Source organism: Chenopodium album, chromosome 15 (genome assembly GCF_948465745.1).
Source record: "Chenopodium album chromosome 15, dcCheAlbu1.1, whole genome shotgun sequence".
Classification (NCBI taxonomy): Eukaryota; Viridiplantae; Streptophyta; class Magnoliopsida; order Caryophyllales; family Amaranthaceae; genus Chenopodium; species Chenopodium album.
Genome location: NC_137848.1, coordinates 52,785,441 through 52,854,287, shown reverse-complemented (window position 1 = coordinate 52,854,287; position 68,847 = coordinate 52,785,441). Strand labels below are relative to the sequence as shown.

The following is a 68,847-nucleotide window of genomic DNA, read 5'->3' as shown; positions in this document are numbered from 1 at the left end:
CACCAAACACTCCGCAGTCCGTATGTAAACTAGAGTCAACTTGACAATGATTTATCTGTAATCAATATTTGGAGTGTCAAAATCTCTTATCTAGTAAAACTAGTTGCTTTGAACCTATGCAAAAAATATTTGAGGTCATATTAATTTGTGATGACAAACATTCATTTATAATTGGCAATAGATATGAACATGATTACTAACAAAAGTAACACTTCTATTTTGTTCCCGTGTACACCTATATTACATCCAAAAATACTAATTATTTTGTCGTCAATGCATAGCTTTTGAAATTTCAAATTTGTAAATTTTAATACAACCTCTGTTCAAAAAAATAATGAACAATTGTTGATGAAAGAAGTCAAAAAGAGCACACTCGATTTTAATTTTTTTAAATTATTCTTTCAAATTCTTTATGAATACGTAATCTATCGATGGTAATCCTCTCCTAACTACGGAATTCGAAGTAAAGATATTGTCAAAAAAGGTGTTTGGTAGATTTTGTTATGGTGTTACTTCACTGACTTGGGCATGAGTGATCCGAATTACTATGCGATTATGATGCTCTATATAGATGTTAATGTGCCTCCTGATAATAAGGAATTGACATCAATTGAGGGGTCTTGGATGACTATTTTAGGATCTTGTATTCTCACTCTTATGTTACCCCATTTTTCTTCGATTTTAAGGGACTCGTATGAACTATGAATGAGGATTGTACAAGAAATAAGATCCACAAGTTTTGAATCTCATCAAGTGTGTTAACCTCCCCCTCCCCCCCCCCCCCCCCCCCTTTTTGTAGCACTATCAAATAATATGACACGTATCACATTAATTTGTGTAGTGAGATATTCATCATTATTATTTATCACTTTATTCTAAATTTTACGGAGTATAGTTTAACTCCAATATAGAGACCCTGTTGTAAAAAAGTTGATTTTGACACTTGTATTGTGAGACAATAATCTATAATCTAGCTCGAACTTATCATAAAGTGAAGTAAGATCCTCACTAAGCTTACGTGCACAATATTGATATTTTTGTTCACTTGTAATGTAATTCCTCCCAGCACTTGAGCTCAAGATAACATCCGTCCTTTATTTTCCACATATAATTCATAGATAAATGCTCACATAGTCATATGTATACAATATTCTTTTTTTCTTTTTTTGAGAAAAGATGTATACATTTGTAATTGTGTAGCAAAGCAAAGATCAATTTGAAACATCCTTACAATTATTTAATTACTATCATAAATTATAGAAATAAGGTTGTGTATATCTAAACCCACTTAACCATATAAAGATGAGACTCATAAGACATTCATTATATGTAGTAATTATTAGGAGTATGAAACTAGCTCGATGGATGTAGAATTGAACCTTTTTTAAATCGTAGTGCTACATAAAACATAAATCATCATCAATCAACTTTATTAAATTTCATACATACAATAATATATTCTCTAAACATGTAAGTCATACAGCAGCAAGAACCCAAAAAATAAAAAAAATTTTGATCCAATGAGTTCGGGATTTTGAACCCGACGTGAATCGAACACGCAACCTTCTGATCTGGAGTCAGACGCGCTACCATTGCGCCACGGATCCTCATTTGTTGAAAATTAACAAACCCAAATATACTTAATCAATATTTAAAAAAACTATAGGATTAATAATATAATCTTTGATCCACAACAAACCAATAAAAACAGTACACCTCAGCTAATAAAATCTTTTAAAAAATCCTCAAATACCACCCACAAAAATATTCTGATTTGTTTGTCAGATTTTGTGGACATCATTCTTCATATCCATTTTTCAGATATCTTCATCTTTACATGATCGTTTTATAGTTCATACCATATAATTTTTATGTTCTAAAATCACCCAAAAAAAAAAAAAAAAAAAAAACTGTAAAAAAAAATGGCAGCAGCAACAGCAACAGCAACAGCAGCATTAAGCAGCAGCACTTTACTAGCACCATGCAGCTCAAAGCAGCCGCAGCAGCAGCAACAGCAGCAGCTGATCAAATGCAAGTCTTTCGCAGGGCTACGTCCCCTGCAGCTCAGCAGCAACATCAGTCGCAGCAGCAGTAGCCTTTCGATGTCAGGAAAAAGAAGAGCGATGACCTGCAGAGCTGAACTGAACCCATCATTGGTGATAAGTCTGAGTACAGGACTATCACTTTTCCTAGGGAGATTTGTGTTCTTTAACTTCCAAAGAGAGAACATGGCTAAGCAAGTACCAGAGCAGAATGGAATGACTCATTTCGAGGCGGGCGATACTCGTGCTAAGGAGTATGTTAGCCTGCTCAAGTCTAATGACCCTGTTGGGTTCAACATTGTGGATGTTCTTGCTTGGGGTTCAATTGGTCATATTGTTGCTTACTATATCTTGGCTACTGCTAGCAATGGTTATGACCCCAACTTCTTTTAATTACTTCTTGATTAATCAATTATGTATTTGCCCTTTTGATTATGTTGTTATTAATGTTATTATTATCAAGTGTTGTTGTGTAATTAACAGATTGTTCAAATGTTGTTCCTCTATATATGCCCTTTTCTAATTTTGTGTCAATACTATTGTTTTGTTATAAGGATTGTTCGGATCTGGTTGCGTTCGAGGACTTAGGATTAGTTTTCGATTAGCTAATCATGATAAAATGATCCATATTGAATTGTCGAGTTAGGATTTTTGTTCGGATTATGTAATTTCAAGTCGAGTTTGTACGATTGAGAATGTGAGGAATCAGAAACGATCTGGAAAATTGCAGTAGGATGTGCAACTAAAGCAAAGGCTATTGATACGCCGTGATAATATGTAAAAAGGATGAATTACCAGTGACAATTACTTAATAGTAGTGATTAATGTCTTGTAATTAAATAATTTAATCTTAATTAAGAAATGGAAATCTAGGCACCCTGATCGGATGTATGTATTAAAAAATAGGTTTGAGAGGACAAGAAGACATTACCACGAGGTTGAATCATACATCCACCACATTAATTGGATTTGAGCACGGTGCCAGAAAGTATCCGATCTGATGCAATTGTTGTGTATTCAACACGGCGTATATTTTAATAAACCTAACTGGATCGACAATTGCACAACTGACATGGTAACATGTAAAAAATTTATGTATGTTGTGGTTGTCAGCTTGCAGATCACCTGTTATATCAGTAAACTTAAGACAGTTGATCAGTTGATTGTCTTTGGATGAGCGAGCGACAACAACATTTGATCAACCATTCTTGTTCAAAAATGAATGCAAGCAGTACGATATCAAAAAGAAAATTCGCAATGCAAATGTTACATGACTAAATTTCATAACACAGCATGTAAAATATAAGTTACAATGGCACAAACCACAAATATTGGACTCTAACAAAGCAACACTTCTCCACCGAATCACAAATAATCAACAATACCACACGTTATGTGCAGACATGACTAAATATACTAGTATATAATTTTGAGTTGACACCATCGCAATTCCCCTGACCAATAAAAGCTCAAACACTCTAGAGTACACCCCCCGAGGGGTGGGGGGAGGTAGCTTCTGTCAAGAGCCCCTAGACCCTAATGGGGGGGTTCAGCTAGTGACCTTACTAACTAATCAAGACAATCTTGGTTGAATTGCGACTACAAGAAATGAGGGTCACGACGTTGATTCTGTCGTTTTTTCACCTTCCAAAAGCTTTAGCTCCTTGCGCCAACCTTCCAACTTTTTGACCTTTTCAAGCTGCTCAGGCTTCATATCTTCAAGGCTAGCTTTCTGTAATTGAGCTTCTGCAAGCCGAATCTGAAGAAAGCCAAATTCAAGTTCATGGATCAGAATATGTTTAATCTGAAGAAAAATATAAATATAGCCCACGGGCAGCATAAATTGATGTCAACTGAAATTTGGTTATTAACACATTAAGCTCGAAACTTAAATTAAAAGCAAACCTCATTGTGAATATAGAGAAAGCGGATAACAGTAAGTTTTGCTAAGCTCAGATATACACCATAGCATATTGTAATAACTGACAGCAAGATTTGCCAAGCTCACATATACAACGAAACATGTAATAAATGACAGATTTGCAAAGCTCACATATACACCGTAGCATGTGAATATAGAAAAAGAAAAATGACAGTAATATTTGAGGTATAGCACGATAATAAATGATGAGAAAATAATTCCATTCCTATGCGACACAGTACAATTTCTTCTTAATAGCCATGACATCCTGCAATCCACAAAATCAAAATTGCATAGAGAACGAGTTATATCCTTTGAAATAGGAGCAGAGGAGGTTTTCCTCCACAAATCATCAAAACTTTTTTTCCTAGCGATGAAAATGAGCTTTGTTGATTCAGTAACCTAGATTTGTCACTCATAACAGAGCTGGGAAACCCAAGCAGGCTCACTCTGGTTGCTGTAACCTTCTAAAATGTGAGCCTCCAAATTGGAAGCTGCTGAGGCCATAGGGGGATGCATCCTATTATATGGACCCTGGCACCCTTCAAGGACTATTACGGAGCTTGATAGGCTTTTAAAAATGTTTGCTTTTACAGCATAGCAATAGGCCCAACTAAAGTCCAAAGTAATGACTTTGAATTGTTCTAGGCCCCAAATAGCAATAGGCAACCATGGGAGACATCTGTCCATTTTCCTCACATAGTTTAATGCTGTGATGCCTTCATAATCGCTGTTGTAGTTTCCAACAGAATGCTGCTAGGGATATGTTTTTGGATGTTATAATTCTGATTGCCCAAAAGGAAAAATCTATGTATCAGGCAACTCAAAGAAACTTCCAGTGTCTTTTAATAGCCTTTGCAGAACCACACGAGTAGGAAAGCATCCACAACTTCTAGATACACTTTCAGGGGTTTCAGTGTGAAACGGTGAGCTCATGCCTCTCTACAAAATTATAAATCCAAAGTCTAATATCATACATAAAAATCATGACCATTAGGCGACTCAAAAGAGTTGACAGACTGAACCCCTATTTCTATTGAAATTGCTCAATTGTCCCATTAGGTATTGCACACCTTCACATCAGACCTGATATGTGAAACATCTGAGCAGTATGGACCCAAGGCTACCAAATAGCCCAGAAACCTTAGTCCATTGTACATGACCACCACTTAAAGTTGTCTTTGTGGTATTGTACATGAATTTGACAAGGTCACGGAGATAATGTAAATAGCTTAACAGATATAACCTTCAAAACAAGAGTCAGCCTTAGCTTTTATAAAGCTAAACAACTCTTGAATCCCAAAATTTCCTAAATTCCCACCAACACCTAAAAGGAGCCATTCAGCATGAACAAGATAACTTACTCCAATCATATAGGATTATAGGAACCCTACAGCTATTGAACAGCCAAAGCCAGGCACTCTCTCAGGTTCAGTAGGTATTTATAATTTGGCCTTAATGTGTCCGAGAAGTCTTATGTAACAACCTAACACTAAAATTTCACAGATGCCACACTGTCCAGATAAAGATATAATGTAACAGAAATGGCATATGGGGGTTGTTAACCCAAGCATCACAGACATATCGATTACCAAGAATTGAACATATTAAGAAAATCCAGTTCTTATTATCCTATACTTTAAACATATTCTATACTTCAAATTACACTGTCAAGCACCTTATCTAGTTATTTTTGTGAAGAAATAGAGATTCTGGACATTTGTATAGAGTAAAAATTAAATTTAATGTTCTTTTAAACTCATAGCCTTAAGGAAGGGCCCACAAAACATGCCAAGATAGAAAATACAGAGCCATAGCCCATAGATCCAAGGAAGATTCTAAAATAAAAGGGGGCATGATTTGTGGCTTTTGCTCTGAGCCTCACAACAAGTGACTAACTAAGTGTTACTCCTCTTATCCTCTCAACATTCATTATTCATCATTCTAGCTCATAAGCACCTCAAGAGGGTGAACTTGACCCTAAAAAATGGAGACTGACTTAACCTTACAATAACCATCAATATCCGAATAGGCAAATCTCTCATCAGATATTACATACAAGTCCAAAGACCATTAACCGGTCTAAGGAAGGTTACGTACATGTCTTTGGAGGTCTTCATGAAGGTGAGCCATAATTGTCAAGATGGGCTGTGTCCTGTGAGCCTGTGACACCACCAAAGCTAGTGCTGAATCTGGTAATGCCTATGGTATGGAACTATGGATTATGGAAATGAGTGGTGCTTTAAACTTCAAAGCGAGAAAAATTACCTCAATCCTTACTATGATCTATGCCCTCAACAAAAATATTACATTACCCAAATTACACTGTCCTACATGCACCTAATAATTATTTGACAACAGCAAAGGTGTTCGCCACTGTCCATTGAAGTTTCTCGAGGCCCTTTAAGGAAATTATATGTGAAATATTTTTCATCTAGATGAATTATTTTTTATCTAGATGAATTATAGAACCCTATGTGATTCCAAGATGCTAGAAGACTGCAGGTTAGCAAAAAGACTAACATCTATAAATTTATCAATGATTTACCTTCTATCGTCAATTGTCCCGCAGTCTCAATCATTATCTAATAAAAGCCCTTACTACTTAAATTTCAATTGCATCCTTAGAAATCACTACGACACCCATTTAATACTTCTATTTTGACTTTGCATATTATTTAAGAGAAGGTAAACCAAAATGAGAGGATGCAAGGGGAAGTGCATTGGAAAAGTTGCCCATGAAATACTACTTATAATCGATTTGAAAAATAAAAATCAACATGAGATCCTATAACTGGGATAAAGCAAATTTTACAGAGCGAAAATACACAACAAATATAAAACCACTCTGCCCCCAATGTAAAAACTATTTTCCAACCTACAATCTAACATAAACTAAGATTTATAAATTAACTCAAAAGAAATACGGAGATGAAACCACATGTAAACCGTACCCATTATTATACCTTCTACAATATCATTTCTTTCTAAAAACCCCATCATTGAATTGTCCCCCAACAAGTAAATACTCTAAGAAATCAGAATAACCTTTCAAAAAACTGATATTGAAACACTTCACAACTAAGCAAAATAGCTTTAATGTAATTTAGATGTTGTGACTTCTTTGGTTTTTTCATTTTATTTTTTCTCCAAGGAAGGTTCAACCAGCTAGGTTAAAGTTACTTGATTTAAGATGCACGACTGTTATCTATTTAAATTTACATATTAGTTTTAACTAAAGAAGACATGACAAGAGCTAATATTAGTGATTCCAGTAAGAAGCCCTCATAAAAGTTGCCTTTACGGTGTTTGCTTGTGCCTAAATCAACAGAAACTTATCCCATTGCCTCTAGATTTCTCCCAAGGGGAACAGAAAAACTGGGTCAAGTGTGTAAGTAGCCTTATCTTGTAAAAGTTGCTTTGCTAAGCTTTTCACCTACATATAGTTGCTCTGCTAGCCTGTTCACCTATGTGTAGTAGGTCTGCTAGACTGTTCACCTATATATAGTTGCTCTGCTACCACGCATACAGCAAATTCACTTTGAGAGTTACTATAAATGATAAGCATATACTCCCCCCTTCCTTTTTTCAATTTCCTCAATAGGACATTCACATAATTCACACTTCTCTTTGACCATGTTTTGTGATTTGCATGCTAGGAAAAATATAATCGTGTGACCTTGTTAGATTTTTCTCGGATATACTTCCAAAAATTAAAACTTTTGATAATTTTTACTATAAAAATAAGTTAACCATAGTAATGGTATAAGTTGTGCACCAACGGGTGTAAAAGTTCAAATGATGCAATTAAAAAAAAAAAACACACACACACACACAATAGGAAATATAGTTTAACAAGCCATCTTGATCTAGTACATGAGTACATGATAGAGAACGACACAATCACATAGAAATAAATAAAAACTTAGCAAAAGTAATTTGCCCTTTCTTTCTAACAACATACGTCAATACATCAACAATAAGGAATGGCACCAAACCATCTCCCACTTTTCGTTTGCACGAAGACTAAATACTTCACTCATAAAAAATACATATGGTACCTAGGCAAAACATATCCTTACTAAAAATTGCAAACTAAATCACCCAAAGGTAGCAGGCAATCAAGTATTGAAGATGCAAATGCTTAATGGGGCAAAACACAGCACATCATCTTGGATTAACACTTAACAAGCCGTCTCACTTGGAGCACATTACTCATGTTGAGTTCAAATCATTGTCACCTTCTAAGTGAAGAGTTCATGGGCTACTTGAAAGCACCACATAAATCTACAAAGGGAAAAGGGAGCCAAAGTCCTCCACATGAAATCATGAAGTACCAATAGCATGTATAAGCAGTAGTGCACCACCACAATAGAAAATTGCAGAATACCCAAAATCCCAAATTTTGAACCAAGAAAAACATTTTCCAACCTTAAATTGAATCATCCTCCAAAAATTAATCTTTTCAAGCAGTTCCTTGAGACATGTGATGAGTTCCTCGTCATCCTATATCTTTAGTTAGTTAAGTATATAGATTACCAGCAAGTGCATCTTATCATATTTTATTGGTTATAATTGTGAATTTGTGGTATTTTAAGTCAATACCAAGGAAACAATAGATAACTACTTTATATATCCATGTTCATGACTGTAAACTACTATATATATCCATGTTCATGTTCATGACTCTATCAGTTTGTAAATATGAGAAAAATTGTCCAAGCAAAAATGGGAGAGAGCAAGCGAGACCACAAGCCAAAAAAGGAATGTTTCAAAGCGTTACATCTATTTGCAAACACAGAGAGTAACAATTAAAAAAAGAAGAGGAACGAAAAGACATACAAGTTCCTAAATCTGTCACAAAGGGTAAATTTCATTAAATAACTTTTTGTATGCAATATACATGAGAGTAAGGAAAAGAGTAATATGAAGATTTTCTCAATCCTTCAGAAAATAGCAGATATAAAATTTGATCATCACTAACCAATTACCAAATAAACATACTTTTATGGTAGAAAATAACATTGATAGGAAGTAGGAACGGTACCTTCTTTTTCAAAGCTCGGATCTTTTTGTCAATATCTACACCTGCATTGGCCGTATCTGATCCTACTGCAAAATCCACTGAAGGTTTACTAGTAGCTGTGCTTGTAGAAAGAGCTAGTTGACTAATCTGAGAAGCAGCAGACTCCAGAGATTGCTTTAGATTAGGATCTTTAGAACTTGTCTCCTTCAGATCCTCGTCAGCTGAATGATCTGGGTTACTTACCCTTTCAACGGAAGCCTGTGAAGGCCAATATAAGTATTAGCTAATAATTTCATAATATGTTAAGTATTATGTTGCTTATGAACTAGCATATCAGGAACAGAAATTAAAGAAAGAAGAAAAAAGTTCATATTGTTATTCTAATTACAGACAATAAAAAAGATTTTGACGCTAAGAGGTTTGAATTCTCTCCCAAATACAAAATAAAACAATTTTAAATTTCTTTACGTCTTCCTTCTCACTGCTGTCATTTATTTACAGAGCTAACTTGATTTCTTTCTCAGCAAGGCTAACATGCTGCACTCCAGTATTATCCCTTCTCTACATTCAATGCATAACATTATGATGCAGGATGGTAAAAATTGAAAACTACAATAATACTATAACAGGAAACCAAATAAAATCTTGCAGCAAGTGGAGGTCGGAAATTGTAAAACACAGCTCTGAATGAAGATATGGAAGCTACAGAGCAAATTTCACTAAGTGTATAGATTGGGAAAGCTGGAGTAGCAAGGGGTGTACATGAAAATTGTTGCATTTTTACATTGATATATTATCAAAACATGTGGGGATAAAGAAAAGCAGGAGGTCCTTGTTAGGTAGTAACAAGTCTCCCATAACAATAAAATAATCGAAAAACAAAAGGCAAGAATCCCCAATTGTGCATGATCTCGTCCACAAAAAGACGTAAGACAGGTGCTCAAGTTGAATCCCTCAGCTCTATCCGGACAAGATCCTTTAAAATTATTCAAAATCTTGGGAGAAGTTGTTTATACAAAATACTACAGTTTGAATAATGATAAGTACAACAAGAAGTGCTTAATAAAGTAGACGCCTTAGATGTATACAAAGCATAGCAGGATTTATTAAGACCAAATAAGAATAATATAAGGAGTACCTGCTGTCTCTTTTCTTTCTTTCTCTCATTCCTCTTAACAGACTTGCTTTTGGGCTTTGCCTCCGTTTCGGGAACAAATCCAGGTGGCCCTTGTGACTCCAGCTCCTTTTTCCACTGCAATAATTTTTTAGTCAATCCTCTTAGATTTTGTTCGTATCATATTCATAAATTGAAGGCTACAATCCTACATCACACATATAAACACACACAAGAAGAAAATCGGGAAATGAAGCAACTTTGAAATTAAATTACAGCGTGGAGGCTGAGGCAACGGAGGGAGACGGTGATGTAGACTGTAGAGGTAGGCATGCCAAGTAAATGGAGGCAAACTAGTCTTTTTTTTGGTGTTTAGAGAGCCACGAGGGCGGGGGTGAGAAGAGATCCGGCAGGGGTGAGAATCGATCCCAGGATCTCCTGAAATCGGGAGGGAAGCTCTAACCACTTGAGCTATCCCTCACTCTCAGGCAAACTAGTCTTTCCTTATTTAAGTTGCAAACAAACGACATAAACTCTTGTCATTCTCATCATTTTCAAAATTAGAGAAATCGATAAACTTTGTTGTTCCTATACGGCTATAGGCAAATTAACAAATCAGCGAGTCCACTTTGAGTTAATGCTGGTCAAGTACAGTTCATAAATAAAATACGCAAACAAGGGAAAACTTTGAATAAGGCTCGAGAACTACCTAGTACGAAAGATACAAACCGAAAAAGGGAGATCTCCAATAGATTCTCTCAAGAGCCTGCGAGTTCGAGTTATCCCTAAACCACATTTACTAAAACCACTAAAAAAACCTTTCATCAACATTGATCCAACACAAAATTCAAGTTTTTGGATTTATGCAAATCTCTACCAAATACATGCGAAAACAGCCCGAATCATACCCCTTTTCCAACAATTCCTTACGGATGAAGAATGATCATCAATTGCAGGTAGACATTGCCAAAGAAACATAATCATAAATTAACAACAAAAAACACACAAATTAAAGTGAAATTGACAAATAGATAACCAACTACATTAACAAGCAATCCCCAAACTATGAAAAAGATAACATCTTTACAATATAAATTGGCATTCACATTACAATCATCATCAAATTTGACACAAATTTTTTTTCTTTTAAAAAAAAGGAGAAAATTACAATATATTATCTAACAAAACTAAGAATTAATGAATGATATAAAATTATTACCAAAGCTCCTTTGGATTGATAAATTGCAACTTCTTCTTGAGGAACATAACCAGCCCTAATTCTGATGGGTTTGCGAAGAGTACCATCTGGTCTACGAGTAGGACCCACTAATCTCTCTCCTTGTTTAAGAGATCTTTCAAGCTGTTCTGCCATTTGAGTAGAAACTTCTCCTTCTTCACTTCCATTGTTTTTCGCACTGCTCGCCATTTTTCATCAATTTCCCCCCTTTTTCTTCGCAAAAACAATTGAAAAAAAATGGAAAAAATTGCAGAAATTTTGGAAATTGAATTCAACCCAATTCAGGTAATAAAGAGAAAGAAAAAGGGTAGAAAGCCTTTACTCAATTGAGAAGGTAAAGGTCAGTCAGCCATGGTGGCATGAAATTGGTGTGCTCAAAGGTTTAGACTTTAGAGTGTACTTCAACTGACAATTGTATATAAGGTGTTGGGGTTTTGAACTCGTTTTTGGACTTGGCCCTTTAGGTTTCCGGGGAGATCCGACCCATTTAATAAAAGCGTCATACCGTCCAGGTAAACTCGTAAGTAGGGCTGTGCACAGGTCCAGAACCGGACCGGACCGGACCGGGACCCCTTGGACCTGAAGACCGGAATTTGGAAATTTTGGGGACCGAGGACCGGACCTGAAAAAATCAGGTCTGGACCTGTCCGGACCTGAAAATTCAGGTCCGGTCCGGTTTTAGACCTCTTAGACCTGTTTCAACAATTTTGTTGTTTTTACCTTTGAAAATATATAGTTACATAAAAGCCAATAAGAAGCCTTTGGCCTGCTGCTTATCTTTATGCATTTTGTCGAAAAAATCAAGCTTATTATATACTTTTATTCCTAGATCTACTATATTAAATGCAAAGATGATAACTATACTACGTATTAGGTACTTTGTTTTATTTACTTTACCAACTGAAGTCTTGACAGCAAGCAAATATAACTCTAACCTTAATAATGAAATTATCCATTAATTTCTTCTCTGAATTCACCATTAATGAGCAATTTGAAAGGTACTTTGTATATTTATCTTGCAAAATCGAAATGTAATAAGTAATTGAACATAGTACAAGTCGAACAATGAGGTTCAAAAAGCAGCGATTCGAGACATAGCTATAGCTCGACTTTGAGAGTTCCAATGAAGAAGATGCAGCGGCACACGCTGAATCGATGGTGCTCAAACTCGCCGGAAAAAATGGAGTATGTGTTCGGGTGATTGTGAGATGTGACTGCGCTGGAGAGTGGAGACTAGGAGAGAAGTTTTTTTGAGTTTGAAAATGTTAGGGTAAGGTAATGGGTAAGTCAGTGAGTAATACAAAGCAGAAAATTCTCAAAATTTATATTAATATTTTTTAATTATTATTAAAATTCGGGTTTCAGGTCCAGACCTGATTTTTCCGGGTTTAGACCGAACCGGACCTGAAACCCGGAATCCATTATTTTCTTGGACCGAAGACCGGACTGGAATCAACAGGTCCGGTCCTGGCTGATCCAGGTCCAGTTCGGTCCAGGTCCAAAATACGGTCTGGACCGATTTTTGCACAGCCCTACTCGTAAGTATAAAGTCATATATTTTGTCGATTTGTTCTAGTAATGGTAGTTAATTATCTACGAAGAACTTCGTACTACTAACCATTACTCGGTAAGTACTAAATCGCTAATTTTTGTACGTGCAGATAATAGAGGAGGATACGTTTAAATGTGTTTTATTCAAGCAACTATTGTTTGGATCTGGTTGACAATTGATGTCATAAATCATGATTAATTTTTAAGATAAATATTGGTAAATCCGTATGGAGTATTAATCATTTTTTATGATACTATCATGATTTTATCATATTGCTCAGGGATTATGGGCCAAATTTATACAGGTTTATATTTGGCCAAATGAAATTGGTTCTAAACCCGCACTTAAGGTTTATGACAATAATTTTTTTTTTTTTTTAAAAAAATATCGACTCTTACAATATTTAAAAAATAAAATTCAAATTTCTTAACCCAGAAACCAAACCAATTATCTTTTGTCTAGTATATCCAGAGCCGATCCCCATTGATATCAGATATCAACAAACATTGTTAATATCATGGCAGTGTTGTAAATAATAGGCAAAACTTATGAAAAGTACGTGAAAAGATGAGGTGGACTCCGTTGTGCCTATTTGTGGGTAAATCTAGGGAGGAGGAGAGAGAAACAATGCCCCCAAAGTGAAACGTGGTATCATTACCCACCTCTCTCCTTGCATGACTGACAATAAAGGAATGCACATCAATCTGATCAAACACTACAAGCGATGAATCTAAAACACTACCAATGGTGGCTTTGCCGCCAAATTAAACGATAACCCTAAGTTCCTAAGTAAGAAGGAGTAATTTAGGGTATAATTAACCCCAAAGGGTAGGTGTTAAACTCCTCCATTGTTTCCACCATTAAAGATGAGCTTTCATTGCTTCGCCATTAAAGATGAACTTTTCATTATCCATTGAAAGCAACCATAAGAATTTGCCTTGGTTGAAGGCGAAGTGACGATGATAATGGGGTTCAAAATACGGGAATGAGCTAAAATCTTTGTTCTTACAATTTTACCCATCACTAACATAGTTAAAATGACCGCAACACCCCTATATTAACTTGTATTTTCTCATCTAGGTGTCTAGGTTTAATACAATCCACTTCGCTCTATTTTTTCGATCCGAACCGATTTTTGAACGCTCTAGCAGTCTAGCCTAGAGACAACTTTTTGTTGGAATAAAAATATAAAATGAAATTGAATTTATAAAACCCTAACCCCTTTCTTGCTTAAGCCCCCTCTTTCTTCTTCCTCCTTCCCGCAGTCCTCTTTCTCTCTCTTCTTCTCCAAACATGCCGAAATCCAAAAGAAATCGCGCAGGTATTCTCTTCCTCCTTCTCTCATTAGCCTTACATTCGTATTTTTCCCTATTTATTATGTTCTTCTGTTAATTTTTATTATAATTTTCAATGTATTAAGAATTTCTATGTACTGCTATACTGTGAAGAAACAGAAGAATTATAGCTCACTCTTTCATCTGATATAATTTATGCAATTGTTAGTTCTACCAGCTGTAGTTATTTCATCTTTTTTTCTATATTTTGTTTTCAATTTTTGTATGATTTTTGGTGTTTTTAATCAGTGAATCGTATAATTTTATGTTTTTGTAATTGTTCAATATTTGATTTTGGGTTGTTTAGATTATTATCTTTAATTTTGAAGTGGGTCAGAGTGTGATTACTGAGACAATGATGGGTTTTTTGTGAATTTGAATTTGAAATTAAATTGAAAATGCAGTGACCTTATCAAAGACAAAGAAGAAGGGAAGAGAGCATAAGGAGGTGATTGTTAACTCAATAAGGGATGCAGCAGAGAAGTTCCCCTCTGTTTATGTCTTCGCTTTCGAGAACATGAGGAATCTTAAATTCAAACAGTTCAGAGATTCTATCAAGTCCTCCGGCAGGTGATTATGATTGGAAACCGCCTTTTTTCCATATGAGTGCTTGTTATGAAGTCCGATGATACTTTATTTTGATGTTTGACATATTTAGGGGTGAAAGATTGAATTTTTGATACATATTATGTACTGTACTTAATGCTTGAGTGGTCTTTTCAATGGTTATGCTGTGTAATGATCACAGTTGAATGAGCATTGTAGGCGTGTAGTAGGGACTAATTGACATGGTTGTGGAATTGGTTAAATTACAATGTGTAGCTAGGTTTCTTAATCTAATTCATCAATATCATGCGAAGCAATTTTACTTCTATGAGTCATGCTTCTTGCTGGTGATTCTATGTGTTGGTTATGACTCATGATGATTAAATTGTGCCACTCACAATTTCAGATTCTTTCTTGGATCAAACAAAGTCATGCAGATTGCTTTAGGTCGTTCTGCTTCTGATGAGATTAAACCTGGTCTTCATAAAATTTCAAAGGTAATGATCTGCTTATTATTTGTCTAATTTACATTTCTTGGTCAGTTTATGATCTCGTTTCATTTCTTCTTTGTTTGCTTCCTGTTTTTGCAGTTTTTGCGTGGAGAGACAGGCCTTTTCTTTACAGACATGTCAGAGGAAGAGGTCAAAAAGTATGCATGAGAAATTGTTCTAAAGTTATCTCTGTCATTGTTTATTACTTTTGCATTGCATGTCTCTATTAATGCAATATTTAGCAGACAAGCTGATTTTCTTTCCCTTTTGTTCGGGTGATAAAAGACTGTCTAACGATGGGCTGGATTTTAATTTATTTCTGTAAATCTGCAAGGGATTTTTGCTTCAATGTTTGCATTGGGTAGCAATTGAAAGTAGTACGCGGCTTACTAAAATTATGGTGCCAATGCTCCTCTAAATGTTGCTTTTGTGGCTTCGTCTGCAGAATATTTGAAGAGTTTGAAGTTTTTGATTTTGCAAGGACAGGATGTCTCGCTACTGAGAAGGTTAGTTTGTATTTTGTATATAGTAACCGTTTCTCAGTTTTTAGTTTGTTCTGCCGCATTGGTGGGTCATGTATATGCAAATGATATTATTTAATAATTTTGAGGCTATAAGTCTTCTGTGCATCATTCATCATTTTTGTGGTCTAGCTCTTGGATATTTGTATATAACTTGGAACTTGAATCGAAAGTTCATTGCCGTATGTTTGTCTGTTTAATTGGACAAGTGATGTATCTTACAGGTGGAGCTTAAAGAAGGACCTTTGACTGAGTTCAGCCATGAGATGGAGCCCTTTCTACGCAAGCAAGGGATGCCTGTGCGATTAAACAAAGGTCTGCAATTTTAATTGTTCAGGATCTCTGTCACATCCCCAAATAAATTTCAAAGGGAAAAAGAAATTGTGAACAATTAATTGGGTTTTTATTGTCATGGCAGGTGTAATAGAGCTTATTTCAGATTTTGTTGTTTGTGAAGAAGGGAATCCTTTGTCTCCCGAATCATCTCGTATCTTGGTTAGTGTCACAACTTCCTGCTCTACTGTCTCTACTACAGTACTATCTATACATTGTGTACGGTGTTGACTCTGTTGAGTGAAGAAATACTGTTAGATATATTGTAATGAATGTCAGTCTTACTTTTATTTAGTGTGCTTAAGAGAGCCTCAGAATAGCTTTATACGAAAGAAAATATTCTAGCAAACCCACACCCGTGGAAATAACGATTAACAAAAGATTTTTTTGATGCGAAGCTCTTATAGGTAGAGTGAGCTGGGGTCTTTTTAGGGAGTTGACTAGCTGAGGTTTGAGATTGATTTGGACCCCCCCTTTTTAAAGGAAATTTCCAATGAATTATCTTGGTACCCATGCATCGCATCTGAACATTTTCTGCTCTGCTTACATGTACGTCTTTTAGGAGTGCTCTCTTTTTGGCAATCCTAAGGGGGGAGGCTGGAGGGGGCTGGGATTTAAATTGACATGTTCCAATTTGTGCCTTGTCATGTGTCCCACTCGATTAGAACTTATTGGTGGATGTTGATGATGTGGCACAAATATAGATCAATTGTTCATGAAACATAGATTGGACTCATTATAGGAATGAGAAGATAGTGGGTGTTTGGACCATGCGATGCTATTTTGTGGTTATAGTTGCTGGATTATATTATACGCTAGGTTGAATTGTGTTGCAAGAATTGCTATTGTTGAGACCGTGTTACTTTCTTGCCATATAACTCATTGAACTTTTTTGTTTGCAGCGTCTACTTGGAGTGAAGATGACTTCATTCAAGCTTCATCTGATCTGTAGTTTGAGAGGTGATGATTTTGAGGTGTATAGAGAAGGGTTGGAAGAATCTGACGTCGAGTCTTCTTAAAGATATAGCGAATTTTGGTGTGAGACTGTTCTTTTTGGTAGATGAAACTTAGATAGGAGATATAGGATCTTCCCCTGGTGTTTCTGTACTTCAAATGTTCAGTTTTTGCTGTCCTTGGGACATGGGGAGCTGGGAGCCAAATATGAAAGTCAATTTATTACAGAATTTGATTGTAATCGGTCTTTAAGTACTCGGTGTGTAGTATGTTGTGATGAACAAGAAATTTTGATGAGGTAGAGCAACACTAATGCTAAAATTATTAGTTATTACTCCTTTTTGTTGCGAAATTGAAAGCTTGATAACTCTTCTTCAGTTCTCATACGTTGATTCATGACCAATTCAACAATGCCATGATTCATGAACCTAAAATCAAAGAATGAGAGCATATGACAGACAAGTTAGACTTAATCAAAAGTTATTGTAAGAAACAAGCTTCAGACTCAAAGCTCATAAGTCATAACCATCCATAATTACACAAAAAGAAAACCTTAACCATAAATAAATTAATAAACTACCTACTCTATAAATCAATGACTTTTTTCATCGACAATAACTTATACTTCACTAGCTTTGCTAATCATGGTGATGACAATCTTGACTATTGAATATGGAAATGGTTGATATTCTAATCACGGTGATGCCAATCTTGACTATTGAATATGGAAATGGTTGATTTTTTAAGATATAGGTATACTAAAACAATTCTTATTGCACGGGTATTACCTATTAATAAAACTAATTGTGTAAAAAGTTTAAATGCTGCTGCGAAATCTTTATTCTCCGAGTCGTAATATACCGATATACTACGTATGTCACTCAATAGCTCAATGCATCCGGATCATATTATGTTGCTCGGTGCACCTCAGTCATAGTCCGTAATTCTATATCAAACCAAGAAATTATTCCTTCAAAACACCAAGGAGAAAAAACAGTTATTTCGACAGATTTTGTGCCTTCTCCTGCTCCTGAGCTTCCTCTCTTCCCTCCAATTAAACTTTCTCTCTCTTCAACTAATTTCTCTCTCCTAAATTTTCTCAAAAACCCTAATTCCCCAATTTGTCCCTCTTTCAAATTCTTACCACCATGCATACATTAGGCCAAATTCCCACCATTTCTCCAATCAAAACTTCGTTCAAATCCCTAATTTCTCGAAAATTTCCCGCCCAATCATCGTCGTTGAAGTTTTTAATTAAAATTGGAGGTGATTTTAATGGTGGTTTGAAGGCTGTTGCGGCGGATACTAAGGCTGTGGATTCTCGCCCTTTCATTGTCATTGATAATTATGATAGCTTCACTTATAATCTTTGCCAGGTTTGTTTTATTTGATTTTGCAGTTTCTAAAGTTGATTGTTGATTGAGATAGTTTTATTTTTTTGCATGTTTTTGTGTGAATTTATTTCTGCTGATTTTCATATAATATCACCTAATTTGATGAAAATATATTTGCTTGTGACATACTAATGATGAATGTACCTTATAAGCGGGAATTTGGGTTGATTGATGCATTGGGGATTAGAGCATGTTATATAAAGTGAGGATTATTTGATTTTAGAGGTTTGAGTTTCATGATTTTTGAATTTGTTGCCTATTTCTGCCTTGCTGGTATGTATATACTACTTCCGTTTATGTCAAATCGTTGCAAATAATATGAAATGGATGTAGTATATATTTTGAGCTTAGAAGGTCAGTTAGTAGTTATATATTGCATTGGAGGTGGCGGATTCGTTGAGGATGAAGACGAGGAGGGGGGGGGGGGTGTCATGGCTGGATAATTAGCTAGGGAGAAAAGGGTATTTTTTTAAGCAGCTAATGTACAAGATTCAGCTATTGAATCATTTGTGATGGACATTCAGCAAAATTCCAAAATTGTAGAGAGTATATAGTCCATAGTGCATCATGGAGTTTGGAAATTGGTTGATACAAATTACAAAATGGTTGCATGACTTGCATCTATAAATACTAACGACAAATGTGGATATTCTTTAACTAAATTGAGTCAAGAAGCAACAATAATATGGGAATCAAATAAAAATACAAAATTTTGTTGTATTTTCTTCATATGGCAGTGTGGAATTTGGAAATTGGTTGATACAATATGGTGGCACGTGTAGATCAGTAGGTAGTAACGGAAAATACGGTTGGTTTTGCTTGTCAGATTTTGCTTGTCAGATATCTATTTAAATCTAGTTGAGAAGCTACAAAACGTTTGACAGTAAATGAAATAATAAAATTAGGTGTTTATAGTCCAAAGTACACCATGGCATTTAGAAGTTGGTTGATAGTTATTGCGTCACTCACAACTCATCAACCTCGTGTTAGGAATTATCATTATTAATTGCCAGTTGGATTCCAGATATCTGGTGTATGTCTTGGGTTCAATCTCACATGTCTTTCTCATAGAGTTTGAAATGTCCAACCATCATATTAATGTTTTTGTGTCCTTTTATAGCTATGGAATTCGAGCTGTAGTCTGGTAATACACGGTGCTTTACCCATTTGACTCAGTTGGGTCACGTGTGCATCCTAATTACATAAATTTTTTACCCGGGGGGGGGGGGGGGGGGTTGAGTTTTAGTGAGAACAAGAGTGTAAGTCTTGGGGCATGTATAATTGTTTAGGGGGTTGTAATGATGAGAACAGGACATTAGAAATCCTCTTCAATGAAAATAGGAAGTCGCATGGATATTGATTTTCAATTATAGTATCAAGATTTGTTCAATCATGGAAAGGTGTTGATTACTAAGTTTTGAGCTACAGCTACTAGCCTGGTGTTGATGTAATGTAATGGTCGCAGGTTTTACAAATTTGAAGGGTCAAAATTTATAACTTTGTTTGTTTTAGTAATAAGATAATGGTAACAAGCATGGATTGTTTCCCTTTTCTTAGAGCTTTTATACTCTTTATGAATAGTGAACTTTAGTTGGAGGAATAGTTATCACTTCCTATCCTAACCTGATGGTCTTGGGTTTGATGCTTGTCCCACATTCCCACCAGGTGGGGCTCGCCCCCCCCCCCCCCCCCCCCCCCCCCCCCCCTCCCTTTCCTCCCCTTTCCCCTCTTGATTGGGCCGCCTTCATGCCTTAAACTAATGGTCATGGGTTTATTGCTCATCCCACTAGGTGGGGGTTTCCCCCTTCTTCTTTTCTTGGTTTGGTCACTTTACCTTGTCCATATAGACTCTTCATGAATAAGGCTGATGTCTTGTGATTTCAGTCATAGTTACGTTTTGCAAAAGTAAAAATATTCACCTTTGATGCCAGAGAAATCTACCTTTTGAAATCTTTATTTTTCCAAACTCTGGTGTGGATATTGCAAGAGTATACTCCAAGCTTCCTTCTTTGTGTTCTCATACAAATTGGATTGACGATCTAAGTAGCCTTCTGACATAGTTGCTTTATCTGAATATTGTATCCGTGTATCTGAGCTTTAAGTTTCAGACTTTGAAGATTGGTTTAAAGTTACTGCAGAAACAGACATTTAAGTTGCTGGTTACAAGAAAGCTATTTTCTAACTTTAAATATTATGTTGTTTTCATTTTCAAGTATGTGGGAGAGTTAGGTACGAATTTCGAGGTATACAGAAATGACGAGATCTCTGTGGAAGATTTGAAAAGGTAAGGTGGGAGAAGAGTGGTTGAGTTTATTTATTTTTGTTATGTTAATTTGTTGCTTGCAAGTGTGTCTGAAGTTTTAAGCATTGGATTAAATTTTTTTTTCTTCAATTAGATGAAAGTTAATTTATGCTGTTCAAACTGTCGTACCAGGAAAAATCCAAGGGGAATCCTTATATCTCCGGGTCCAGGTGAGAGCTTTTTTGCTCTTTTATTTATTTGTTTATTTTTTTAAATTTTTTTTTTTTAAAAATCTATGTACAATATGTCCATTTTGATTGGAGTAATTTTTTTTTTGTTATTTTGCTTTTTCATGGTAATGGACTATCTTTAAATGGATCATATAGTTTGGCTACATTCCTTATTATTACAGAGCTACCAACACTCAGTGTGTGTTTAATCATGAAGCAGTCTCTCAATATCTCAGGTTTACAATATATCTGCCAAGGGTGGAGTCCTTTCAGATGCATAGCAGTGATGTTGGGTGTGGACTTGATACAAGTCCCACATCCTTTATTTTTTTCCCCAATAGATTAGTGGAAGTGAAAGAAATCTTGACCTTAAGATTACAATTGGAAATTGTGAAGGTTGGGTAAAAGGGGGTGGGGGGTATATGATCTCATTTTCCTGGTAGAAGATCCGAACCTAACATGTTATCTGGGACTTCGTATCTTGATAGTTTTGAACTGTTTGCATAGAAATCTGCAAAATTAAAAAGAAGATGAGAACAGTAAGTAAGAGAGACAGACAAATTGAAGCCTTGGAATTCACAAATGAGGGAGTTCAGCCTCAAGCTTTTTACTCAAAATCATCTCTGATATTTTTTTGGCTGAATCTTTGTGAACAGGTTAATGTTTTTTTGGCTGCAGAAACTCTTAGGAGGTAAGGATTGCAACATCTTAGGAGAACAGAGAAAAAAAATTTATTTGATTTTATTATTTATAAACTTAGAGTATGTCAATTGGTTAATTGGGTTCAAATGTTGGATAAATAGACATATTCTTTTTAGAAGTGTCTCCTCATAGACATCCAATCGTTGTCCTACTCTAGTTTCCTTTTTCAAGTTAGTGATGGGGCTGAGTACTAGGATCCTAAGTTTGACAGGGGTTTGAAAATCCAATGACTACTTAAAAGTGATGAAGTTCATGTACATGGATAGAATGTATCAGTGTATCACATCATCATCTGAGTTTTGGACAACAACTCTTGTTTGAGGAGTAGAATTTTTATATGCTTTAGATACTTCTGACATTTTGTACTTCTTTCTGTCTTCTGAAACCTAAAAATTCTGTTTATTTTTGATTGAAAGATGAAGTCCAAGTGCTTGGTTGAAGGGTTGGTCGATTCATGAATGTATATGTGACTATATGATTGCTGATGTTTACTATTGTTGTCCTTGTTAACGATGTTAATTGTTGTTGCCCTTGTTAATAAAATGCTCATGCATTTCCATTGAAAGGTACACCACAAGACTCAGGAATCTCTTTAGCTCTTGTTTTGGAATTGGGACCCACTGTACCAATATTTGGTGTTTGTATGGGCCTGCAGTGCATTGGAGAGGCTTTTGGAGGTAAAAATTCACTTTTGTTTCTCAATTGGCTTAGAGGGTCTTTTATACTGTAAATTGGAATATTAGATGATGCTGCTTCACATTCTGCTTAAACTTCTCTGTCTACCTATGCTGCTGCCAGTATTGCTGTTATAAAGTGTCATTAATTTATTCTTTCAGGCAATTGTTTTCTTGGCTCGTAACAACTGTAATTTAGTATAAGCATTAGGAGGTTTTCATTGTGTTTAAACATAATTATGCAGGTAAGGGGTGTACTCACATTGTGATATGTAAATTACAAATTCTAAAGAGGTCAAAACATATCTAGCTGGACTTACATTATTCTTACTTTTTATAGAGGATGAGCATGTAATGAGGTTATAATGCTCTAATCAAGAGTCCAGAGCTCATGATGTGAAGTTTTGAAACTTAGATGCTGTTTTAACTTTTACCGGTGATGTTAAAAGAATATACTGGAGTTACCAGTACTGAATGAAATGCTTGAATTATTGTGAATTTTTGTGATTCGAAGAAAGGTATACCTGCAATTAAAAGGAATGTACTTGTATTAGTGGGGAAAGGGACTTCATGGCTTTGAGTGCCATCATGTGTTTATCATCTAAATTTGAATTTATTTATGGAGTCAATAAAGGAATCGACTTATCATTCATACATTATTGAATGGGAAAAATAAAGCTATATTACTCGTAAAGAATTACAGCCCAGACTTATGTACAAAATATATTAATGCATGGAGTGTTTACTGCAGTTTCATCTTACTTGTTGACTGTTTCTGATGTATCCATTCCAAGTGTGTATTTGTCGCTTGCAGAGCCATTTTTCTTCTGATAAGTCATGTTACCATAATAATTTTACAGGGAAGGTTGTGCGTTCCCCATATGGAGTTGTGCATGGGAAAAGCTCACCTGTGTACTATGATGAGAAGGGAAGCAATGGCTTGTTTACAGGTTTACCCAAGTAAGTGCTTTGTTGTGTATTATTATGATCAAAGTCTAGATGTGGAGTAATGCATCAAAATATAGAGGTGCTACACTGCTACAAGTGATCCAATTATGGAGTAGTAATTGATCTATATAGCAAGATTTAATCATGCAGGTGATTTGTAGTGCTCTTTTTATTTTAATTTTTTTTTATTAAGATTTACAGCTATGGTTTTTTTTTTTTTTTTTTTTTTTTTTTGGGTGGTAGTATAAGGTGTTTGTTGAACTATAAAATTCTTTTTTAGCTTACCTGCTGAAGAGGAGCCTTGTTTCATTGTCATTGATAGAAGTTAAGCTATGTTAGGTTATTTTGTAGGTCGACTTCTGTTTAAGTGTTTCAGCATGCTAACCTTCTTCTGTCACTGAAGTATGCTAGGTTAAGGAAAGGAGCCTCCTACTATTGCTCTTCTTATCTGCATCCTGCCACCAAGTCTGTAGGATAGTTTAAAGTGCTAACTTGATAAACATCATCGGTTTAATAAAGGGTTTTGTATGAAAACTAGGTTTTTCTTTTTCTAAAGAAGAAAAGAAAAACAAATAGTTCTAGCTGTGAAATGAAGATAGCTATGTTTTATACATCCGTTAACTTGCATGTTTCCGACCTTCTACTGTATATTCCACACTTTAATGATGGAAATTTCTCTATGTTACAGCCCCTTTACTGCTGCTAGATATCATAGCCTTGTAATTACCAGAGATAACTTTCCTGATGAGCTTGAAATTACTGCATGGACCGAGGATGGGTTGGTCATGGCTGCTCACCATAAAGAATACAAAAATTTACAGGTAAAAACTTGTCTACAGCTCTATGCCATCTTCTACCCCTATTACCCCCACTCCCAACACTCAAAAAGGAAAGATCTTTAAGGGAAGGAGAAAAAAAAAAAAAAAGTTTTGTCCCCATTCAGAAAGGAAGGCCAATAAGTTCAGTTCACTTTGAGACATGCATACTGGAACAAGTCATGGCCTCACATTTTGTAGTTTGAGGATGTTGATGTCTCAATTTTTTGAGCAATTTTTTTCTTGGGCTTCCTGTTGAATTAGTTTTAAATGATTCATTTGTTATCCAAGTCTATCGCTTTGTTCATCTACAATTATTGATTATGGTATATTGAAACTGGAGGTTGAAGAGTGTTGACACAGGAGATATGGGAACAGTTCTTACTAATCAAATAATTTTGTTTTTCTGAAAGAAACAGGTGTGAGTTTGTCATTTTGATCATTGCAATCAAAGATATGCTAATATGCACTAGAAAGAATGAATAAACATATGCTGGTCCCATTCTTTGTATAAAGGGGTCTCTTGGTAACTTCCATGGTTTTTGTGAGAGGCATTTTTGTGTTGGCAGCTTGCCCTTTTAGTTGTGCATGGTTTCTTTTCGGAATTGTCTCATTAACACCTTTTTCATATCCAATTTTCAGGGAGTCCAGTTTCATCCTGAAAGTGTTCTCACTCCAGAAGGTAAAGGGATAATTAAGAATTTCATCAAAATGATCGAGAATAATTGAACAAATGAATTGCTTTGGAAGCTTTCAAAGTGATTTTTTTTTTATTGTTGTTAATTTTTGAATTAGGTTTACTTGGCAACAAGATCAATTTAATCTCTATTGAAACAATAGAATCAGATCTTGTTGTAGCTATTTAAGAAAACAGATTTGCTACAATTGTGTAATTATTGTATCAAGTCAAAGGATATATGTTCAAAAACACCTTTCAATCCCCTCCATATTGGAGGAAATGTCTTTTATCTCTTCAAGACCAGAAGGTTGTGAACTCCTGAACTCAAATTTCAGAATAAAAACTCAAGCTATGTAATAATATGATGGGGTTGACTGTTGCCCGATGATTGACAGTCGAAAATACGAATAAGAATGAAGTCACCTTTCTGGCAGCTCAAACCTCTGCAGATTCGAGCTGTAATGAACGAAAGTAGCTTTCGTTGAGTTTATATTACTGTATGGCCTTATTTTTAGACATGAAAATGAAGTGTGTTGAAAAAAGTTCATGCAAAGTTTGTCTTGGTTCACAAAAGTCATTATCATTTGACCTGTAAAACAATCTAAATTCACCTGCCTTTGGATTTATTGTTTAGGAAAGAGAATGATGGGATTCAACCTGTTTTTTACTCTTATATTTGATGATGCGCACTCTTTTTCTCATGTGTGATTTCGTGCAAGTTTTGGAAATGATTGACTTTAAACTTTCTCCTGTAGTAACTATAATGCTGGTCTTGACATTTACTCTATCTAGTAAAGACAGTAGATGATTAAACTCAAATATTATTAAGTTTCTCAATCTTTACGCAATTTGGATAATTGATGCAAAATAGATTGGATCAAGATTTCAACAAACTCGAGCACAGTTCATCATCAAGAACTCTTATTGCTAAGCTTCAATTAAGAAGTAAGTTGGTTATTTCTCGTCCTGGTGTTGAATCAAGTGGCCTGCTCAGAGTCTAATCTTACACCAACAAGTCTGACTAATTGCTAAATAGTTAGGCAACTAACGATAGGCAATATGTCGAAAGGGCGCCTACTTGAATCTAACTACAATTTGCTCATTATGATTTTTACATGTTTTATATCTCATTTTCGAAAATTGACTTTCCGATCAAAGGGTACAAGTTGATCGGACGCAGGGCACGACATGGTAAGCGAACCATAGGCTGTGAATTTGGATAGTGACATTGTCTTGGAATAGCAGGATCACATTCACACCATAGACATAGACCATTGCACTTGTGCCCATAAAAAAAATTTGTTAATATATTCCATCATCAATGGTCAGATTTTCTTCTGCAATTACAGTCAAACAGAACAGAAATTACAGCAAAATTACCATTATTTTTCATAGTAATTAACTGTCATTTCATCAATAATATCCCAATTCACAAAATTCAATTAGTACTCCAATGAGTCCAATCCCAGATAAAATTAGACCACAAACAAAGATAAAAATAAGATAATTAACCCTTTACTACTGTATCTAACACATTAATTAATCATACTAATATCAATTACACAGAAGATCAAATCAAATAAACCACAAAAATTAAAAAAATGATAACACAATTACCCTGAAAATTTGGTTCTTTTTTCAAGAGAGAAACTTGAAAAATCAGTACATTCTAGCACATTTAGTGATAACACTACAACCTCTTCTGTATCTGTTAGCTGGTGTAGCACCACAACTGTAGTATGAAGATCCTGGTGTTGAACAAGGCACAACATCTCTCTTCAATGTTTCATAACTTATATATTTTCTTCTCATACTCAAAATTCTTCTGTTTATCTCTGAATCAACCTCAAATTCTTCTGCTTCAGTTGCAACAGGGCAATTTCCCATCTTTTCATCACAAACCCTTTTCACCATTTCATCATTTTCTGTTGAATTTAAGCTCAAATCTGAGTACCCTTTTGAGAATATGAGATGGGTTTGTAAGATTATGAGTAATGTAATAAGTAATTTGAGTTTGATTGTGAGCATTGCTAATTTGGGAGTTTTGTGGGAAAGATTAAAGGGTTTTTGTTTGATGAGTGAGTGATTTTTTTTGTTTTTTTTTGGGATTTTGTTTTTGGTTCAACAAAAGATTTGATTTTTACTTAGTTGAGAGACATTAAATATGGTAAGGGTCACGGTCTGAACTAGCGGTCCACCGAGAGCGAAAGAGAGATACTAAATGTTTGCTTGTTGTGTCATAAATAATATGGTTAGAAAGGGCCAACTCAAAGTGATACGGCATGAGTGACATCTTGGTAGACCAACTCGTGTTTATGGATGTCAGCTAGATTAGTTCTCGAAAAACAGTTTAAGTACGATATTGTATTTAGTGTAAGAATCAAATACCTTCTGCATCACTCTTATAGTTTGGCTATAGTTATAGTCTTTTTGGATTGGTGATGATGTTTTTTCTATTGTCAATTTGTCATCCTTCATTAATTAATTAAAGCTTATGTGTTCAATATTGTGGTAGAAGTCAACTTTAGTAAGGTTGATATGTTCCTTTCATAGCCAGTCAACAAATATGATGGTTTTTACGATGATCGACAAAAATATTCATTTGATCGGTAATTGTGATCTACTTTATAAATATACGAATTTTTGAAAATTACATAACTAGATAAAAGTCGTGATGAGAACAAAATGTCTACACTTTTACTTTTCTCTCAATAAATAATCTCTTTGATTAGAATATAAATCATAAAATTGATTAGCACAAATGATAATGTGTGTTGGGATAAAATTTCTAGTAAGAGTAAGTTATAGATTAAATTCAATTATGTTTAGTCCTTACAATTTTTGTGTCGTTATCTTGAAATTACTACCAACATTGTACTATAAAAACTACTTTTATGTTATGGTTCTTTATTGTATTGGTGGGTCAAAATATGACAATTGCCACTCATTGGCAAATTCAAGCTGTCTTCATAGGTTTGTCGTAAGCTGGAATATGCAATGTGTAATCGTTTTAAACTCTTTATTTGTTTAGGGTTGTTAACATGTCTTAACTATACCAGTTTCATATCGGATTAGAGTGACATATGACACATATCGACCCTACATACAAGTTATCTAATCCATACCCGAAACAGATCCAAAACTTGTTACGATACAATAAATAATGTATCTTGTACACATGCACCGACTAATTATGGACATAAAGTATTTCAATGAAGTATTCTCCACCACTTAGAAAGCCCGACCCATAAATTTGGGTTTAGGTGTGAATGCTCAAAGGATATGTGTGTTTCCAATGTTAGTGTAGTGGCTTTAGATCTGTCTTGTTCAATTGAGCTTATTGGTTCATTGACCTTCATTTTAATGTACTAATTATAGCTCCACTAATCTCCACAAAAAGAGGGAAGCAATCATCGCCAATTTAGATATAAATAATGATGGATAATAGGGGTGATATAGTAAATAAAATTAGCCAAAAAATATACTCTGTACGAGTAATAAATTAAAAACGGGTCAAATCTTGTGAAACACCTAAATGGATAATTAAGTTGAATTTTAAAGAACAAATGGAGTATAATCAATTCAAATTTCAATGCTAACAAAATTTTTTGTTACAATAGCCAACACGATAATTGTAGCGCTAGAGAATAGCTAAAAACACAAAGAAATTAATCATACATTCATACCAAAGACTAGCTAGCATATTATTGAAACTAGTATAGTGTTGATGTTGACTATTGAGGTAATATTTTTTTTATCGGTTAAGATTGTAATAAAGTAGTAATTAACATTTAACAGTCAACAAATGTAATGCAAAAAAATCATCGCTTCATCATTTATGAATCTTTTTGGAATCAACATTATTATTGAACAATTCCTCCATGAAAGCCTTCAAGTTCATATTAGACGATCCACCCTCGTTGACCGCTTTGACCGCCAATTCTCTCCATTTCTTAGCATTCTCCTTAATCTCTTCACTCTCCATAACCTCTTCCAAACACCTCTTAATCTCATCACTCTTAACTAATACATCACCTCCTTCTTCACTCAAATTGACCCTTACCCCGGTCTTCCATAGATCCTCCATTAGTTTAGCATTCATTGTTTGATCCGTCCATTGTGGAAACCCGACCATGGGGACACCATATGCTAGGCTCTCCAATGTCGAGTTCCATCCACAATGTGTCACAAAGCATCCCACTGAGGGGTGGGCTAACACCTCCACTTGGGAGCACCATGGGACTATTAGCCCTTGTTGTTTCAGCTCCTCCATGCAACTCAACTCTTCTTCACTATTACCCTCTACATTTACTCCATGGCTCGCCTTCTCCCTATTAATGACCCACAGGAACGGCCTGTGGGTCTGTATCAGGGCTCTGGCTAACTCCTCCATCTGAGGCTTGGATAGCACTGAGATGCTTCCAAACGACAAGTAGATCACCTTGGAATTCTTTCCTTGCAAGTTTAGCCATTCCATGTAATCTGCCTCCTTAGATTGTTGGAAGAGGTCCCCTTCAAAGGATTTGTCGGAGGGGTCCTTTCCATTCAAGAAGGCGGAGGGAAGGATAGGACCGATAGGAATTAAGTTGAACCTTTCAATAGCTCTTAAAGCATGAACTTCTAAAGCTTCAAAGGTATTCATTAGGATTATTGGCTTATCCTCAATCTCTAATTGTTGCATTTGCTCTTGGAATGAAGGGATGGCAAAAGTGTAAAGGGAATGGTTGGAAGGAAGAAGGAATACGGGGAGGTCACGTGCTTTGAGCTTCAATGGTATGTTTGGTAATTCTAACGACCATGAGGGGTCTTTTTCACATTCATTTATAGCCTCACCATAGCCATTGAAATAGTAATAGTAGATATTAAAAACCATGGCAGGTTGAACCCACAGGAGCGCGGATGGCAAGTGAAACTTACATGCCACCTCGGCGGCCCAAGGTAGGATTGTGTGCACCACGCATGTAATTTGTTTACCCTCGACAACACTCTTGTCAAGGAACTCCGATAAGGCCTCAACCCCACGCTGGCGAAACATTGAGAGGTAGTTCATTAAATCTGTACCGGCAACCTTAAAACTATCCCCATACCCATCAGAAAACGTGGTGAAGTTCATACCCTTAGGAACCGAGGCCTTTTTAAGGCATCGGTGGCCAGAGGCAGCGGTGATAAAGGTGACATCGGCCCCAGCTTGTAGGAGCCGCTTGGCGAATTGGAGGGCCGGATTGATGTGGCCTTGCGCCGGGAAGGTGACTAGGAGGAAGTGAGGCTTTTGTTGCTCCATAAAAGGTAGAGAGTGACGTTGGAAGGAATAAGGTTATGAACTAGCTGTAATGCTCTTATCTTAAAGATTGTGAATAGTATTTGTAGTGGAAGTGAACATTGGATATTTTTTTTGCAAAATGTTAGTTGTCTAAGTATGTGATCAGGATTATAATATGACACAGTGGCTGACAGCAAGCTATTCAGTATAATATAATCCACAGACTATTCAGTATAATATAATCCACAGACTATTCGTTGATTGTAACTTAGGCTATTTAGCAAGTGGCAACCCATAAGTAATAGAGTATGCAATATACATTGCATCTAAGGGTACCTAAGACAGTGCTCCTATCTCAACTTGAGGTGCGCATGACATGCTCAACCTTTAAAGGGAGAGCATGGCCGAGAGCACCATTTTCAGGTACTTTCGCCCGAGTGCATATAATAATTTGTTGCGACTCCGCTCACAAGTAAAAGTGTGGGAATCAATTTTAAGGTGCTGAAATCACTTCCACTGTCAACAGTCTTACTGTATTATATATGTAAACCATTGTGATCTCCATTAGCAACAAAGGTCAACAGAAGCTAGACAGTGATGAGATAGAAACTACTAATAATGTTTGACTAACTTCAGTGGCTCACTAAGTCACTAGTCACTACCTAATGTAATGAGCATTATTCCGTAGAATATTGTACTGCACAAGCCTACAGCTTAAGGACAAGAAGAGGGGGGAAAAAGCAGAATGAAAAGCATATTTTGTCAGGTACTTTGAAAATTGGTTAGCGGCTGTAACAGATCCAAATCTATACGAGACAAGAATGGCTGAGCCTTGTTACACTCGTGACTTCGTGAGCCTACTTTTTTGCTAGCTTCCGATACAGGTCGATAATAGGGATGTTAGTGAATTATTAGATGATGATACTTGTCCAAGTGTTAGGCTCGACTAGTTTATGAAGGTTTGGGCCGTTTGGCTGGTCTTTGAAGTGTTTAGTTTTGTTGGGTAATGGGTATCGAAAGTAGGTAAGAGGTAAACAAGGAGTTCCAGTAGGATTTAGGTCTGGAGCTATAAGGAAAGGAAGTAAAAGGCTTCTAATAATGGCTCAAGTCCTGTAAACTTATGACATATTTGAACCTTTCCATCTAGAGTGTTTATGGGCGACTAGGGAACTTGGATAAAAAATATGGCAAGCTTTATCAGCTATTTGGCACATTCGATGATCAAAAAGAGACTACAGAAATCTACATTTTAATTGGCATTCTAGAAAACAATAGCTAATGCATTGCAAGGTCTGCAACTAAAAGGCGTAAAGAGGAAAACAAGGATAAGCTAATTGCATGAGCAAGCCGAGCAACTAGCAGTTATCAAAAGAAACAATTAGATTTCAGCAGAATACTACTCGTATTAGATTATTATATACAAAATACAACATTTAATGTTTAGTCGATTCAACTTAAATTATGGTTGGCATAGTTTAAATCGTATAGATCTGGATAATTTCAACAGAATGAAAAATGTAATTGTCTATACAAATCCTATTCATAATATATGTAGCAGCTCAAAGAGTGAGCTTACCCAAATTCTTTGCATTTCTGGAAATTCCATGGCTTGACCCTCTATCTTCTTGCTCATCACCAGGTAGAGCCCTATAACATGAAGAAGCCTCTTCTGTATCTGAAGCTCCAGGCCTTTCAGTCAAAAACTGCTCCCAGAAGTGGTCATTTACTCGGGCAGGTGCAGCAGGAGTAGGATCCTGGTTATGACTCCGAGTCTCTTGTGATGATGACGAATTGGCAACATTAACAATTGGATGATTGTTCTTTGAAGCCACCCCCAGTCCATCTCTATTACTACCGCTGGCATCAGGTTTTGTTCCTTGAGATCCACTAGCATCCACGTCCATATGGGTTGCTCGACTTGAATAGGCATTTTGATTGAGTTGTACAGGGGAAGAAGCTAATGAAAGATTCAACTGGCAGCATATCGCATCACATTCTTCTGCTGACACCATGTTTTGCTGCGAAGACGGCAAACCTGAACATTCCTTTACTCCAACTTTGTCCGACAATGAAGCATCCATCTTAAATCCCAGGCATGTTCCAGCGTCTGACAAATCGAAAGTTTCTGTGGCAAATGGCAGTGTACATATACCCAATTCTGAATCTTTTGGGTCTGTCCCAGATGATCTCCTTGTTGGACTTGCCCAGTCTTCATTTGAGCTATGTGTACTATTTGAGACCAAATTCATCTTAGAAACAGCTGTGGACAGCTCTAGTTTAAGTTTATTCGACAAATCTTGCTGATAAATATTAGCAACCTCTGGTCTGCAAAAGCTTTGGTTGTCCCCAAAATTATTCTCCCCTGCTGGTAGGAAGTGATCGGATCGGGGCAACCGCCTCTTCTTGTTATATGCCGTGAGGTCCATAGCATCTATTTTCTGAGAAAGATGTTCAACAAAAGCAGGATTTTGAACTGCTTTTTGCAAGTAGGTAATTAGCTTCTCTTGCCTTTTCTCCATATCGCAAAGTCGCAGCGTGACATCTTCAAGTTGAGACTTTGCCGCACAATGGTGCATATTGAAACCTGAAACTTTTGCATCAAGTTCATTTTTCTCACGACTGAGCTTTTCCATCTCTTCCTCAAATGCTGCTCTTTCTGGATCTGGTGGAGGATGACTGTGGCTATGGACGGGCTTTCGCCGGTGGATATTTTTCAAGAGATGCTTCTTATCTTTTATAAAATCATCATTCGCAAATTCCCATTTTTCTGGGTCAATCTTCCGAAATCCCTGCCAAAAAAAATTAATGTTCCATGTTCAGCCCACCTGACATGATTAAATTAGCCTTAAACCAACCATATTCAGGCTCTTATTTTCAAACAAGCCCTTAATTTAACAAAGAAACTTGAAAGTTGAAATAACAAGGAGTAACAAGGACCAACAGCTATGTAATCGGAAGACACCTCCAGCAGTACACTATTACGAAATCAGAGCAGTGATAGGTCATTCACCTTGAGTGTAATGAATAACGATACTTCAGAAGCAGATTCTGAATCACGAATTTCACAATCCAAATCAAAGGTTGACATGTCAAATAAAAGGATGGGGATCAGTATCAGGATTGACTACATCCGGATTTCAAATTAAACAGCTAAACAGCTCCTAAAATCCAAACATAGTCCACACAGAGTCACAGACCCTAATGAGTAAAAATCAACTAATTTCACAGTCTAAGATATCCAGAATCTGTACAAGCAATCAAATTCTCATCACTCACAATCATTACGACCCATTTCTTAGCTCAGAATCTCAGATATACAAAATCATAAAAAGGCTACGCATTAAATTTACCATCATTCACAATTATATCAACCCATGTCTTAGCCCAGAGTCTCAAATACATGAAAAACTAATTGTTAAAGAGCCTCTCGTGAAGCTCATTCAAGGATCAAGCGAAAGCAGTGTAAACCCTACTAGCACAGAATGTAATGTACGTAGTACTTAAAAACCTTTCACTACACCAACCACAAACCACCTACCAACCTATACTATCTTTGATTCAGTAATTGTTTCACAGAACTTGTCTGAAACATTTGAAGCCGGGGCTGATTCAGTAATTGTTTCATAGAACTTGTCTGCATTTTGTCTAAACTTAATAGACATGACACTTGAGGTGGGAAACTCTCACGTACGGTTCTAAGGGAAGGAATTGACCCTCCTATTCAGACCAGGGAGAACAAGCCATTCGACAACTCAATTAATCGGGTGATCTTTTCCCCTACTATGGATCCCAATACCTCCTCCCATAAACTAAACATCCATAACACCAATTGCTACACGAATACCGTTTAGAACAAAGTTGTCTTTCAATCAGCCTATTAATTCTTGAACTAATCTTACAATCAAGCAAGTTCTTAAATTCGCATAGATAACCAAAAGTTCAGTACAATGACACAATCAACCCTTCAACAACAACTATCAATATAAAAAATCATCATAAAATTCATAAGAACTTGAATAAAAACTACAAATTTCCTCAAAAACGATTCAAAAACGTACGATTAAGCAAATTAATCAACATCATCCTACTAAACAAAACAAATACTACAAAAGTCCTAAAAAAATGAATCACAAATAAGATTAACGCAAATTAATTAACATCATCATAAGAAACAGAACAAAAACTACAAATTTCCAATAAGATTAAGCAAATTAATCAACAAAAACATAAGAAACAGAACAAAACTTTCAAAATTCGACATAGTTGAATCAAAAACCTAAAATTAAGCAAATTAATCAAAGTAGAAAACGAAAAAAAAATTGAGAGAAAATTACGTAAGTGTTGAGCTGACGAATGAAACTGGAGAAATTGCTATGCTTGAAGTAAGTAGGAAGCAAAAGCCTAGCAAATTCAGGAGGATTCCAAACGATGAAACTAGTGTTGGAATCACTCCAAGATACGATCTCGTTGGTCGACGGATCGTCTACCATGTCGTATGTCTTCAACAGAAACGGCGCCGGACCTCCGCCACCGCCGCCGCCGCCGCCATTGCCGGAAGTTGAGGTTTCCATCGCTGAAACTGTGGAAGATCGAGGAGAGAGAAAATGAAAAAGAGTGGTTGTTGAAGAAATTGTTTTTTTTTTTTTTTTTTTAATTTTAATTTTTGTGTTCAAATTCAAAGTTGTCGATTTTGACTTTAGTTGAGGACAAAATGGTACTCCGTAGATGTTAAGTCAAAAGTTTGAATATATATTTTTTGGGAAATTCTCTTTGGTGAAATCTAAGTTTTTCATTTTCTAAGTGGTAAACATTCTTAAATTTTATTATCAATGGTAAACTTAAATTATTGCTTACCATTGATAAGTGTTATTTCCTTAACTATAGTTAGTTTTTTATTTTTAAAATTATATTGAAAATATTAAAAAAAAAAATTAAAAAAAAAACCAACCCCTCCTCCAACCCACTACCCGGCCCCCTCCCCCAACCCAGCCCCTTGCCGGCGGCCGGAAACCGGCGAACTACCTCCACTAACTCCGGCGACCCCTACCTCCTCCCTCTCCTCTACCTATGACACCTCCACACTCCCCTAAAACCCAAACCCATTTCCCCGACATGAACCAACAACTCCCTCGAAAACCACTTTCCTCCCCACCGCCGGTGTCCAGACTCTCAACCCCGCACCGGCGAACCCAAACCGCCCCTCCCCCTACCATCTCCACCCTCTGAAACACCACGTCGAACCCCAAAATTAACAGCCCCTAAATCGATTTTTAGGGCTTCGATTTTGGGGTTCTAAGGTTTCGCGTGGTGATTTTTGGCCGAGCGGTGACGACGTGGGCCTGGGTGAGGGGACTTGGGCTGCCGGCGAAGGGGATTCGGGTCAGACGTCGGTGGTGGCGAGGAGGCTAGGTGGGTGTTGTGGGGAGGCTGTTGGGCTAAGGTGGCTCATTAGTGGGGGGTTAGAGGTGGTGGTTTGGGAGATGTCGGGATGGGTCAGAGGTTTCGGGTCAGACGTCGTCGGCACCGGGGGTTTGGTAGGGGTGCCGGCCGCCGGCAGGGGTAGGGGAGGCTTGGCAGTGGGTGAGGGAAGGGGTGGTTGATTTTTTTAATTTTATTATAATTTTAAATTGTTAAAAATAATTAAAAACCTAACTATTGTTAAAAAAAACCTAACTATAGTTAAATTTTTAATAAAATATAATAATTAATGTCATAAGTAATAAGTACAAAAAGTTAGAGTTTACCAAAAATAATTTTATAAAACTTTGTTTACCACTTAGAAAATGAAAAAGTTGGAGTTTACCAAAGTAAATTTCCCTTATTTTTTTAATGCATTTTGATTTGTACATTTACAAAGACGCAATAATTTTGATCATTCCCTCCGTCCCTAAATACAAAGCCCTTTTTGGTTTTAGCGCGGGTTTTCCTCTCTAAAACACTATAGGTTTTCCTCTTTCCAGATTAGAGGTGAAGTGGATGATTCAACCACCCAATTGCCCTCCTTGAATGTCGTGGAGTTCATGCAGAACACAGTGAACTCTCCTTATTTTTGTCCAAAAAAGTCGTTAAATTTCCAAAACTAAAGGCTTCCATGCTTTTGGACCACTTTTGGAAAAAATTTCCAAAATTGAAGAGAATATATGGCTTATCCCTCAAGGCCATTTAAAGTAGTTTGAAGCCATAACAAATATTTCAGCAGGTCTATAATAAAGTCATTAGAATGAGGCCCTGTTTTGATACGATTATTTTCAGTTCAGCTCTAATAAGTTAAGTTTAGTTCAATTCAGTTTAGTTCAGCTCCTAATTTCCTTCTCTTATAAAATATTCAGTTCAGTTCAGCTCTAATCAGTTCAATTAAGTTCAGTTCAGCTCTAATAAGTTAAGTACAGTTCAGTTCAGCTCAATTCAATCAAATGAGAACATGACTTGAGTATTGTTTATTAATGTGACTATTTCGGAGTTGTATTGCATTGGTAGTGAAAATTTGCAAAAGATGCATGGTTCTAAACTTCTAAATAGCAACTTTGGTATCCCGAGATCCTATTAAGGTGTCCCTCATTAGATTATCACTCATACCCACTCATTACTTACCAAGTTACCATATGACCATATCTTTATGTTGTTATTGATACATGCATGTATTACTATACAGTATAAATGAGTTGTTTATATATTCTATAAAATATATTAAATTCATTATATGTCCTACTTATTACTACTAGCTAGGTAGGCACCACGACACTTATAAGGAAATGACGAACTTCGAATAATTAGAACATACTAAATTACTAAGTGAAAATTTCATATGGATTTGAATATTTAATTATCATATAATAAAAAGTTAATCTTACTAATATTACACACACAAATAAGGAGTACATCATAAAGTCATATAACTAGCTAGTACAAAGACTACAAACTAAGTTACACATAATATAGAACAGGGCATTCTTTATTCTTCTAGTACATAGAATTGAAACTCATCTCACAAAAGCATAACAACAAAGTTTAGCCATATATCTTACATAAAACCTCATATAAATAATGAGTTTTATGAACAATGATCATCATAATGATGGTGGCCATGGTGATGGTGGTGATGGCCGTCGTGATGACCATGGTGATGGTGGCCATGGTGGTGATGATCATCATAATGACCATGATGGTGGTGATGATCGTGATCATAATAATCATGGTGATGACCACCATGATGACCATAACCATGGTGCCCTCCATGATGATAGTCTCCATAACCATATGGGTTACCACCATAGCCATATGAGCCTTGCCATGGTGATGTGTGTTGATGCCCATATCCCCATCCCCATGTCATATTATTTCACAATGTAATTATAATTATTAATTGGTTGTAATTTGGAGTAAGAAATTCGATCTAGTTTTTGTGGTGTGTAGGAAATATTCTTGTCTATAGTATGATATTTATAATGAATACGTAAGTGCATGAGATTAGTCGACCATATTGAGAATATAATTTTTGGTGTTACGTGTTATTCCCTTCAAACTACTTTATTCCCAAAGTTGCTAATGAAACTCTAAAGTATTGGATTCATTATTTCTTTGATAACAAAAATCTTGATTCTTATTTTTGGTTACATGTCTCATATTAATTAATAATAAGAATCTAGGCTTAGTGGAAGAAGAATAAGTTCAAGCCGCAAACATCTAGATAGAGTTTGTAGTGAGAAATTATTTATTTATTTATAATAAAATTAAAGCATATTGCATTTGGATATTTACATTGGAAATGATTATGTTACTTGTGTATGAAAGTCGTATATGGTGGATATAGCTTGTATGTTTGATATTTTAATTCATTAATCTACTAGTTGATTCATACCAAAAATAAAATAAATAAGGGCTAGTTTGGCATTATTTTTTGTTTTCAGTTTTCTGTTTTTTTGAAAACTAAAAACCAAAAACAGGAAACAAGAAAAAGGTGTTCCCACTTTTCTGTTGTCAGTTTTTAAAATTATCATGATTTTAATAAGCTTAAATAATTTTTGATTCATTATGTGACATATATAATATACTTTTAATAAGCAAAAAACCAAAAAACTAAAAACCACAGCGATGCCAAACGAACCCTAAATAAATAAATTTGTGAGCGATTTCCGTAAATAATGCTAAAATAAAAAATAATTCCGTATATATGTCAGTTTTAAAACTATTTCCCGTGATACCGTACACGTAGGATTAGTGTAGGGTTGTAAAATCCGAGGCTATAAACCGCTAATAACAATAGCGGATTTTATAAAATAACCGCTAATATCATTAGCGGTTCATTTATTAAAACCGCTAATGTCATTAGCGGTTTATACTTAAAATACTCGGTAACTTATTAGGCTTAATGTTTAGGTTCTTCAAATAGAACCGCTAATGGTATTAGAAATAGAACCGCTAATACCATTAGAGGTTCTATTTAAAGATCCTCTAACCATTACAAGTTCTTCATATAGAACCGCGAACGGTATTAGAGGTTCTTCAAATAGAACAGCTAATACCATTAGAGGTTCTATTTAAAGAACCTCTAAACATTACGGGTTCTTCAAATAGAACCGATAATGGTATTAACAGTTCTATTTGAAGAACCTCTAATACCATTAGCGGTTCTAATTTGTGTTGAACCGCAATCTTTATTAGCGGTTTATTAATAGCCAAAATACGAACCAAAAATCCGAGCCTACGTGGACGGTATAGTGGGAAATATTTTTTAAAGCAACGTACACACGGAATTATTTTTTATTTTAGCATTATTTACGGAAATCGCTCATAAATTTGTTGTCAAAGTTTTAAATTGTTGATCATAAAAAGTCAATTTCAGTTAAGAGAGTCCTTGTAGTAAAAACTTAAAGCAATCGTGAATGCGTTTAGGCTATAGTTCCATAAAATGTCGAGGATATAGAGTAATTCTCTCACGATACGACTCTCCACTAATTGCAATAAAGTTTTTTTGAGAAGAATTTGATTCTTTGAGTTTATAATGACGGTTGTACAACACTTTAGTCACTTAAAAACTTTTTACCTACTAATTGGACCAAAAATCTAATCATAAAAGTCACTGAAAAATATCATACTAGTAAAGGTATTATGAAATTGACAACATTATGTAACATACTATTATTGAGTTTTTTGAAAATGAAAAAAGGGAATTACATTGCTTTAGCAATTAAAAAGTGAAATAGTTGTTATTTTATTAAGATAATTTTTGAATTCAATATCGTACAATTGGTACAAAAAAACATGTATTTATATTCGAACAAACTAGTTAACTAGATGAAATTGTAGGACCGACGTCCTAGTTGGTCACAACCACGTTTGGTCACGACTGACTTCCTCCAGGGCACCAACTTCGTGGCCCACCACTCCGAACTTGGTTCTGATACCTTTGATAAATAGGAGAGCCACCCCAAAAGCTAGCTCAAAGGAAGGAGAGTCCATTGTCTTATATAAATTCCACATCAACCCCCCATATGACCGATGTGAGACTCAAGTGGAGTCAAGTCCCATACCTTGCAATCAACAGTTTTATAACATCTACAGTGTTTTTTAATGTATAATTAAAATAATTTATGTCTGTGAAAGATGCACTGAATTGAACCTTCTACACCGTATGCTCCTATCCGAATCCGTATTCATACCCGAATCCATATCCGCATGGAGGTAATTAAAGGATTGGACTTAGAGCATAGCAATGGGCTGTCTACCTCTCCAATAAGGGTGAAAGTTCGGTGTTCGGTTTGGATTATGGCCCAAACCGAAACCAAACCGAAATAATTCGGTTTTACATTTTTCAATCCAAATCCACACCGAATTTTAATTCGGTCCAAACCAAACCGAACCGAATTTCTGATTAGCAAACCGAAACCGATCCATAAACCGAATTTTTTACCAGATGCAAATTGAAGTATAAGAAAACTAAGCAATCTTTATAATTATAAACACAAAATTACACAAACTAAACTGAGAATTAATTACATACAATCAACCATTATAAATTTGTCCACCGATTAAAAAAGAAATTAAATAAATAAATCAGATCTTCTGCTTCATGCATTCCTTCAATAATTTGGCTCAAAACCTCAGATCTATTCATTTCCTAATATAATTTCCTTTGAGTTATAAAAAAATTAAATAGAAAAATAAAATCTTCTGCTTCTGCACCTCTTTACTAATATCATTTCCTTTGAGTGACTGACCAGAGAGGTAGTGGTGAGGAGACGTGGTGGTGATATGAGGGAAAACGAACAATGGAACACGAGCGGCCGGCGAACAACTTTGAGATACGTTGAGAGCACAAACACCGAAACAAGAACTGGTGGTGAGATACCTTAAGTGGACTTCTAGACTGGTGGTGGTGGACGGACGGAGTGAGGTGGTGAGGGAGAAAAGAGGGGAAATCTAGGGATTTGGTGAGGAAGGTGCCGAGAGAAAGTGAAAGGGAAATGGGAAAAGAGGGGAACAATTTAGGGTTTTGGATATATATATGTAGGAAAATGGGCTGGGATTAGTGGGCTTAATAAACTTCGATTCGGTTTTCGGTTTTTCGAATCCCAAAACCGAATCCAAACCGATATATTTCGGTTTCCAATTTTTCGAACCGATCCAAACCGAAAACCAAAAAAAACCGAACCAAATTGCTTATTCGGTTTGGTTTGGTTTGGTTCGGTTTTCGGTTTTTATCCAATTTACTTTCACCCCTAATCTCCAATACAATTAGCCCATAATTTTTTAAAGCCATACTAAAAGAGAGAGCTTACTTTATAGCTTACACATTACAATCCTCTATTTCAGCTGGGGTTTTCTGGTGAACAGCAAAAATGGCGGCAAATTCCGAGGTTAGCTTTCCTACTAATCATCTTCAAAGTTTTGTCTTTTATTGTTTCTGTAATCACTATTGTTTTCTTATTGTAATTAGAATACAGGGGTTAGATCGTTTCAGCTTTTTCAATCAGCTGATGAGAGCAAGAATAAACCCAATAATGGAGGATTAGGGTTTTTGAATTTCCCTGAAACCCCTCTTCCTCCTCCTCCCCCTTGTGTTGAAGTACTCCCTTCTGAGGTTTGTCAATTTTATTTTTGATTATAATTTTTTGTGAATTTTTAGCTATTTTATGGGCATTTTTTGTTTATAATTTTGTTGGGTATTGATATATTTAGGTATCTACTTCTGTGAAGTATACTGTTGAGAAGGTTGATTTGGGGGTTGTTACTTTGCTTAAGGTAAGCTTTATTTACTACGCATTATTTTATGTAATTGTTTTTACTGAATTGTATAAGTTGTAGAAATTGGAGTGTGGAAATTTATAAACGTTAATAACACTGATCGACACATGATTTTGTTATGCATTCCAAAGAGATACTGGAAAGTGTTGGAAACTTAATGTTGGTAACTATACAAAAGATGTATAGCCTAGTGATTTGGCATTTTGATTAGGAGGATAGACTCAATACACATTCTTTTCATGAACTTTTGTTGAAGAATTTTGTAGAACATGCTATTGTGAGACATTAAAAGGTAGTTAGTACTGGACTAGTAGGCGAAAAGGGGAAGAAATAGTTAGATAGTCTTCGAATAAACTTGTTTAAGCAATGGTTTGAGTAGGAGCTTTTCTTGATGTTTGATTCACTGTGACGATAATGTGTTTGAAAACTTGAAAGACACTTAAATCACCTATGTAAAGAAGATGACAGAGAATTTAAAGAACTCTTGATCAATCAACTTAAAAACTGATGCAATTTTTTTGTAAATTATTTTAGAAAACTGTTTCTATTAATTCTATTTATAAACCTTACATGTCTAAGCTCTAACCTTTGACAATTGACATGCTCCAAGATGATTGTACATAGGTCTTGCATAAAAACTTAAATTTGTTTATGATATTTTTTGATTAAAAGTTGTATCTTAATTTCATTTGTTGACAAGATATTTTCTTCTTCTTTCTTGGATAATAAAAGCCTTACATATTCTTTTCCGTACATTGCTTTTGACTTGTAGAATGAGAAGTGGGGAAGGGGCTGGGTAGAAAACAAAATTTGACGTGTTGATTTGATGTGCAATAAAGTTTGAACATTTTTCAAAAAAATTTACAGGGTCGGGTGAGTACACGAGAGGTTTTTGCATTGCCAAACTCTGATTTGGTTCCTGGGAAATATGAAGGTGTGCAAAGTTATTTACTTTTTGGTTTTCCTGTGACGCTTATATTATGATTTACTATATTATTTACTAACTAGCAATTGGTATTATAAATTATATATGGAGGACAGGAGGTCTTAAACTCTGGGAAGGCTCGCTTGATTTGGTGAAAGCTCTCCATTCAGAGATTCAAAAAGGGGATTTATCATTTGAAGGGAAGAGAGTCTTAGAGGTGGGCTTTTAATTTTCAGGTGATTATTTTTGTTTGTTATTTTGTATTAATGAGGAACAAAGAATGCCAAGGTTGGCTTTCTCTGGGGGTGGAAGTTCTAGCCTTCATATAGGTTTCACATAAATCATCTTCGTTTGTACTCTAATTATTATCTATAATCGCAAGGTCAATGGTAACCCATGACTCTAGATTATTGCCTGGGGGACTTGGGAAGATGCTCCTTTCCAATTTCCATCTAAAATTTTCACTTGCCTAAAGAGGCGCCATGGATTTTGGCAAGCAACCTCACGTATGACCTCCTTTGAGGTGTCATGTGTAAGTTTGGCTTGCATTATGTGGTAAAGGTGCATAGAATTTGGCCCTTCTTGATGGTATGGGTAATGCTTTGACCTTGATTGTAGCCTATAGGTAGTAGGCATGTGCTGATGATTCCTTAGCCTTATCCAATGTGAACAATTGTATAGCTCGAGCCTCGAAGTGATATCTAGATATGTTGAGATAACGAATTATCTTTTCAATTGGTTTTTTAATGTAAATGGAATTTAGCTTGATTTTTTCTTTTAATAATTTTTTTTTATTCCATGCCTTTTAAGTTTATAGTAACAGTGTAACCTTTGTTGTTTGTAGCTTGGATGTGGCCATGGGCTTCCTGGAATCTTTGCCTCCCTCAAGGTGAGCACGTTACTGTCTCACTGCAAAGTGTTAACTGTTTATTCATTGTCTCCCTGCCTCCTCCCTCTTATTTGCTCAGCTGTTCAAATTTATTCTTGTGTCAGGGTGCAGGTTCCATTCATTTTCAGGATTTCAATGTAGAGGTCCTAACATGTCTCACTCTTCCAAACGTGAATGCAAATCTGCCGTCAGGAACTAGTGTTGCTGATAATTGTGAACTTCGTTATTTTGCTGGTGATTGGGGAGAAGTGGATCGAATTCTTCCGCATGCTCATCCAGACAGTATTAATGCCACATCATCTGATGACAATCCAAAGACAGGATATGATGTGATTTTAATGGCTGAGACTGTTTATTCCATCTCCACTCTACAGAGCCTTTACAATCTTATTAAGAAAGTATGTTGTTAGTGTTTCTCTTTTGTATTTGCATTTTGCTGGGAAAAAAAGTTGTTTTTTCAAGACTAAACATAGTATGTACTACTGCAGTGTGTCAGCCGTCCGCATGGTGTTGTCTATTTTTCTGCAAAGAAGCATTATTTTGGAGTAGGTGGAGGATCAAGGCAATTCATATCTATTGCAGAGAAAGATGGTAGGTTTTTTTGGTTGCATGCCATAGGATCCTCAACATTGTCTTTCATAAATATTGAGAGATTAATGCATTAGGCATAAAAAGAGGGTTATTTATGCTGTCTACGATAGAAAAATCTCATGAAGTATATTTTTCCACGTTTTCTATATGTGTAGTATTGTTTGGTGGATTAATTAATACCTTTTCCGTCCTTTATAATTAAGCTTACTTGGAAATGTTATAAAGATTAAGAACTGTGGATAGAAAGAATATGCAAGAAAAAGCTTGGAGTTAGAGAGAGATATAGGAAGAGAGATTTTACTTGAAAAGAAAGGTGTTATGTTGATATACAATGGCCAATTTGGGCATTATAATATGGGACAAATGGAGATTTGGGCGTTTAATTCACAACTTACTAGGGAGTATCAAGAAGTTTACTGCAGAGATTCTGTTGCTTGCCATCTCTGACCTGTGGTTAATTGGCTTAATTTGTTGCTGACTGATGTTGCAGGTATGATGATAGCCAGCTTAATTGCTGAAGTGGCTGATGGCTCATCAAACCTCAGAGAAGTTTGGAAACTATCTTGCAAGTGAGCATGCAATTCAAATATTTCAGTTTGATGCTGGAACTAACCCTCAAAAAGACGGGACCAACTATTGAGAAAGCTTAGAGAAGAGACCGTTGTGGGATCTAGCTAATCCTTGTGGCAGTTGCTTTCTGGTTTTGCTGCAAAAACAAACTTGAAGCTTGCTATAATCTTGATCTTTGTTGCTGACATGTATGCCTCATATGATATGTTTGTTTTATTGGAGGGCCTTTTTTGTTGTTTCCGCCATGTAGGCAAATGTTCAGGAACTATTTGAACTTATGACTTGGAGTTTTTATAAGATGAATGGGGCTGTGTTTCTGATATTGCCTTCAGTTTTTTGCTTATATTCTTTGCCAGAACAGAACAATCTTAGAGGTAGTGAAATTATTGGTAAGCATTGTTACTTGTATTTTTTGGAAGTGAAATGAGGAGTCTATATTTTACCCGACTCAAAAACTTGATTAGAACCTGCCTAAAATCTTAGGTTTGAACACCATTTTGACCCTAAGTAAGAAGAAATGTATGAAAAATAGTTGAGCCAAAAGTGACCTGAAAATGGATCATGTACTATTTCATTAACAACCAAAGCCTTAATCTCGAAAAATTGATCTTTTGTATTGAACCCAAATATAACTGACCCAAAACCAGTTTGACCAGCTGATTTGATAGCAATGGTTAACACTTGAGTTTAAGCAAGCAAAAACGTAGTAAAAGCAAAGATGGACTGCACAACTGATAACCAATATATTTCAGAAAATTTTCTTTCTGTGATAAATACACAAGTAGCAGCAAATATGAAGCAAGTACAGAGCTAAGTGTCTGATCTACAGCGATAATACTTCGAGCAGCCTCTGTGGTACGGATTGGCTGCAGGACCAAGACATTCAGAATTGCTGGAATAAGCCTGGCCCCTAGGACCACCGCAGGCAGGTTGATTTCTGTTCAAAGCACCATACGAGATGTACTTCCTTTCTTCAAGAACCCTCCGAGCTATTTCCGACACCATCAACATCTCATTCTCTTGTTGGCATTCGCCTATTGAACCATTACACTGCAAGTATGCATCAGTATCCGTTCTGGAACCATGAACGTGGAGCGGAAGACTGATGAATATAAAAAACAAGCAGCATGTAAGTTTCCTCATTGCTTTGTATTCCATATTTCTTTTCCCTTTTGAGCTGTTTATTTATGGCCTCCCATCATTTCCTCTTAGAGAGAGCACTATATAAGTAAGTGTTGTACTCACCTTTATATTGTAAAGGTGACAAAGTGGAAAGCCAACTTTAGGCATGCACTTTGATGGACCGCACTTCACCTAATTGCTCGAATTACAAAGCATATTGGTTTTTGCACGTTTAGCAGCTCAGAATGATTAACTTTAGTCAAATTATATGATTTATAATTTTCACTAAGATATGCTTTGCATAATGGTTGCCTACCAAGGAGGGAAAACATGGTCTGCTTAATGATTGGTTTTGACTTGTGTTATATCATAAGGGCCCAAGTTTGGTAAACTAGCACCAAATCATGTCTTAGATTTGTTGATCTACATGACATAGATATGCAACAAGTTTGGAAAAATCCTTTCTATCAATCTCTTATTGATGGCTAAATGTAGAGGTGGGCCGTGCTTGAGCCTCTGGGTGGCACGGCTGATGAGTGATGAGGCCACAATAGTCGCGCTGGACCACTGAAGTCCTTTTAACATGGTTGAGAAGGGAGAATTCGGATAAAGTTCCATAAAGATCAAACTCGATTGATGAACCAATTAATTTGGGTATGTGTTGGGCATATAAAGTTTATTACAGTATCAATTATGTGTAGCTGTGTATGATTATACAACCGATTAGTCATGTCCATATTCAGGTTACTCCTTGTTTGATTTGGTTTGGAAGATTTGAATCAGGTTATCTAGTTTCAGAATTGAATACAGGTAGTTGGGTTTGACTCGGACTATTTTGGCTATGTCAGTTTACGAGTTCTAGTTAATGCAAGGTAGGAACATAGCGCGAGTTCATTTAAAGTTACCAGAGGGCAGAGGAACTGACTCGGTCCATATATGAGATAAATCACACGTCACACCATTAAACAAAACTTAAGTCTAGGACACCTTAAATTCTACTGAGAAAATGAAACAATTGTATACAACACATTGCATCAGTTCAGACTTCAGAGTCTGACACAACATAGCCTTGTTTTATTTGCTTCATGACTAGAGAAAAAGGACATGTTAAGAAATTAAACTTGAAGAGTCATCTCCTGCAATGGTACTTGCACCTATGATTATTTTCTGGATCGGGGCTTGGGTTTACCCCTGGCTGCCCTATCATATTTCAGTACTCCATAGCTGATGTACGTGGCTCGTGTGGAATAAGCAGGGATTGGAAGTTTTGTCGATTGTTCATCATCGTTGGAGTCATCATCACTGGAGCTGTCACTGGACTCATCACTTGTCCAGCTCTTCTTTCCATGATGTTGCATACTATCAGTATAGCGGTAGCCTTTCATTGTTTTGTGGTTTGTGTGTGAATTTACTCGGCTGAGAGATTGGTGTTTCTGCTATTAAGTGAGAAGATGTACTCTTAAATAAGCTAGTTGCATTCTGAATAAGAACTTAAAATATTTACAAGTTGTGGAAACACTGAATCTGAATCTATTCCCCCAACAAAGTAGGATATGTAGATATAATGTATTGATTATGGGTATCTCACAACTTTTCTAATAGCAATAAGAACATGTGATTTGATTTGAGTAAACTAAGGATCAAATGTGAACAAACTCTTGTTGATCATAGTGATAAAGCCTGCATAGAGTGACCTGTTTCTTAATTACACGAGTTTTTATAAAGAGGCATCGAAAACATGTTGTTTAGAAAACTTAAATTATGATACTTCATCCATCTACAAATTATAATTCACCACAAAATTCTGGAGAATCTATGTCTTGTACATAGGCTCAGTTAGAAATAGGTGTAACCAATGCTATATTGGGTGCATGATATGCTCATTTCATTTGCTCATTTGTGGTTACTTTTTGCTCGTTCAAATGAGTACTAAAATAGTCTTGGTGCATCCAAGGTGTAACTAGAAACAATACAATTTGTGTTCCAACATTTGTTACAAGATTTTTAGTCATGAAATCTTGCAGAGCAGATATATTATTGGTGGATGAAGGGAATTTGTCATTTGGCCTCTTTGAACAAATCCATATCCAATCCCTAAAGAAGAATCATATTCCCCTTTCGGATCTTCCCTGAAGCCTGTGTATTTGTCCTTGAGGTCGAGTAGCATAGTAGAGGCCTAATATTCTATTTAGAGTGTATCTATTTCCTCAAGTTGGGTAATCAAAAGGGTCTGAAACATTAGCCCTTTATGAATCAAATTTCAGTTAGGCAAATACCCAACTCCTCTTATTTTCCTGAACATTTTATATTTTGAAAGCATGAAATGGAGGTAAATATGAATAGGTTTTTGAGTATATTGATATGGTGTTTATTAGATCTTGTACTATAGTACTTCAGAATCCTCTGAAACATGGCTTAGTATTATTTATGACATTAGTATGCATTATCATAGAAACTAGCTAGAAAAAAAAAAAAAAAACAGCCATGAAAGAAACTGAAAATAACTATAGTCCTCATTTTTCGGCCTCCTGCAGTCCTGTAGGTAAATCAACCCCTGCACCTGTGACACTTAGAGTGGCCACGACGCCAGGTGTTTGCAGGCTGAAGAGGACCATGACTTCCCTGGGGTGACTGTTCCTGATCTCCCTTCAGAGCATTAAAACTGATGTAGTTTTTCTGCTGAGCAAACATTGTCTCTTGCTCAACTTCCGTGTGTCTGCCATTGTGGAACTGCTCGTAGTCATACTCGTTGTACTGCACCTCAGTAGAACTACTGTCATACTCTTGGTTTGTGTATGGCCTGTAGTTTTGATAGTACTCCATACCTATGATTTTGTTACGATTCTGTTTTCTTTGATTTGTATTTTAAAATGAGAAGTGATATTGTTATAATCATTCTCTTAAATAGGCATGATCCAAGCAAAAGTTTACAGAAAATTGTGGGCAGTGGTCATTGTCATAACGCACTGAATATATTCCTAGGACACTAGTAGGATGGTTGATAATGTTAAATATGTTGTCTTTCAATTTTGTGGTCAATTCAAGAAAATAACCAAGAGTTTAGGTCAACTAAGGTCATCATGTCAACATGTATAAATGATGTTGACCAAGAGTTGTTGCCATTTTAAAAAAAGAAAAAAAAAAAAAAAAACACTTCCAAATTTCCGAGTTTAGGTCATCTAGACTTAGTATCTCATCTTGTCTACATCATTGTCTTTTGTGACCCTCTACGAGAAGAAAGGCGTGGTATAAAACTGGTCACTCATGCTGTCATGCAATCTCTTATAGAATCTATAATAAGTTAATCAGGCAAAAAAATGGTTAAACCCATTTTAACATACTGTATAAACCTGTAGTTCTGCCCTGTTAAGTCACTGGTATAATACAGTTATGAAAACTGCTAGCAATAAAAATATACTTGGAAGCAATTGGCTTCTTACAGAGCTGTATTCATGGCCTTTTGTCAATTATCAGCTTTTTATTCTTTAAATTCGACAATAGGCCTATCAGTTCCTGGCAAATTTGTTCGTAATTACACCATTAATCACAGTAATCATCAAGAACTGATACTACTGGTGTCAACTCACATCCAGTGCTGGATGTGATAAGAGGATAAGATGCCAATATGCCATTCCTTAAAGGCTAAAACTCTTGTGTGCTAATAGAATTTGGTCTTTTTTCTTCTTATAATGGCGTGTAAGTTTAGTAAGCGTGTGTATGATCAACTTCTTTACGGCAAATTATATCCTACACCTGGGATCACCACATACTTGACATTGGCCACGGATATGTTTTGTTCAATTTACTGCATATTCATTTGGAGCATCATGCGCATGGTGCTCTTTAACGACGACTTTTCTCTCACAAGGAAAACATAATACATGTACATAAAATTATTACAATGGAAACATTTAAAACCAGCATTTCAATAGCTTTAACAAATAAAAATAAGTTTTAACATTAATATCTAATGTCAATCCCACATTACAACAGAACTATCTGCAGCATAATTCAGATAGTAGCTAAATTTATTCAACATGAACTCTTATTTGCTGAGCAGTTTGTCTGCTCAAACCCATATATCTGAAGTGCAGTCACCACCGGGGTATCTCATTTCATGGGCAAGGGAAGGACCATCAGGTTCCAAGCCAAAATCTACGAAGAAGTTAGGGTTTATAGCAAGGCCGCCTTTCTCAGTGTCAACGTCTATTTGCAACATGTGAGATCCTTGTTCCTTTAGTTCAGGATAGAATTGATTGTCCCATGTGCTAAAGAGGGAATTGGTCACATAAAGACGCTTCCCATCTAAACTTAACTGTATCATCTGAGGCCCGCCTCTCAGTCTCTTGCCCTGCAAAATATAGAACAGTAAGCTTTTGGTTTTAAGGCAATAAGATCTAAAGGGCTTGAAATAAAATGTCATTATAACATGAGAAGTCACAGATTTGTTCAAGGGTAGTACTCCATCAGCTTAATACAAGCTTCAGGACCTGCACAATCACAAATCTAACCTAAATCAAGCGTAGTATGTCTGCCTAAGTCACTTCAATTCATGGGAGTATGGGACTAATCCAAGTTGTTCAGATAGTTCAAGACCTTCAAGTCCTATATATCATTCTTCCCATTTTGAACAATTTTGCCTCATCAAAAGGCTCTAAATGAGATGAACAATATGAAACAGAAGCACTAAAATTTGTCAGAACTCAGAACTAATTCAAGCAATATTAAGCCAGCAGTACAAATAGGTAAGTTTAAAGACCTAAGACTCCATGGTATATTGTCTGTTGTTAGCCTGATTCAAGCATAAGGACCTAAGATTACACAAAGATATTACCTGAACTTCTGGAACATCAACCTGATAAGTTGAACCATCTTCAGCAACTGCTGTAACAGGACTTCCCTTCCGAATAAGACCTCCAACCCACACTTGGCCAGTCAAAACAGGGTTTTTGGGATCCTCAATGTTATACTGTCGAATATCACCATGAAGCCAGTTCGAGAAGTATATAAACCGGTCATCTAGGGAGATTAAAAAGTCAGTTATCAACCCAGGCATCTCAGGTAGAACCCAGTTTTGCACCTGTATTGACTTAACAGATGCTGCAACCTGAAAAGCGAAACATGCAGACCTGTTTAGCTGAAGGAACTGTAAAATAAAACAGAGAGAAGTCAAAGGTCTGCAATTAGGCGGGAAACATGTATGCATACCTCATGGCTCCAAGATCCATCCGGGTTCTTGAAAAATCGAATCATATTACTTGATAATGCACTCCCAACAAAACCAGTATCTTTAGAAGGGTCGTGAAGGAACCGTATCTGTATATTTACAGGACACACATAAGCAAAGAAGCACTCCATTAATTCAACAAGAATTTCACAATACTTTTTTCTTCTTCTCAAGTCTCAACCCACCTCCAAGGGTAGAAGTCCAGTATTGCCGAGGTCCAATGTCTGTTTCAATTCACCGTCAGGCCAGCTATATACAAATAGGTGTCTTCCATATAGGCCCTCAGACACGTGCTGAGGGTTAAAACCTTTAGAAAAAGCCAAAGGGGCTCCCCATGATGAGCTTATCATTGTCTTATGCCGGGGTTGGTACCAGAAATCATAGCCAAAGGTTGGACTATGCCCTGGCTTTTCCCACCTACAATAATGAAAATCCATCAAGGAGAAGATTTAAGCAACTAAAATTTACTCAAGATAATCTGCCAGAGCAAACAAACAATTAATATTAAAACCAGGGTAAGTGCCCCAACATCAGACTCGACATAATTGCAAAAGTTTGCATGAATGGAGTATCTATAACCATGATTGATTGTCAAGTATACCACTGACCTATACCAATATTTAGGTGTAATGAAGAGACCAAGTTAGCAAGTGCATAAAACAGAAGTAACATAAAGTACTAGAAGTCATTATGATGACCGTGTATGATGGAATATGGTATTGAAAGCTACATAGGTGCATCATGCAGTAGCAGAGAATAAAATAGCAATTTCGTTTTACCTTCCTTTTACATTAAATTCATTGTCAAGTAGGAGAAACCCATTTCCATCAGCTTTCCCATCGCCGCCACCAAGGCATGAGATTAGGATGTCACCAGAGGCAAGGCAATGAGAAGTGTGGGGGTAAGCTAATCCAGTCTTCGCCAAGATATCTTCAGGCTCAACAGCTTTGTGCAGTGAGGGAGCCTTTGGATTCTTTGTATCTACAATGTAAACTCTTCCTGATCTGTAATAACAAAGCAAGAGATGAAGAGAGATCTCATCAAACAAGCCAACATTTTATAGTTAAATCTGATTAACCCATATGCGCCCTTCACTTGAAAATTTAGATCAAATGTTACTTTAGCACAAGAGTCAATCTTCTTAACCGATTTACATAATCAGACCATCAGTATCCGAAACTTCAATACATGAAGTAAAAAATCAATCACGGAGAGTAACATTATTAGCACAAGTACATGACATCAATATTACTAAGGAGGCTCTTGTCCAGCAAATCCACTGGATAAAACAGAAGGTAGCATCGATTATTCTGACAGATGGTTACATAATACTATAATAGCTTCTGATATTTTGAATGGTGGCTATAATACCAAAAGCTAGATTTTCCAATTGACAACATGATGAAATTGAGGAATATATGAGTAACAAGCCTTACATTAAAGAGGGAAGCACGAGAAAACGTCTGTCAGCGGATGAGTCTCCATGGCAAGAGCTGCAGGAATTCCACCCTGAATGATGCAACTCATCCCCCAAATGAGGAACAAACAATCGATGGATAACTTTTGAATAAGTAGGAGAGTTAGGATTCACATCAACTGTGGCTAGGTAGTCAGGCTTCTCTCTCCCAGTTCCTGCAGATACCAGGACATGTTACAAGACCAAATTGGATTCTACACAAAATAAAGCAGCAAATGAACTCACATTCAGGAAATAGTTATAGAAATTTGTGACATTGCCTAATCTCTACACTTAGCAAGGACTTTATTTTAGCATGAAATTCACATTTCATAATTGAAGCAGATTGCTAATTTGGCTAATCAATTACACAATAAAAAAAAATCTTCATAGCTGATAGCTGTAATTCCCCACTTAATAAGAGCAAGTCTTAGGTGATAATGTGAGACTATCTCGTACAAGATTTTCATCATAATAAGTCATCAAAGGATCTTGATTTGTTAATCCTAAGGTTTACCAATTTGTTTATACTTGTTCACCTTGTCCATCTTTGAGACACAATCATCAGAAAATGGCCCTGATGAGTGTCATTTCCAACACTATTTATATCTATGTTCCTTAGATCTTAGGTTATTGAGGCGTTTTGGAAGATAAAATGATGAACCAAATTAAAATTTCACAATTGTCATCAAAACCCATCTCATAGACAACACTAAAATTCAAACACTCCCCTGTATTGTATTCATACAACAATTCAGTTTACTAATTCCCAGCCTTTAATCAATCATTAACATTCACAAATAGCAAAAATAAAATCCCTTTTTTTCATAACATGCAAAAAAAGGGATTTAAATTATCTAAAAAAATAGGCACCAAATTAAAATTTCACAATGCAAACATTAAAAATTCACAATTCCCATCAAAACACATCTCAGAGACACACTAAAATTCAAACACTCCCCTGCATCAAATTCATACATCAATTGCTTTCCAAAAAAAAAAAAAAAAAAAACCTTCATACATTAATTCAGTTCATCATTTCCCAACCTTAATCAATCATCACCACTCACCAAAAAAAAAAAAATCCCTTTTTTTTCTGTTGCATGCAAAATAAGAACTTCAAAATATCTATCAACAAAAATGATTGCATGATTATCTTTGAAGTAAAAAATTTCATGATTATCTATAAACAGTAAAGATTGAATTTTTTGAAAATAAGAACTTCAATATATCAATCAACAAAAATGATTGCATGATTATCAATGAAGTATAGGATTGCACGATTATCTAAGAATTAAAGGTAAAAAAGCAGACTAATAAACAGTAAAGATTGAATCTTTTTTGGGTTTTTTGGGTGCAAGGGTTTTACCAGTATATACACAAGTAACATAAAGCAGAGATTCTTTGGGCCCAGCCATGGCTTCCAAAGGACTAGCATAACCTGGGCCTTTGCCATGGCAGCAAGCTTTTCCCCCATTACTATCCACCTTCTTCTCTAATTCTCCATGCATAATCACTTCTACATCAACACCAGCCATTTTTCTGCAAAATTCACCCAAAACAAAGATTGATTAGAAAAGAAAAAAACTGGGAAATTGACAATTTTCAATCTAAAAATCAAAAGAACAAAAAAAACCCACCAAGAAAAGATGATTAATTTGATTAGAAGAGTAAGTAAATGTCTTTGATTTTATCGGATCACTGAAATAACATGGGAGTATAAATACAAAAAAGAACTGGGGTTTGTTGTATATAATGCCAAAGTGTGTCCAAATACAGTGACACAATAAATTATAAAATTCTGTACCAGGTTCATGGGAATTTATGGTAACCATTTAATATTAATGGACTTTTCTAAATTTTAGTGATGAGATTTAATTTGCCTAATTTAGCATTATCTTGATAGATACATATTGATCTTCACTGGCCTTGTCTTGATTAGTCTAAGATTTTAGTATCATTTTTAGTTTATTAGTATTTTAATTAATTTTGGCTCCCATGTCATGATGAGTTGGGTTGTCAGATTGGATAATCTCTATTCAAGATAGACCAATGTGGATATTTTTCTTACAGCCAATAAAGAACATGCATGAACTATTTTTCAGCTTATAATAAAGTATGAGAATGGATTATCGAATTTATCTTACATCCGTATATTATATTGATCGTGTGCAAATGGTGCTTTCTATGCAGCTGATTCTAGTTGTAAATTTATTTGAATTTGAAATAATCTCGATTACATAAAACAAGAAGTGAAAAAAAGTTGTACAAAATTGATTTAAATAGGTTATTTTAATTTTTTAAACAAAAGTGGATGTTAATAAACATCTAAAACTTAAATTTTAGGGTGAAATTTAATACTTGAGATTAAACCTCGTTTATATTATTAGACTCACCACAAATTCTTGATTAAGATAAATTTTCATCAAGTTATTGTAAGACAGATTAGAGATACCTTAAAAGTTACGAGTATTAAAGTTATCCTTATATGCTACAAAAATTACCATTTTCATAACATAAATTTTACCCTTAAAAACACTAATAATAGAGTATTAGATTAATCATATTAGCCTTCATAGCATGTATTCATTAGTTTTTACACATTAAAATACAATCAAACTCATTGAAATTTTTCATAAAAAGTGTTAAAATTTACCCTAAAATTGACGATTTTTCAATAAAATTAAGGTAATCATGTCTTATACTTTGTACAAAATTATTTACTCACAACTATCTCCATACCACAAGAAAAAAAAATGTAAATTATTATTAAACAAATATAGAATACATTTTTCTTTACTTTTTATTTTTAGCACAATTAATTCATTTGTTAAAAATTAAAAAAAAAAAAAAATAACTCTTCTAACTTCTTTTTTTTTTTAAAAAAAAAAATCTTAATGAAATCAGCTCACACAGTGACACAGCAATTCGCAATTACCTTCAAAAAAAAAAAAAAAAAAACAGTTGTTCTACTTCCCAGAACATCATCTCATCCGCTTACAGTCAAATCCACCATTTCTGTTGAATTTCTTCTGCAATTTTTGCCATTTCTTGTTCCTCCAAAGTGGGGTTAGCCCCATTGAGCTCATTCTCTTCAGTAAGGTATTTTTCTTTCTCTCGTTTATCCTTTTCAATGTTTATTAATTTAAGCTTTTCTTGGTTAATTTATCTGAATTATATCATTATTTGTGTTGTTTCTATCTGTAATTAAAGAGTTTAAATTCAATATGACCCATAATTTGTATGTAAATCATGTAATTCCTTTTGGGGTTTTTGGTTTTTAATGTTTTTATCTGTATTTTAATTGTATTTAACAACTAAGTAGTGTTGCAGTACTATGTAATGGACTTTGGGAAACAATTGCGGGTTTAATCTGCACCCGTTTTTTTTATTCCAATTGTTATTAGGAAGCATTTCAGTTTTTCATAATTTGAGTTCATTGTTATGTTGTTTTTATCCTTTTGATAAAGTCAAGAACCAATTTTGGTCCAATATTGTTGAGGTTTTTGATTGATATTAGGTTTTTAAGGTCTAGTGAGAGTGAAAAAAAGGAAGGACACCGAAGCCGTGTATTGATAGATACCTTGAGAAGCTATTCCTTCATCTTTATTACATTGTAATTTTGTATATATATGTTTGAATTAAGCTATTCCTCCATGTTTGATTTTTTGTTTGTAATTTTTCCATGATAGATTACATGGGAGTCATGATCATATTTTGAGTGTATTAAAAGTTAGAATTTATTGATGGCAAACTATATATATATATATTTTTGCGAATCACAATGGTTTAGAAAATACTTTGTATTGAGTTGGTGAACTAAGCTTCCTATATACCTTAAACCTAAGGCCCTAAATTTCTGAACATTTCATCAACATGGCATTCTTGTTGCTCTAGGTGATTAATTTGGTTACATTAACTTTTATTTTATTCCTTTTTATAGTGTTTCACAATTATCATGATTGGTGTCAAAGAGTCAAAGATGAATTAAGTTTTAATTTTGTATATTAGCATTTTTGTATTTCTATTGACCTTTTATTAAATTTGCTAGATTGTTTCTGCGCTCAAGATAGGATGTCTGTGGTTCAGAGTTGTCACCTCTGCTCTACAAGTTTTATTGACTCGTTCCAGAGCTCGTTCTCCAAGTTTCAAAACGTTCCTATGCCACTACTTAGGTACAATTACTCTAGTACTTTTGGTAGACACAGTTATTACTCAACTCAGAATTTTATTCGGTCATGTTCAATCAATGAGCAGGACTTACCAAAGAAATCGAGTTTTCTGCTTAGAAAATATGAAAATCAGGGATCCCCTAGTCAAACATCCTTTTCCAGGTCAAATAAAACTGATGAGAATTCCAGCCAAACATCATTTTCTCAGTCAAATAGTGATGAAAAATCATCAAGTGCTTGGTTAGAGAAGTGGAAGGAAACCCGCCAAAGAAATTCTCCCAAATCACCCCAACTTGCATTGAACTATAGAAGCAGAGATAATATGTTGAATTCGTTTAGTTCTAGTAGTGACTCATCTAGTACCCATGCCACCGGTGGTAGTACTATGGACAGGATAGTAAAAAAATTGAAACAGTTTGGCTATATGGATGATGCCAATGGAAATGATGATAACCAAGAAAGGATGATTGAGAAAGGGTCAGTTGAGGATATATTCTATGTAGAAGAAGGAATGCTCCCTAATACACATGGTGGGTTTTCTGAGAATTTCTCATTAGGGATAGAGCAAGGTTTTGACAATGAGGACGATGTACGATTTCCATGGGAGAAACCTGCTGCAAAACCTGAGGAAGCTAATTCAGTCATAAAGAGAAGCAGGACTTATATGGCTGAGCTTACTCTACCAGAGTCTGAGAGAAGGAGGTTAATGCAATTGACTTTAAACACGAAGCAAAAAGTGAAGATAGGTGGTGGAGGCGTTACACAAGCAGTGGTTGATCGAATACATGAGAAGTGGAAATCCGCAGAAATAGTGAGATTGAAAGTAGAGGGCCCTCCTGCACTAAATATGAAACGTATGCATGAGATTCTTGAGGTTTGCATCTTATGATTTTTATCTCTTTTACTTTTACTGGTATTTATTGCCTTGGAACTTAATTTTGGTTGCTGTCTCTCTGCTTAGCTGAATGTTGTCAAAATCAAACATAATATATATGAAGTAAGTGCTAAACTGCCCTTTTTAGTATCTTTGTGGTGATAGATTGTTGTGCCTATTTTGGGGACCTTTAGACCATTATGTGGAAAATGATGAGACACAAAAGAGGCACTGCCATGAGGCTACACTTTCACTTGGTCATGATTTTTCCCTCATAAATCTATGTATTGCACCAGAATAACCATCAGTACTTGAGATGTAAACACATTTATACTTGATTGCAGAAGGTTCATTACTGGAAATCTTTGAAATGGTCATAATTTTCATCTACTTGTCTAAGCATTTGTCAGTGTATACCTCGGGTGTAATAACCAATTAATCATATCCTTGTTTAAATGTTTTTCTTATAGATTGTTTGAGATACTCCACATTCTTAAAAATCAAGATAGTCCATACATAGGTATACCGTATACATTATCATCTGTTTTAGTGTTTCATTTGTCAGTTTGCAAATATATTGAATATCTTAGTAAATGTTGCTGTGCTGAATAAGCATTATAGGACTTAAAATCACTATAAGACAAATCTTTGGTAAGGTTTTACTTGCCAACTCTTAGTCATTTCTGAAGAGAAACAATTTAGTTTCATATCATATGCCGATGTGTAAATAGCTCAAGAGTCTTCACAAATGATCTCGTGGTTGAATGAACATGAAGCATATAATTTAAAGAAATAGAAGTCCTATAAAATTCCCGTACAAAGTATTTTGTTTATGGTACAGATTTTACATGTCAACTCCCATGAACTCAATAAGTTATTAACTCACTTATCAAGTTATCATCTACATAGTCACTGAACTTCATTGAAATTTAATGACTATTTAAGTGATAGTGTGATACTTGGTTAGTAATCAGTTATCATTGGAATAAGTAAAAACAAATTGTCAATGTATCAAGTTAGCCTTATAACCCCCCCCCCCCCCCCTCCCCCTCTTACTAGTATCCACTATATGGCCACTGATAATTGATACTTGAGCCTGTTGTGAAGGAGATGAAAATTCAGTTACTTTTGATTAAAATTACCTTTTCAATTCAACCATCCTTACCCTTATTCTGGCAATCACTTCAATTTAATGTTTGAAAAAATGAAGTAAATCTCACAGATACCCTATAGATCTCATGGGGTGAAGGGGACAGTTAAACTCTATCAGTGATTTCTGTTCTTACAGACTATATTCTTCCAAATTTATATCAAGAGTTCAAGACCTTCTTATAGTACAGGATTCATGTTATAACAGCAATATATGTGAAACCTACTAACCTAGTCACTAGTTTAAATTACAATTAAAAGAGAAAGAGAAATAGTATGAAAAGCTGATAGGGTGGACAGATCAGGGATGTTGGCTCATTCCAGCGATGTCACTACTTTTGTGCTCATGCTTAGCTTGTCCTGAAACTTGTTGAGTTGTGGTCAATGTATAAAAAAGCTCAAGGCGCGCTGAGGCGATAAGGTATATGCAGCGCCTTAGGCACGCCGCGTTGAACTGAGGCGCACTATATAAATAATTGAAAAAAATTGGCAGAATTATGCTTCAGGTGCGCCTCGGGCGCCTCAGGTGCACCTTATCAAAATCTCCTCGCCCAGACCAAAAAAAGCGCTTACCTCCTATCGCCTTGCGCCTCAGTGCCTAGGCGCGCTTTTTCAAACACTGCTTGTGGTGCATGTTTATGATCACAAGAGGCTGTTGTTTGTAGTCCTTCAATATGAGAGTAAAACATCCAAGATTCTGTTTGGCATGACTCATGTCTACAAGCACAAACCTCTTTATCCTTTGTAAGTCTGGAGCACCCAAGATTTCTCCTTAGCTATTAAAACTTTCTCCCTTCCTATTAGCTCTTCTTATTTGCTGAACCTGTAGAGCTATGAAAGAAAGTTTATTTACTTCCATGAGACTGGAAATTTATGTTGATTGTTCATTACTATCTAAATACATTAAGTGTAGTGTCTTATCTCTTCTTATATAAAATGGTGTGACTTCTTATTTGGGTTCTCATGTCATTGCATTTTTGTTGAACTTCTTGTATATATGGCTTGTAACCTTTTAGTTTCCTGTACGTTTATTGGCATTGTTCTTCATTTTCAATCCAGAGGAAAACTGGTGGTCTTGTTATTTGGAGGTCAGGGACATCTGTATCTCTATATCGAGGAGTGAGCTATGAAGTCTCTGGGCGCACATCTAAGAACCATGGAACTCAGGTTTCTGGCCGATTGTTGCTTGATCAAAATCTTACAAAACCTTCACAAGATGATTCTTATGACAGTAAACGTTCTCCTGAAGAGGGCCTCCACAGAAATGATGTTGATAAAAAAGATTCTGAATCTTTAACTAATATGAAGTACGAGGACGAAATAGACAAGTTGTTATCTGACCTTGGGCCTAGATATGCGGACTGGCCAGGTGATAACCTATTGCCTGTTGATGCTGATTTGCTCCCTAATGTAGTTCCTGGCTACCAGCCACCATTTAGATTGCTCCCGTATGGATTCAGACGTACTCTTGGAGTGAAAGAGTCTACATCGTTAAGAAGGATTGCTAGAACACTTCCCCCTCATTTTGCTTTAGGTATGCTAGCTCTTCTACTTACTTTCTTGAAGCTTCTTAGATTTTTGCTAACTGTGTATTGAGGTTGTCTTCAGGCAGAAGTAGGCAACTGGAAGGTTTGGCAGCCGCCATTGTTAAGTTATGGGAAAGAAGTTCCATTGCAAAGGTAGCGCTGAAGCGTGGTGTTCAGCTTACTACAAGTGAGAAAATGGCTGAGGAGATCAAGGTAAGCTAATGGATGTTGATTGCTGTGCTCTATTTCTTATTATTTAAAATTATTAATTTCACTGCATAAAATATTGTTGATAAGCAATTCCTCTTGATCTAAATTGGAGTCTCTCCAGGATTATTGAATCAATGTCATTAATAGTTCAGCAGTTTGATATTGTCCCAAGCGCTGTCCAATTTTACCAAGCTGTTGTTTTACATTGTCTTAAAATATATTGCAGAGGTTGACCGGGGGAGTAATGCTTTCCAGAAACAAGGATTTCATGGTTTTTTACAGGGGCAAGGACTTTTTATCATCAGATGTCACTGAAGCTTTACTAGAAAGGGAGAAATTGGCGAAGGACCTTCAGGATGAAGAGGAACTGGCACGAACAAGAGCCTCAGGCTCATTTATACCTTCTGTTGGAACTGGAGAACATTATGGAGCTGCTGGTACACTCTCTGAAACTTTGGATGCTAATACTAAGTGGGGGAAGAGACTTGATGATCACGAGGCAGAAAAGGTGCTGAGACAAGCAGAAGTAATGAGGCATGCCAAACTTGTCAGGAAGCTAGAAGGGAAGCTTGCTTTTGTAAGTTCCTAAACTTTCTTTTGATGTGGTGGAAGAGAAAGGCAATAACTTCAAGTGACTTTTCTTTCTCTTCCGCTCTTGTTAGTGACACACTCTTTCATGCAAGGGTGCATGTGCCGTGCCTACACTATTAGTTTTCTTTCTTATAAAGAAGATCAATCTCCCTTGAAGAATAAAATAATTAAGAGTTCAAGAGTGATCAAGTAGCCCTTTCGGGCTTTCAGATTCAATCAAATACCAAAGAATTAGAGAATATTATTTAGGGAAGTACTATATGAGACACATCAAACAGACTCATGGGGTGTTTTGCTCCTTTAGAAGTACTTAGCGGTTGAAAATTCTTCCTTGTGGGAGGAAGCGTTGTCCACAACTAAAGAAATGAATCTGGAAATAGTTCTATAAGAATTTTTTACATGATGTATTTTTTTCCTACTTGATTATAGTATAAAGTCTATCAACAATTATTTAAATTTTTTTCAGGCTCTCATGTAAAGATTTCATGCATCTAATACAAATGTCACATATAGAGTAGTTAAAATGCCACAGTAATAGACTTTTAATACAATAACATGTCTTTTTGCACACCATATATCACCTACATTTTATACAATCAACCAGGGTTTTCAGGCTTTTGAATAGAAATATCCTTCATGTAATATGCCTTTGTTTAGTACGATTGTTGCTTTATACCTCAGAGATGTTTCTGAAAGTACAAGCAGAATCCCACAACATGCACCTAAGTGAAGATTTTATGAATATGCATAAGCTTCTACTCACTACCAAGATGCATTTCAAATGTTGCTGATACACCTCAACCATAGCCAATCTGATTTCTTCTCTTCTCTAAGCTTTCCAGCTGGTTTCTTCTCAAAACATTCTAGAAATGGGGTATAAACCCTGCTCAAGTTTTGAATGACAAAACAGATTTAATTAAATCCTTTATAATTAATGAAATTATGCTGAATATAATAGTTTAGGAGCCTCGTGTGGGTTAGGATCCACAGAGAGGTTTGTTGCATAGAATGTTTTGCTCCCAAAGGAAGTGAAGTGGAATTTTTGTCCCTGTTTTTTAGGGGGGGGGGGGGGGGGGGGGTTGCTCTCTGCTGGTCCTACCCATCTTTTTTGTCTGAAAAATAATAAATTAACAATAGAGAAGTAAAGTGTGTTTAAAGGTATTAGAAGGAGAGTCTTCATATTCTTCAATCTAAGGAAGCAAGGAATCAATAGGGAATATTGTATATGTTTGATTGAGATATAATTGGGCATTTGGATAGTTGAGGTCGATAAAGAATGTTTCATGCATAGTGTAATTATTCCTGATGCCTGAGAATTTTTTTCTTTTGAATGTGTCCTCACCCAGTTGTATCTCTGTAAGTTATTAATGAATTTTTTTTTTACTCGCTAACTCACATTTCATTTCATGACCATGTTCTTTGGTCGGAACAATATCTTACATGTAGTGTATAATTGTGCGTGCTTCCATGACATCAAGCTCTTAAATTTTCTGCTAGGCTGAACGGAAGCTGATGAAAGCTGAAAAAACTTTGTCAAAAGTGGAGGAATTCTTGAAACCAACAGATCAACAGATGGATTCTGGGAGTATTACTGATGAAGAGAGATTTATGTTTAGAAAGCTTGGTTTGAGAATGAAAGCGTTTTTACTTCTTGGTATGACAAATTACTGAACTTTGTACATTCTTGATCTTGAGATTTTTTTTATTTTTTTTATCTAGAGATATTAACTGATACAGCTTTGTAAATTTACTGTTTCAGGTAGGCGTGGAGTTTTTGATGGTACAGTTGAGAACATGCATTTGCATTGGAAATACCGTGAGCTAGTTAAGATCATTTTGAAGGCAAAGAATTTTGAAGAAGTTAAAAACATTGCTTTAGCACTTGAAGCTGAGAGTGGGGGCATCTTGGTTTCAGTTGACAAAGTCTCCAAAGGCTATGCTATCATAGTATTCCGAGGAAAAGAGTATAAGCGTCCTCCTACATTGAGGCCGAAGAACCTCTTGACTAAGAGGAAGGCTTTAGCACGTTCTATTGAGCTGCAAAGGCGTGAGGTATTTTTCTGCAATAAGTTACTTATTAGAGGTTGGAGCTAGTGATGTCACTTGAAATTTTTACTGGTTGGAATTTGGAACTAGTAGCTCCACGCTTTTGGATTCTGATGACTAGTGCCAAGTTTAGATTTGTGTGATTTTACATACTTCCTCCGTTCTTTTTTAGTTGACAGATTTTGACGTTTGACACTATTCACAGTCTCTACTTTGACTTGCTTTCATGATTTAGCTAAGAAAATACATAGTCGTTTGGGATCTTTTTAGTTTCTTATCAATATATATTTTCAACGTATATACTTTTTAATTGAAGATATTAGCAATTGAACTTTTGCATTAGAAAATTTGATAAAAGTAATGTGTAAACTTAATAAGAACAGAGAAATTATTTAAATTATTTTCTAACTGATAGTACTAAATAGAATGGAGATGTGGTTATATGGAATGTCTCATTTAATTCCTTTAAAGAAGCCTAATTAGAGGACCTGGATCTCAATATATTCTTATTGGTAGTTAATATTTCTTTGACTCGTGAAGTAGCAGTTGTACATTTACTAGCTGAGTAGGTGACTTTCTGAAGGTTCGAGGTTGTTATACTACAATAATATGTGTGTTCAATTGCTCAAAGAGGTCAACCTTGCAGGTCTTGTGTGGGATTATTTACTTTATAACTGGCTCAGCTGGCCTGGCTTGGTCTAGTCTGGAGTCAATCCTTGGACAACTAGGTTAGACAGGCCTGACTCTGTAACTGAGTTGGCCCAGGACTAGACTAACCCAGCTCGGCCTGTGGCTAGATATAGTATGATGTTATCTTCTTCCATTGTACTCATTTTTTGTACTTCTGCAAGACCCATCCTTTTCTCCGTTCCCCGTTTCTAATATCCTGTTCAATAAGCTATACAAGCACATGATTGCATGTTAACAGTTTGTACCTTTTTCTTTTACCAACTTATTATCTATACTCCAGCTAGTAAATACGGAGTATTTAAACTTGTTTCAAATTTTGTAAATCTTTAACCAAAAGCCTGTATCCTTTGTATGGATTCTCAGTCTTATATTTGCAAAAGATGGGTTGACTCTTAGTTCTCTGCCATAGGATCCTTGTCATTGAGTGCGGGTAACATAGGTCCCTGCTGCAGCAATCTAAAAATGCTATTGTGACGCCATTTTTTTTGCACAATTTTGAGAAACTGGGTTTGAGATTCTGATATTTATTTGTAAAACTGCGTTTGCCTGGCATTTTTGTGCAGTGATTGTGCTTCAAATAACGATAAAGAAAATAAGAAAAAAAAAATGAGATTTTTATATTAATTTTTTTTTTTGTAATTTAAATTTAACTGCTTGAATTCTTTTCTATTTTCTCTCATGTCATTTCATAAGATTATTTTTTCTGGGGAGAGTCGTCTTCATCATAGTACCTTTTTTTTTTTTTTTTTGGAGGAAGGGCGTCTTCATCAGATTACCTTTTGTCTGTCAATACTTAGTCTTTTATAATTAATCCATTACCATTACTGTTACATACAGGCTCTTTTGAAGCATATTGCACAGTTGCGGCGGAATGCAGAGAAACTGAAATCTGAAATCGTAAGGCTTTTTAAGCAATTACTCCGTATTATATTCTATATTACAGCTTGTATGAACTGTTCCACATATTTCATGTTTGTCTACTCCTAACTGGACTTCCCTTGACTAAACTATATTAGGAACACATGAATGTCATGGATGAGGAACACCAAAAAGAAGAGTTTTATGATAGATTAGATGCTGCGTATTCCACAGAAGATGAGGTCAAATCCTAGTATTTCTCATTTTCTTGTTCTTTAGATGTTAGTTCATCTTTCTTTTAACTGACTGGTATTCTGTAGCAGGAAGAAGATGAAGCATACCTAACAACCTACAGCGATGAAGGTGATGAGGATGAAATTGAGAGCTCTGATAGTCTCACTCTGTAAATACGAATATCAGTTTCAGAACAATAAAGCAGCAACATTGCAACAAGTATTCGAGATTTTAGCTTAAATAGTTAGTTAATACATAGTTTGATAAGATGTATAAATTCAGCTTTGTAATTACGAAGTACAGTATTGTAATATTACATTCATTTTTGAGTAATAACATCATGCATCACTTTCTCTCTCCTCCTCCTCTCCCCATCTCATCAATTTCTTCTGAAACAACTCCTCCCTCAGTCTAAGTTATTTTAATGGCTTCCTACCATTTTTTCACACCATGAACGCCCAAATTAACATGGTATCAGAGCGGACGATCCTAGGTTCCTAGCTCCATAATTCCGCACAATTTTCAGCTGAACGTGAATCTCCAATTCTTATTTTCCCCAAAATTTTCTGTTCGAATTTTTCAGTCAAATCAAGTTTGCAATTAAGCAATAGGAGCTTCAATTCGTCCTATTGTCCTCTATTTTCAATTGACAAATTTTTTTGATTCTTGAATTTTACCCAAATTTCTAGGGTTCTTCCAATTTTTCACTCTTTATTGTTCGAATTTGAACAATTAGCCACAAGTTGTAAGAGGGATGCTTGTTCGACCTTCTGTATTTGTGAAATTTCGACCAATTTCTGGCAAATTTGATCAGTTTTTGGTGGTTTTATGGATGTTTCATTCCCGAAGCTTTTCGATCGATTTACGGGTTTGCAAGTTTAGGTTATTAGAACTTCAGTTTGATTGGTTTGAAGAATTTCAATCGCTTAGATTTTCGCTCAAATTTCTGGGTTTCATGTTTTGGGTTTAGAAATCAGAGTAAAGTCTCTGGGTTTTGCCGCTGAAATTACAGTAAATCAATCAGTGAAGTTTAGTTTCTGGGTTCTTCGTTCTCATTGTTGGGTTCTTCGATATTCTTGTTGGTGATGTTCGTAGCCACCGTCGTCGTTGCTGTCACGGTTGTTGTTGGTGTTTGCCCTTTCTTTTCTTCGGTGGTGATTGAAGGAAGTTGGGTGTGTTCTAGTTCAATATTACTTCTCACATTCTTGATTGGCTTGATACTTTCTGCGAAATCTGGTATAATTCTCATGTTTTCAATCCTTGCTAGCTTGATTGATATTGGATTTGGGTTGTTCTTGATTGATAGTTGAATTGAAGTTTGAGTTGTATTGGTGATTGATATGTTTTGTGATGTTGATATTGCTCTGTTAGTTGATGGGTGATGGTGAAAGTTTCTTGTTGTTTCTAGAGAGTTTGTTCTTCTTGATTTAAGGTAGAATTGAAGTATGTTTTGTGTTGTTGGATGTTGATGATGAATATTGGTAATGGTTTGTTGGGTTAATTATACCGATTTGGGATTGTTTCAAAGTAGTGTGATGTTGATAGTTTGATTGATTGATGAATATTGGGTGTTGTTCAATGTTGATGGATGTTAATGGAGGTTTTGTAGATTGGAGCAGTTGGTAATTGTTTGTTGGCAGTGTTGGTGTGTTGAAGTTTTCCTGAAATTTCCCTGAATTGTTTTCCTGAATTTCTTTGAACTGTTTTCCTGAATTTCTCTGAATTTTGTTCCTGAATTCTTTTCTTCCTGATATTTTTCTTTCTCTTATGAGATTTTGATTCTCTTTATCCCAATATTTTCTCTGATAATTTTTTTAAGATCCTTTGCGATCATTTTCCTTCTATTTTTTTTCAGCTTCTAAACACGTTCATTTACTCTCTTTTATCCTTTCCATATTCCCTCTTATTGTTGTGCCCATAGAGGCCTTTCTTTGTGATCCGTAGAGATCAAGTTTTATGACCTATAGAGGTCCTTTCTTGCCCATTGAAGCTATTTCTCAAAGATCCATAGTGATCATTATTCCTCTCTTTCACTGTTTTTCAGCTTCTCTCTCTCTCTCTCTCTCTCTCTCTCTCTCTCTCTCTCTCCATTCACTCTTCTCTATTGGTGGCTTAGTTGTTGATGCATCTTCAAGCTTAGAATGGATTTCTACCCTTCTAAGCTTGAGGGGGGGATTACGGTATTGATGATTCCAAGGTTGATGGAATTGGTTTGGTAGTTGTGATATGAAAGTTGGGGGGTGCTAGAAATGGAAGGAGGCACATTCTTCATACTTGAAAATGATATTCAAGTAGACAACATTAAGTATTCAAAGACATTTCAGAAGTTTTTTTGTGCACGCTCAGTTGGTCCAGCTGACTTCTTTGTGCTCTTGGTTCTAATTGGAGTTTAGGGTGTATGTAGTGTGATTTGAAGATGGTTATAATGGTGTGTTTGGAGGATAGTTTGTGGTATATTGTCTCAGAGGAGGGTATTGGAGTATATTGTTGGAATATTAGCTTAAATAGTTAGTTATTACATAGTTTGGTAAGATGTATAAATACAGCTTTGTAATTACGAAGTACAGTATTGTAATATTACATTCATTTTTGAGTAATAACATCATACATCACTTTCTCTCTCCTCCTCCTCTCCCCATCTCATCAATTTCTTCTAAAACAACTTCTCCTCCCTCAATCCAGCCCCGGTTCTGACATTTTATGGGCCCTAGGCAAAACAATAGAAAAAGGCCCCTATAATATTTCGTATTTTATACTTTGTATATGTTTTTATTTTATTTTTAATGCTGATTCACTTACAAATAATTAACTTTAATTTTGCATTTTTTTTAATCCAATGTGTTTCATTAGCATTTTAAATTACAAATTAACGCTATATAACTACAAGATCAAAAAACTTATTGATGAAATAAATTAAAGTATATTCATTTGTCAATGAACAATATCACATCTGGGAGTTGGCTAAACTTATAATTTCATAAAGTAGTCATAATTATCTAAATCCAACAGAGTAAAGATTTAGCTAAACTTAGAATAGTTAAAAGTATGACATATCAATGTTAATCATGATGTGAGGTTTATATGCTAATATTAAAACATGCAAATAAACAGAAATAATTCTATAAATGGAGCTCACTAAAGAAGAAGGCTAGAGATTATCAAAAGTTTAATTTTCATTTGACTTATGCTTGAAAGGTAATTAAACTTTAGAAAAAAAATATTCTAAAACTTACCTAATGGAATGAAATAGGTAGTAATGCAAAGCCACTTAGCCACTTTAGTAAAGTAATAAACACTTAGTAGATGCATATAATCAAATGGGTGGTTGCTCAACCTGATGAGTTTCGATTAAGAATTACAGATTTATTAACATGTGAATTGATATTTTAGTTAGAATATGTTTAATCAGTTTTACTCAAGAAGAAATAATATTGGGTGTAAACTATATCAACTAATCAAGTACTCCATAGCTTTTAATTATTTTGGTTAAAACCAATAATTTTCATTGAACGAGGTTAAACTTTGCATATTCCTAGAAAAAGGTGAAGCGTTTAAAATGAATTAAGACTTTTTTTCTTTCTTTACTCTTATTTACATTAATACTTGTTTTAAAAAATAATAAAAATAAAAAAATAAAAATAAAAAAATAAAAATAAAAATAAAAAAGGAAAATTTGTCAGGAACTACATGCTTAATAAGGGTATTTGAAAACAATTACCCAATAAAAAATTTTATCAAAAAAACTACCCCCTAATTTTAAAAAGTTAGGGTAGCACTACCCATTTGCAATTTTCTTCTATACAAATAAAAATTAAAATGCTAATTATCTTGCTAAATGTTACCATTGACTTAACTTTTTAAAACATAGTTTACCAAGGATATTAACTTTTTTTGCATTTTACCACTGAGAATGTTTATTATTAGAGGTCTACCAAAGATAATTTCCCTATAAAATAATATAGAACATAATTTATTTAAAATAAATCAAATATTAATAATTTCATTAACCCATCATCTTCAACATATAGAAGAAAGACAAGATCACGATGCAAATGATCAGAAATTTTTATAAAATTCACCATCTCTTCAATGTTAAAGTCAAGTGCATAAACATGAGGAAAAACATGTCCTTACACATAAGAATTATAAGTTAATAGACAAATTTCAAAACAAAATAAAGGAATTTGGAATAATTCTAAAAATTAATATCTTAAATCAACCAAATAAAAATAAATAATACACAATATAAATTTAAATAACAATACTTATTACAACGGGAACTATATGAACATAGAACCACATTTCGTTTTTCTCTTTTTTCATTTCCCGATCAAACTCTTTTACTTTAATTTCAATTAAACTTGAATTCTTGATTAATTAACCATAACCTTTATTAGCCCCATGTTTCTTTATATTGATTTTTTATTATCAAACAACCGATCAACCTTGGTTTCAGAA

At 35.4% G+C, this 68,847-nt stretch overlaps 9 protein-coding genes, 1 non-coding gene and 1 pseudogene across 10 annotated transcripts; 5 read left to right on the top strand and 6 right to left on the bottom strand.

Annotated features, from left to right (window-relative positions):
• Positions 1-1,535: 1,535 nt before the first annotated feature.
• On the bottom strand, positions 1,536-1,607 carry TRNAW-CCA (transfer RNA tryptophan (anticodon CCA)). Its single transcript has one exon. It is a non-coding gene; the product is annotated as a tRNA-Trp (tRNA).
• Positions 1,608-1,862: 255 nt separating this feature from the next.
• Positions 1,863-2,576, top strand: LOC145583383 (photosystem I reaction center subunit V, chloroplastic-like). Its single transcript, XM_081640626.1, has one exon. It carries the CDS (start codon positions 1,923-1,925, stop codon positions 2,433-2,435), a length of 513 nt encoding a protein of 170 aa, XP_081496752.1. The 5' UTR covers positions 1,863-1,922; the 3' UTR covers positions 2,436-2,576.
• A 732-nt stretch (positions 2,577-3,308) lies between these two features.
• LOC145583382 (partner of Y14 and mago-like) lies at positions 3,309-11,757 on the bottom strand. The gene is made up of 4 exons (XM_081640625.1): positions 11,323-11,757; positions 10,128-10,241; positions 9,011-9,247; positions 3,309-3,801 (listed from the first exon to the last, which is right to left on the bottom strand). The coding sequence occupies exons 1-4, from the start codon at positions 11,527-11,529 to the stop codon at positions 3,658-3,660; spliced, it is 702 nt and encodes a 233-aa protein (XP_081496751.1). The 5' UTR covers positions 11,530-11,757; the 3' UTR covers positions 3,309-3,657.
• Positions 11,758-14,085: 2,328 nt separating this feature from the next.
• Positions 14,086-17,409, top strand: LOC145582590 (uncharacterized). The gene is made up of 8 exons (XM_081639568.1): positions 14,086-14,213; positions 14,631-14,796; positions 15,179-15,269; positions 15,363-15,421; positions 15,709-15,769; positions 16,009-16,099; positions 16,203-16,279; positions 17,020-17,409. The coding sequence occupies exons 1-8, from the start codon at positions 14,186-14,188 to the stop codon at positions 17,134-17,136; spliced, it is 690 nt and encodes a 229-aa protein (XP_081495694.1). The 5' UTR covers positions 14,086-14,185; the 3' UTR covers positions 17,137-17,409.
• A 540-nt stretch (positions 17,410-17,949) lies between these two features.
• On the top strand, positions 17,950-25,050 carry LOC145582589 (anthranilate synthase beta subunit 1, chloroplastic-like). Its single transcript, XM_081639566.1, has 7 exons — positions 17,950-18,447; positions 20,679-20,749; positions 20,900-20,937; positions 22,206-22,316; positions 23,174-23,273; positions 23,950-24,082; positions 24,719-25,050. Exons 1-7 carry the CDS (start codon positions 18,220-18,222, stop codon positions 24,803-24,805), a joined length of 768 nt encoding a protein of 255 aa, XP_081495692.1. The 5' UTR covers positions 17,950-18,219; the 3' UTR covers positions 24,806-25,050.
• A 3,513-nt stretch (positions 25,051-28,563) lies between these two features.
• LOC145582588 (UDP-glycosyltransferase 75C1 pseudogene) lies at positions 28,564-30,135 on the bottom strand (annotated as a pseudogene).
• Positions 30,136-31,398: 1,263 nt separating this feature from the next.
• LOC145583381 (heat stress transcription factor A-5-like) lies at positions 31,399-34,666 on the bottom strand. The gene is made up of 2 exons (XM_081640623.1): positions 34,350-34,666; positions 31,399-32,804 (listed from the first exon to the last, which is right to left on the bottom strand). The coding sequence occupies exons 1-2, from the start codon at positions 34,584-34,586 to the stop codon at positions 31,575-31,577; spliced, it is 1,467 nt and encodes a 488-aa protein (XP_081496749.1). The 5' UTR covers positions 34,587-34,666; the 3' UTR covers positions 31,399-31,574.
• A 6,122-nt stretch (positions 34,667-40,788) lies between these two features.
• On the top strand, positions 40,789-44,524 carry LOC145582587 (uncharacterized). Its single transcript, XM_081639565.1, has 9 exons — positions 40,789-40,871; positions 40,952-41,095; positions 41,194-41,256; positions 42,127-42,193; positions 42,301-42,401; positions 43,029-43,073; positions 43,178-43,471; positions 43,562-43,664; positions 44,155-44,524. Exons 1-9 carry the CDS (start codon positions 40,854-40,856, stop codon positions 44,235-44,237), a joined length of 918 nt encoding a protein of 305 aa, XP_081495691.1. The 5' UTR covers positions 40,789-40,853; the 3' UTR covers positions 44,238-44,524.
• Positions 44,525-45,044: 520 nt separating this feature from the next.
• LOC145581438 (protein RALF-like 32) lies at positions 45,045-45,941 on the bottom strand. The gene is made up of 2 exons (XM_081638441.1): positions 45,784-45,941; positions 45,045-45,336 (listed from the first exon to the last, which is right to left on the bottom strand). The coding sequence occupies exons 1-2, from the start codon at positions 45,939-45,941 to the stop codon at positions 45,045-45,047; spliced, it is 450 nt and encodes a 149-aa protein (XP_081494567.1).
• A 3,317-nt stretch (positions 45,942-49,258) lies between these two features.
• On the bottom strand, positions 49,259-53,837 carry LOC145583380 (selenium-binding protein 1-like). The gene is made up of 8 exons (XM_081640622.1): positions 53,680-53,837; positions 53,409-53,581; positions 52,020-52,215; positions 51,363-51,587; positions 50,769-51,000; positions 50,565-50,672; positions 50,191-50,463; positions 49,259-49,707 (listed from the first exon to the last, which is right to left on the bottom strand). Exons 2-8 carry the CDS (start codon positions 53,575-53,577, stop codon positions 49,426-49,428), a joined length of 1,485 nt encoding a protein of 494 aa, XP_081496748.1. The 5' UTR covers positions 53,578-53,581; positions 53,680-53,837; the 3' UTR covers positions 49,259-49,425.
• A 1,129-nt stretch (positions 53,838-54,966) lies between these two features.
• On the top strand, positions 54,967-64,752 carry LOC145583379 (CRM-domain containing factor CFM3A, chloroplastic/mitochondrial-like). Its single transcript, XM_081640621.1, has 10 exons — positions 54,967-55,141; positions 56,091-57,085; positions 59,294-59,768; positions 59,843-59,973; positions 60,197-60,547; positions 62,059-62,215; positions 62,321-62,613; positions 64,135-64,194; positions 64,314-64,397; positions 64,479-64,752. The coding sequence occupies exons 2-10, from the start codon at positions 56,114-56,116 to the stop codon at positions 64,560-64,562; spliced, it is 2,607 nt and encodes an 868-aa protein (XP_081496747.1). The 5' UTR covers positions 54,967-55,141; positions 56,091-56,113; the 3' UTR covers positions 64,563-64,752.
• The last annotated feature ends 4,095 nt before the right edge of the window (positions 64,753-68,847 follow it).

Excerpts from the sequence above, each read along its gene's own strand:
- LOC145583383 (XM_081640626.1), top strand. The coding sequence starts at position 1,923 with ATGGCAGCAGCAACAGCAACAGCAACAGCAGCATTAAGCAGCAGCACT.
- LOC145583382 (XM_081640625.1), bottom strand. The coding sequence starts at position 11,529 with ATGGCGAGCAGTGCGAAAAACAATGGAAGTGAAGAAGGAGAAGTTTCT. Across the intron at positions 10,242-11,322 it reads ATCAATCCAAAGGAGCTTTG|TGGAAAAAGGAGCTGGAGTC; the intron begins GTAATAATTTTA and ends AAATTATTGCAG. Across the intron at positions 9,248-10,127 it reads AGAAAGAAAAGAGACAGCAG|GCTTCCGTTGAAAGGGTAAG; the intron begins GTACTCCTTATA and ends TGGCCTTCACAG.
- LOC145582590 (XM_081639568.1), top strand. The coding sequence starts at position 14,186 with ATGCCGAAATCCAAAAGAAATCGCGCAG. Across the intron at positions 14,797-15,178 it reads TCTATCAAGTCCTCCGGCAG|ATTCTTTCTTGGATCAAACA; the intron begins GTGATTATGATT and ends TCACAATTTCAG. Across the intron at positions 16,280-17,019 it reads CCGAATCATCTCGTATCTTG|CGTCTACTTGGAGTGAAGAT; the intron begins GTTAGTGTCACA and ends TTTTGTTTGCAG.
- LOC145582589 (XM_081639566.1), top strand. The coding sequence starts at position 18,220 with ATGCATACATTAGGCCAAATTCCCACCATTTCTCCAATCAAAACTTCG. Across the intron at positions 22,317-23,173 it reads CATTGGAGAGGCTTTTGGAG|GGAAGGTTGTGCGTTCCCCA; the intron begins GTAAAAATTCAC and ends ATAATTTTACAG. Across the intron at positions 23,274-23,949 it reads TTGTTTACAGGTTTACCCAA|CCCCTTTACTGCTGCTAGAT; the intron begins GTAAGTGCTTTG and ends TCTATGTTACAG.
- LOC145583381 (XM_081640623.1), bottom strand. The coding sequence starts at position 34,586 with ATGGAAACCTCAACTTCCGGCAATGGCGGCGGCGGCGGCGGTGGCGGA. Across the intron at positions 32,805-34,349 it reads TTCGTCAGCTCAACACTTAC|GGATTTCGGAAGATTGACCC; the intron begins GTAATTTTCTCT and ends TTTTTTTGGCAG.
- LOC145582587 (XM_081639565.1), top strand. Across the intron at positions 41,096-41,193 it reads TTGAAGTACTCCCTTCTGAG|GTATCTACTTCTGTGAAGTA; the intron begins GTTTGTCAATTT and ends TGATATATTTAG. Across the intron at positions 41,257-42,126 it reads GGGTTGTTACTTTGCTTAAG|GGTCGGGTGAGTACACGAGA; the intron begins GTAAGCTTTATT and ends AAAAATTTACAG.
- LOC145581438 (XM_081638441.1), bottom strand. The coding sequence starts at position 45,941 with ATGTTAAAAGGACTTCAGTGGTCCAGCGCGACTATTGTGGCCTCATCA. Across the intron at positions 45,337-45,783 it reads TTGTTGCATATCTATGTCAT|TCTTCCGCTCCACGTTCATG; the intron begins GTAGATCAACAA and ends TATATTCATCAG.
- LOC145583380 (XM_081640622.1), bottom strand. The coding sequence starts at position 53,577 with ATGGCTGGTGTTGATGTAGAAGTGATTATGCATGGAGAATTAGAGAAG. Across the intron at positions 50,673-50,768 it reads CTGGACTTCTACCCTTGGAG|ATACGGTTCCTTCACGACCC; the intron begins GTGGGTTGAGAC and ends GTAAATATACAG. Across the intron at positions 50,464-50,564 it reads ATGGATCTTGGAGCCATGAG|GTTGCAGCATCTGTTAAGTC; the intron begins GTATGCATACAT and ends TTCGCTTTTCAG.
- LOC145583379 (XM_081640621.1), top strand. The coding sequence starts at position 56,114 with ATGTCTGTGGTTCAGAGTTGTCACCTCTGCTCTACAAGTTTTATTGAC. Across the intron at positions 62,216-62,320 it reads GAAAGCGTTTTTACTTCTTG|GTAGGCGTGGAGTTTTTGAT; the intron begins GTATGACAAATT and ends TTACTGTTTCAG. Across the intron at positions 62,614-64,134 it reads TTGAGCTGCAAAGGCGTGAG|GCTCTTTTGAAGCATATTGC; the intron begins GTATTTTTCTGC and ends TGTTACATACAG.